Here is a 51,768-nt window from a genome sequence, read left to right on the forward strand (position 1 = left end):
CCTCCTTGCCTCTCTATATCGTACTAATGCATTAAGGCTCAGATCAAATTGCACTTCTTTAAAGAAGCCTTCCTTGGCCACTCCAACCTTCATTGATCTCCCCCTTCACTGGAGCTTCTTGAGCAAGTATTGATTGTACCATAATTGCGATATTTTATCATGTCTTGTCTTGTATTCCTTAAGTTTTTTTTCCTTTAATACCAGTGCATTTTCCAACAAGACTTTGAAGATCTCACTGCCAAAGAAAGGGTTTCTCCAATAAGGGGTCAGGTTCCAGGTTTTTTAATGATCTGGTTATGAAATGTTCTTCCTCAAGGGCCGTATTGTTTCCTGATTTCACCGGGGCCGTGGCCACTAAATACTGTAAATCCCTGACAGCCCATCAGCTTCCTGAGGGTCCCACCATCTCCCTGTGACACAGCTGCCCAACGCTTACCCTGCTTCTGACTCACCCAACTTGCTTTTCTGACTTCAGCTTCTCTCTTTCATCCACTAGCCTGGGCACTGCCTTTCTTCATGAGAGGTAACTGCCTCTGTTTTGGACCCAGCTCTCCTCGTTTAGGGCTAGATGTCTCCTGAGCAGACACTCAGGGTAACCAGCTTTCGGCTGCTATTCTAACAATCCTCCCAATCCAGCAGTTCTCAACCTGTGGGTCGCGACCCCTTTGGGAATAGAATAAATAGAAATAGAAGATGGCTAGTACATTCGTGTTTCTCATGTACCATCTGCAGTAGAATTGCTAAGGGGGTCGCCTAAGACCATCGGAAAACACATATATAATTACATATTGTTTTTATGATTAATCACTATGCTTTAATTATGTTCAATTTGTAACAATGAAAATACATCCTGCATGTCAGATATTTACATTACAATTCATAACAGTAGCAAAATTACAGTTGTGAAGTAGCAACAAAAATAATTTTATGGTTGGGGGTCACCACAACATGAGGAACTGTATTAAAGGGTCTCGGCATTAGGAAGGTTGAGAACCACTGTCCTAATGGATAACCTTGGATCCCCTGTTCTCTGTGGGCTGTTAGGCAGCTCTCTGCTGTCGCCTCCTGGCAATTCGTGGCATTATGTCAGATCTTTCAAGGAACATGGCCAGTTGCCTTAACCCTTTAAATTCTAGTAGAATCCTGTGGGTTTGGCATGCCTGGGGACAAATGGTCATTTCATGTCTATCACATGAGACATTTGTTTAAAGTTTAACTACTGTTTCTTTAGCACTTAATTACCTTACTCTCACATTCAGCCACTCAGCATCAGTTTGCCCTGCCTTTATTAGATACTAATAGGTCTAAAAGGCTCTCCTAAAAAGACAACCATCTACACCACACCTTATAGGAAAACGGGACATGTGACTATGCATGGGGCACTGAAATTTTAAGAAAGTCATTATACTGCTGTCTTTCTCCGATTCTTCGCCATACAATAAGAGATAGTATACAATGGTGAGTCTCAAAAATTAGTTTATGTAAGGATTGCCTGGTAAGCTTGTTAAAAATTAAAATTTATGAATATTGCCCTTAGAGACTCTAATTTTCCAGGTGGAGCCTAAAGATCTATATTTTTAACCAGCACCAAGCAATTCTATTGCAGATGGTACAAGAGAAACACGAATGTACTAGCCATCTTCTATTTCTATTTATTCTATTCCTTGCTTCAGCCAAAACCACACACTCTAAGGTTTAGAGAGTACCAGCCTAACAAGGACCTGGGAGAGAAACAGGCTTCAGTGAGTAAGCATCTTGCAGAAGCACCATCATCATGTTTCTCTCCTTGCTGTGAAGATTGCAAAATGTGCCGAACACCAGCACCTGATGTCAGAGGGAGTGTTGTCATCTAATAGCTCTCTTCCATAATTTATCACCCTGGACCCTGCAGCACACACGGATGATAAATAACCGAGTCAGCAAGGATTTTAGCACCCAGGGGACAACGGTTCCTTAGATGCCCTTCCTTAGGCCTGAAGACAAATACTTGGAGAGTATTTTTTTTAACTTGTTATTTGTTTACTCAAATGAAGACTTATCAGACTGACTGTGCTCCCTGGTATCGTTAGCGCAGACACCGGAGAGAAAGATATTTCTGCCTCCACAGCTGCTGAAAGGTGGGTTCCCTGCATTGCCAGTGGGCTGCGTAGTGGTGGTGATTCTCTGACTTCCATGTGCACTTGAGTCACTGGGGCGCTGGAGCCTAAGATTCTGCATTGTTAATGAGTTGCTAGGTGATTCCAATGCTGCTAAGCGGAAGACTGTGTAGCAAGGCTTTCTTCAGGGTTCTGCTCAGGAGGGAGGCTGCCTGCCTTGTGTTAAAGACAAAACCATAGGCCCAAATGGTGTCACTTGTGATAAAAACCCATGATACCAAACCTAACCCGACCAGTGTGGCTCAGTAGTTGAGGATAGACCTATGAACACAGAGGTCACGGTTTGATTCCTGGTCAGGGTACAAGCCTGGGTTATGGGCTCGATCCTCAGTAGTGTGTGTGCTGGAGGCAGCCAATCAATGATTCTCTCTCATCACTGATGTTTCTCTCTCTCTCCCTCACCTTTCCTCTCTGAAATCAATAAAAATATATTTTAAGAACTACCTAGATTTAATACCTGATCTAATTACAGTTTCAACCTCTCCCAGAAACATAATCTTAATCAACCAGTGTGGAATTTTCTGGTCAACAACAGTTACGCGGGCCTTCTCAACCCTCCACCAAAGAAAAGATAATCTACAAGGAAGAAAAAATAAAACTAAAAAAACCCTGCCATTCCATTTCCTTCCACCAAAACGTGTGATGCTGCCCGGTTTATGCATTGCTTAATGAAGCCAGTGATCTTCAAACTTAGTTGAATTTTGTTCTTTAACACTTGTAATCCTGCTATTCCCACTTACTCACCATGTGACTCTCGGTAAATTGAGCTTTGAGCCTTCGTTTTTCCCATGAGTAAAGCAGTACCTCCCTCAAAGGGTTATTGTGAGAATTAAAGGAGGAATGCCCGTAACACACCTGGCATGCGGGAGCCTTCCGGCAAATGTTTATTACTGCTGCGTGACCACATGACTTCATGCGACACCTGCAGCAGGTTGTAATCACGGTGTGCAGACTTTGGTCCCACCCTTCCCAGATCTTCTATATTCGTCACTGCTCCAAACTACCTTCAGTTCTGATTCAATAGGAGGAGAAGGTGAGGTGATGGACGAAAGATTTAAAGACACTGAACTGGTGGCTTTGAAGATGGAGGAAGGGACCATGAGCCGAGGAATGCAGCTCTAGGAGCTGGAAAAGACAGGGAGACAGAGTCTCCCCTAGAGACTCCAAGGAGGCTGTGGTCCTGCCGACACCCTGCCTTTAGCCCAGTGACACCGACTTGGAACTTCTGGCCTCCAGGACTGGGAGAGGCTGATACGAATTATTATTTAACTGGCCCATCACAGTATTTTTCCTGTTTCATGAGGGCTCCACCAAGATCGTTTCCTTTTTATTCACCCCACTAGAATGCAAATTCCCTAAGGACAATGATGCAGTCTGACTGTATCTCTAGCAGCGGGAACTGTGCCTGACACATAGTAGGTGCTCAATGGATAATTGCTGAATGAAGGAACTAAAGCTGTCTCCTCCTCATTTCCTCTCTTCAGGAGCTGGAGTACCATCTTCTGAGTTCAGCATTTATTCTTGTTTACCCAGAGCCCTGCTCTAGAGATGAGGACACCAAATCTGAGAGGTTAAGTGACCTGCCCAAGGTCACAGGTTTCTATAACCAAACAGTTTTTACTATACCAGTGGTTCTCATGTTCTCTCTGGATAATCAGCTACTCATCCTCTGGGAACTTGTAAAAATGCAAATTCTCACCTGACACCCCAGACCAACTGAATCAGAAACTCTGGGGGTGGGGCTCCGGATCTGTGTTCTAGCAAGCCCTCCAGGGGATTCTGTGCACGCTCAAGTTTGAGAACCATTGTCCTCTACTATGCAGTTCTCAGCATCTTCAAACCTAATCCTAGGAATATTTAAATGTTAATTCAGAGGATCCAATAGCTACTCTGAAGAGCACAGACTTGCATAATACATAAAATTAGGAGTAAGAGAGACAAGATTGGTATTTCTTATAGGAAGGAAGTTTCAGAGAAAGCCAAAATATAATAACCCTCACCCCCACCTTAACCTCCACCACCTCACTCTCTGCCACCCTCCACCCTTCCTTCTACCAAGGACCCCTCAACACAATGCACAACCGATTCCTTGAGGCCTGAACAGGCTACCAGATTTAAAAGAAATCATGAACTATAGGGATGCTCTGAGGAAGACAAAAAGGAATATTATCATGTGAAGGGAGAAGCCATTATTTTATATTTACTATTTTATATAAAGAGAGATGGGTAAAAAGTGGGATCTTGGCAACATTAAACAGATTAGATATGCTTAAAGATAGGAATGAAAATATAAAATTTAAAAACCACACATAGTATCTAAGGATGACATGAAGTTTGAGATTTTCTTTAAAATACTCCTGCAAAATAGAGAGGGTGGAGGAGAGAGGAAACAACATCGGCAAAACGTTGACAGCTCTTCAAACAGAGTAATGGAAGTTCATTAGAATTCCACTTTTTTGTGTGAATTTGAAAATTTTTCATCAGAAAAAGAGATATAGTCATACTACTCAGATGGAAAGAATATGTAAGCATTTCAATCCGCTAAAGGCATCTGTTGAAACAAGGAAGAGTCCAGAAGTTTCAGGAACTTAGAGTAAAACTTCTGTATGGTTTTGATCTCAGGAGATAAGGTGGAGTCAGTTTCACCTGTAGGTTCCAGAATGCTAGCAAAGTAACCCATTGACCCTAGAAAAGGAAAATACCCACATTCTTACATGGAAGGATTGTCATGCAACACTTACAATAAAAAAAGTATTCATTATTTATCTAAAATTCAAGTTCATCTGGGTGTCCTGTGTTTTCATTTGCTAAATCTGACAACCCTACCAATATTCTATTATCTAACCAAAGCTCGACATCATCATCAAAGGCTGACCCAAGTAGGGTTTCTCTCTCAGTTCATATCACCTTCTTCTCCCTTCTGCCCTTCTTCTCTGTCTAACTCCTCTTCCTTCCCAATACATTTCTATCCCCCCTTTTTTTCCTCAGTGTTGGTATCATATGATTAATTTCCCCTATAGTAAATCAATAGAATTTTTTCTCAAAATAATACCAGTTGGTGATAAACTTAGATTTAAAACAAAATCAAGTTAATATCATCCAGCCAGTGTTGCTCAGTGGTTGAGTATCGACCCAGGCACCAAGAGGTCACTAGTTCGATTCCCAGTCAGGGCACATGCCTGAGTTTTGGGCTTGTTCCCTGGTGGAGATAGCCGATCGATATTTCATTCTCATCAATGTTTCTATTTCTCTCTCTCTTCCTCTTTCTCTAAAAAGCAATAAAAACAGATTTTTAAAAAATTAAAATAAAAAAGTAAACATCTCTCTGGTGTTGGAGTGTTCTGAATAAACGCATTTCTTTACAGGACCAGAAACCCTAAAGTCGGGAATTTAGGAAAATAGGGGAAGAAAAGAGAGGGAACAAGAATGAGAGGGCCAGTTTGGCCCTGAATCCTCCCACCACCCACCACAAAGAGGGATAGTTTTAGTCTATCCGTTTATACCTTAAAAAGTGAATCTAGATAATTGGTCCGTTTTCTTATAAAGAAAAGACAAATCTTATTTTGCTGAGAAGTGTGTGTTTTTTAAGGCAGAAAAATCAAGAGGAAGCGATATTAATGTGCAATGCTCTTTCGCTAACATTTTGTAAAAACAAAGAATTTCACAAGTTCTCTAATTAGTCCACAACCCCTGTGGGTGGTGCGTGGCATGTCTTCTTATCACAGATTTAAAGAGAGAGAAACCAGCACAGCAGGGTGGAGGGACCAACTGGAATTCTGACGTTAGGGTTTCGTGTGTAAGAAAGCTGGGCTTTGGGCCTGAAGAGCAGCACCCAGGCCTTCCTGGGCCTCTGGGGCCACCTGGATGCAGCCACCAGGAATCACTTGTTTGCAGGTGACAGAAAACATGGTGAACAGGGAGTTTTCTGGGTCTCATGACTGCAAAGGTCCAGAGTTGTCTGGCTTCTGGTGTGACTTGCTCCAGGGGCTGACACCATGTCCACCAGGTCTTTATCTCTCCATTCTCAGACTAACTTCCTCTGTGCAAGCAGCTCCATTCTCAGAGCAGACTACTCCATGTATACTTTCAGGTTCAAGACCTCAGGAAGTCAACAAACAAAAAAGGAGCCCTTTCCCAAAAGAACCAGAAAAAGCCCCTTTGAGAAGCATTGGCTGTGCTGGGGTTGTGAGATTCCATTCCTTAATCAATTACTGTAGAGAGAAGAATGCAATTGACTGGCTTAGGGCTCTGAACCAAGAATGGGCCACCCCAGAGCATATGGTCTGAAATAGGGTAGACTCAAGTGACCGTTCCATGCCTTGCCATCAAACCTCTGGACTCGAGGCAGCACAATCAGCTGACATTTCTTAGAACACCTAGTTCTGAGCTCTCTCTGGCCCTTTCCCAGGTGGGTCACCTAGCCCCTGTGCATGAGAAGATGCTCTTTGGGTAGATGCTCTTCTCAGAAGAGTCTGGCCCGAGTGGATATACACTCCTGCTCCCCAGAAACAAACTCTGAGTGAGGCAGCATGAGAACAAGAAAGGAAAAGGCCAGTGACATCAAGGAGTGACACATCCAAAGTGTCCTGGGATTATTCCTCAACCCAGGCTACAGTGTACAGCAAGGAGTCCTGCCGAAGGCCTGGGTGGGAAACAACATGAATGAGGGAAAATCCAGAGGCCTGGGAAGAGATCCCCATTATACTGCTGATACTGAGAGGCTGAGCTGGGCTGTGTGATCACTTCAATTCATGGAGAAGGGAACCTGTAACTGACCTGAGCGCAACCTGTGAACACCACAGGATTATGGGTAGCCCACATGTTTTCTTTATTATCTTCTCAGTTCCCTTTCTGCCATCTGACTCTGCGATGACTAGTCATACTGAAGCATAATAATCCCTCCTTTGAAATTGCTGTTTGAAATTCCCTGTTATTTTTAGATAGTCCCTTGTTCTATAGGTCAACGCTGTTATTTTTAGACGGTCTCTTATTCTGTAAAATAACTTTGTTTTTTAGCTTAAATAATAGAAAAGATAAACCTAACTGTCTGACCTTGCAAGCTAGCCATCTAATGTAAGAGGCTGATACTGATAATACTCCCATGCCAGATGTTTGTTAGATATGATATGTACTCAAGGTTACAAGCTGTCTGTAAAAATAACTTACACAAAGACCTAGAAGGATATAAAAAGGAAATACTCCTTCCTTTGTTTGCTCAGAATTTGATAAAGATATTCTGCTCTGAGCCCACGTGTAATAAAGACTTCTAACTAACTGGCTCATTAAGGCGTCCTATGTTCCGCTCGCTGATTTACAATACAACAATATCAAAGTGTGAATCCAGTGAGTGGATGTAGTGGCTTAGCTAGATCAGTGGTTTTCAAACTTTAATGTGCATCAGTAGCTTTTTAAAACACAGAATACTGCCTCCCCTCGACCCCTGCCACTGCCACTGAGATTCTGATTCCAAGATCAAATAAGGAACCTGGTAAAATGCATTTCTCACCAGTTCCCAGGTGTTGCTGATGCACCTAGTGCACTTTGAGAAGCACTAAGCTAGGTAGAAGGGCTGAGGTGATGCAGGACTTGGGGACCAAGTCCATCACAGCAGGAAGATTGTGTAGAGGAAATATCTTTGAGCAGAGAACCATTCATGTTCCATGAATCTCATTAGGTAACTGCACATTCCACCCCCTACCTCCTTCATATTTTTAAGTTCCACCCTCTGCTCTACGCTACTTCTTTCACCATTGAAAATAAAGTCACTGTGAAATAATTGCTATCATTTATCTATCATTTATTGAGCAGCTACTATGTACTCACTGGCATTATATTACATAACCGTGGCATCACACTTAGTAAGGGGTTTACTATTAGTCCCAATGAACAAATGAAAAGAACCCAGAGATTATAGAGGTTATTTAACTGGCCCCAAATCATTCACAGAGCTAAAATAAAACTTTAGAAGTTCTCCTGCTGAGAGAGAGAGAGAGAGAGAGAGAGAGAGAGAGAGAGTGAGATCCCAATTCACCCCACAGTAAAACAAAATCCACCAGGTAGCAAAGTATCACATAATGAGCTTTAGCCATCTTTTTCTTTTTCTTTTTCTTTTTCTTTTTAAAGATGGTAGAGATGGTGCCTTGTTTAATGAAATCTTGGATGCCATTTATTTCCTTTTAAAGTAGACTATCATTAAGGTTCCTTTTATTTTTTTCTAAAGAACCCCTGCTATATGGAAACCTTCAAAACACATCAAAAAGAAGTCAGGGGAATTCCCTATGTTGATTATTTCTTTCCTAGTATATGAAAAATGACCTGTCTGTGGTTTATTTATTTACAACTCTGACCCCAGAGACAACAACGCCTGTCTAGGTCTGTTTAGTACCGAGTTAATTAAAGTTGGATAGGAATACTGCAAACAACCGAAATGTCCAGCATATTATTTATACAAGCCATGTGGCAAATGTCACGCAGCACTTAAAACTCATATATTTTAAAAAGTTTTCGGCTGTTTAATATTATGTACAGGATATATTATTAAATGGGGGAAAAAAAGGTTTACAATAATTTTAAAAATGACGTCGTAGGCTGTCTTGGTCAAGTTCAAGTAGCTTATTTGGACTGAAGGAGACGAAGGACATACAGGACACACTGAAAGAGAGGAGAGGAACTGAGATGAAAGGAAAAGAAGCCAATAACGGTTGCATTGTCATGAAAGTTACCACTGAGGGCAACCCAACTTCATTGTACTGGGGAGTCTGGAGCCAGATAAAACGCATCCTGGCCCAGTTATCCCGGGGAAGAGAGGTAAGGGATCCCGGGTATTTAACAGCAACTTTGTCAGTCACTGTTTGAGAGGTGCTCCTGCACTTCCGGCTTGCCGTGAACCATTATAGCATCAGCTCTGGCTGATTCTTCTCCAATCCCTCCAGAAAAGAAAAAAAAATCAGGGAAAGAAATGCAGCTGCTGGCAGTTGGAATCTGGCCAGGCTGAACTATTCTGGTAAAGGCCGAAGAGAAAATTGCAGAGCATCCAGACTGCCTGCTATACTATCTAGATACCCAGAACCTAGAGCTTGAGGCAAAAGCTTACGTGCTGTTCATTCTTCAGGAAGTTTGATCCCCGGGAGCAGGAGTGAGGGGAAGGGAGTGAGCCAGAGACAGGACGCATAGTCAGTGCAGAGGTGCATCTCCAAGCTGGCCATCATCTGGTTGAAACTGATTACTTGGTCTCATAATGCTGTCTCTTGAGAGGATGTGGGAACTGTTGCATCCTGGGACACTCTGTCCTAAGGACGGGAGGAGGGGACGTTAGCCCTCGGCTGTGTCTCACGATGAAGTTTTTCCCCCCAGGTGCATGAACTCCTCAACATTTCCAGATTCTGCCTGTGGGCGCACCGACTGGGTCTCATGGCCTCTCACACCTCAAAAGCAAGACCGAAGCCAAGGGTAGGACACAAGTGGCAGCCAGTAGGACACGCAGGCAGGAGGGAAGGGACTGCAGGTGGAGCCTGGGTGAAGTTGATAGAATCCATACATCCTTGCTTACCCCAGGGGCCGCCAGGGTAGAAGAGTTGGCCAAGGACCTCAGAAACAGTCAAGGCCAAGAGCATCTGAGATGCTGCCTAAGATATGCCTGATACTTTTTTCCCCCATTTTTTAAAATATAGTTTTATTGATTTCAGAGAAGAAGGGAAAGGGAGAGAGAGAGAGAGAGAAACATCAACAATGAGAGAGAATCATTGATCGGCTACCTCCTGCACACCCCCCACTGGGGATCAAGTCCACATCCCGGGCATGTGCCTTGACCAGAATCAAACCGTGACCTCTGAGTTCATAGGTCAACACTCAACCACTGAGCCATGCCAGCTGGGCTAAAATACAAATCTTGATTGTGGTAAGCTCCTGATATTTCAGGGTTGTTGTCACCATATAGCTAAGATTAACCTAACAGACATATAAGTGATTGCAATACACCATATCCTATATAATAAAAGGCTAATATGCAAATTGACCAAACAGTGGAATGACCAGTTGCTATGATGCGCACTGACCACCAGGGGACAGACGCTCAACGCAGGAGCTGCCCCCGGTGGTCAGTGTACTCCCACAGGGGGGGCGCCACTCAGCCAGAAGCCAGGCTCATGGTTGGCAAGTGAGCCTCTTCAACCTCTGCGGCAGCGCTAAGGATATCTGCCTGCAATCGGACATCCCCTGAGGGCTCCTGGACTGCTAGAGGCCACAGGCTAGGCTGAGGGAGCCCCCCCCCCTCCAGTGCACGAATCTCGTGCACCAGGCCTCTAGTAATAACATAAAAGAGAAGTAAATTTAATGTGCTATGGAAATGAAGAAAAGGGGAATCAACAAAGCTGGAGTTGCCACTTATACTTCTGATACTAAGTCACAATTCCCATGAGGAGGAACAGCTTTCCCCAAGGCCTGCACTGAGTACAGACCCTTTTCTTGCTCTGGGACCCACAAAAACTGGAAATCTTACAGGTTACTGTAATCTAGTAAACAAATCAGACGAGCACATCCAAATACACTGCCACCGAAACCCACAGATGCCTACCAAGTGATGTGTTTTGTTCTGTGTGGCGTCCCCCACTTGAGAAGGCATATCCTGATGAGTCTCAGACACCAGACCCTTAAATTTTTTACAATGTAGCAGACTCTTGGTTTGCTGCAGTATTTTTCTTCCACCCCTAATAAAGATGCAAAGATGAGGGCACAGTACCTTTGTGATATTTTCCCCCAAAATCCATAACCTCAGTCCATAATCATGAGAAAACACCAGATAAACCCAAAGGACATTCTACAAAGTATCTGACAAGGACTTTTAAAAAGTGTTCAAAGAACTTATGTGCATATATGTATAACCCATGGACACAGACAATAGAGTGGGGAAGGCCTGAAAGTGGGGCGGGGGGGGTGGGGGTGGGTAGAAGGGATCAATAGGGGAGAAAGGGGGACATCTGTAATACTTTCAACAATAAAGATAAATTTTTAAAAATATAAATAAATAAATAATAAAATGAAAAGTGTTCAGATTATTAAAACACACACACACAAAACAAGACTGAGAAGCTCTCAGACACTGAAGGAGACGAAGGACATATTATGACTCAATGCAACACAGAACCCTGGACTGAATCCTTGAACAGAAAAGAGACATGAGTAGAAACACTGGTGAACTCTGAGTGAAGTCTATGAGTTGGTTAACAGTGTGGCACCGATGTTTATGTCATAGTTTTGATAAAAATGCCATGATTATGCCAGATGTTCACATTAGGGGAAGCTGAGTGAAGCGTGTACGGGACCTCTCTGCACTATCCTTACAACGCTTCTGAAATTTAAAACATTTGAAGAAAGGAAAATAGGAAAGGTCTGGTTAATAAGATTGAATATACAGGAAAGGAGAGTAAGAGTACACGTGAGAAAGCACAGGTGTGTGTGGGTGGGAACTTTTGTCTGTTGGTGTGTCTGGGTGATGGTGTGTGGGTCTGTGTGTGTATGTGGCTGAGGGACATCTGGTGTGTGGAGGGGTGTGTAAATGCCTCTGCGTGTGTGGCTGTGTTGTGTGTGTATATGTTGAAGGAAAGGTGAGTTTATGTGAACATGAGCTCTACTGTGAGGGGATTAACGAGCCACAGTGCTTGCATGAACCTGACAATGAGCAGATTTTAAATTCTGAGACCAAGGCACCTGACTGGCCTCACCCTAAATCAGTGGTTCTCAACCTTCCTAATGCTGAGACCCTTTAATACAGTTCTTCATGTGTGGTGACTCCCAATTTCATTGTTACAAATTGAACATAATTAAAGCATAGTGATTAATCACAACAACAACATGTAATTATATATGTGTTTTCCGATCGTCTTAATCAACCCCTGTGAAAGGGTCATTTGACCCCCAAAGGGGTCGCAACCCACAGGTTGAGAACCACTGCCCTAGATCCAGTCTTTTAATGAAGCTGCCCAGAGGAACAAAAATAAACAGCTAGGGGGCACCTGGATTTGAACCAGGGACCTCTTGATCTGCAGTCAAATGCTCTACCACTGAGCTATACCCCCTGACATGACAGGTAGCCTATAAACACTTAATTCTACTTTTATGAGTTGCATCATACTTCCTAAGTACCTCCTTTATGGTTGAGAGTCCTCCTGGACTTAAATTCATTTCAATTCCCACTGGTTTTCCCAGAGCCTGTGTGCTCACTCTCATCCCAGCACATAAAGCACAGTGCTGTATTCTCAGCCTAATTCTCCAGCTTTTAAAATACACCACCTACCGCCCATACATCTCTGAGTACATGGATGCGTGTTTTAAATATTGTGGGCTACCACCAAATATTGGACATGGAGGCAATCTTACCTGGGTATCCACAAATGGACTTCAGAGGTTCATGCACAGCTCTGAAATGATAGGCAAATATTGTATATGTGCACGTATTGTATAATGTGTGTGTTTTCATCAGATTTTCAAAAGACCTCATCCAGGATAAACTGTCTCATTTTACAGTTAACAAAACAACAACAAACCAACAAAACTGGATGTTCTAACGTTCAAAATTCACCTTTGAACTCCTCTAAGCCCATTCCCTTGAGTTCCAATGTGAGGATTTTTAATCTTGTGTATACCCACGATTGAGAAGAAAGAAATCAAGGAAATCTTTCTCATTGCAACAAATTCTCTGATGAAGCTTGTCAGCTGCTAGGGGGCTGAGGAGCAAACAGCACCCAGGGCTCCACCCCACACGCTCTCTGAAGCCCCGAGACGCCCATTCCCAGCCTCTCCACTCTGGGGCCTTACAGGAACCTCAGATATCAAACCCAGTATGCCCCCCCAAAACCTGCCATCTTCCTGCCCTAACCTGTGTCTCCTCCCACTTTGCTTTGTTGTGATAATAACAGCTTCCATTTACTGGACACTTGCTGTGTGCCAGGCATGGTACTAACAGGTCTGCCCACAACTTCCCAGGAATCATCTCCAAGACCTCATACGAAAGGTACTGTTGTTAGCATACTGATTTTGCAGGCAAGGAAACTGAGGCACAGGGTGGTCACGCAGCTAGGAGGTGGTGGGGCCGGGATTCCAGTGCACACTCAGGGTGAATGCGGGCCCTGAGTAACCATCACATCAGCCTCCTTCCTATCGTGGTTGGTGACATCACTGTGTACTCACTCAATCATTTAGCCGAAACCCTCAACACAATTCTGGGCTCCTCCCACCCTGCCTTCCCCAGTTACAGTTCCTCCCTGAGTCCTGTTGGTTTTACCTTTGATGTCATCCCATCCCTGTAGTCCCAGGACCACCACCTCCTAAAAGGGGTCCAGGTCTCCACCCCTCACATCCATTCAGGAACAGCCTGTTGTAAAACCAAGTCTATCCAGGTCACTCCCCTTTACATGCCTTCAGGAAACACTCCAAGTCCCTTAGCACAACATGCCAAGTTCTTCACATCTGAATCCCTATCTGCCTCTTCAGCTCCAGCTCAGCTTCGTCTTCTGACACGCCCCACATCACATTTTGTGCTCCAGCTGCTTCCAACTGCCTCTGCCTGTCTCCAGTCTCTGGCCATGTTTCTTCTGCCTGGAACTGAACCACCACTCTCTCTCCTCACCCCCGTCTCCACTTCACCTCCCCTCCACTGAGATATTATTCATCTCTGAAATCCTGAGTCATCGGCTCCTCTCAGAAGCCTCCCATAACCTCGAGTAATTCCTCCTCCTTTGCCTTCCTGAAGCTGGCACAGCCCGGTACAGCTCATATCACTCTGATTTTTTACTTTGCAGGCCTATTTACTGGTTGAGAGCACATGGAGTCCAGGAGCTGTGTCTTATCACCTCTGGGCTCACACTTTGCACAGTTCTGGCACACAGTAGGTGCTCAATATATGTTGCCCAAGCTGATCAAAAGACACAGCAAGGCATCTGTTGTGGGCAAGAGTTAGACTATAGACGAAGGTCTGATCTCTGGTCCTGAATAAAGACAACCAAAGTATTAGGGTCCTGGGCTGCAGGAAATGAATGGGGATGGTAGGGTGGTAACAGAACTTCAAGGTTAAGTACCGGAAAAGAATGCAGTTCCCTAACCTTCAAGCCAGTTCATGTTTATCCCTAACCGTGTTCTGTGAATAGGCTCTATTCCATGACTCCCTCCAAGGCACTGCAAATTGAGGGAGCTGCCAAAAAGTTCACAACTCAGTGGGCAGTCTTAGCACCTTGGGAGCATTGCTAAGTGGAATTTGGTCACAAAGCTTTCATCACTAGCCAAAAACAGCATGAGTAGGTTCATGAAGTCAGTGAGAGTATGTGTGCTCTGGGTTCAAACCCTGGACCTGCTGTTTGTAGCTTTTTGACCTTGAGCCATTCCTGAGCATCTCCAAGCCTTAGGCTCCTCATGCAAAATGGAGATACTGATAGTAGGTATCTTGTAAAATTTTGGCAAGAAGTAGAGGAGAGCCCTGGCTGGTTTGGCTCAGTGGATAGAGCGTTGGCCTGCGGACCAAGGGGTCCCAGGTTTGGTTCCCATCATGGATGCACGCCTGGGTTTGGACTCAATCTCCAGTGGGGGGTGTGCAGGAGGCAGCCAATCTGTGGTTCTCTCTCATCATTGATGTTTCTGTATTTCTCCCTCTTCCTTCCTCTCTGAAATCAATAAAAATATATATTTTTTAAAAAAGTAGAGGAGATCATTAATATAAAGAACCTAGACTGATGCCTAGCATAAACACAGGGGACATCATTATTCAGCTGGTCATGAGCTACAGAAAATAAAATCAAATTCAATCCATAGCCTTTGGATGCAAAAACAGGACTGTATCAGGGGCACCTGGGTTTGAACCAGAGACCTCTTGATTGACAGTCAAATGCTCTACCCCTGAGCTATAACCCCCAGTGAAATTAGCTTGATTTTAATAGTCTATCCCTCTCTCAACATCCTGGTTCTAAAAACCTGCAGTGTTTTAGGGGAGCTAATAATTAGAGAGAACGCTGCCTGCGAGGAGTCTGGGCATTACAAATCTTAGAAGAGGTTTACTATGGAAACATGCAGTTCTCCTGAGAACGAAGTTCTCTGAGCCAAGAAACCCTGCTCAGATTTTCCAATACCCAAAGCCTCTCCTGTCCATCATGTCTTGCATCAAGCAGTTTCAAGTAAAAATCATCAGGTTTTCCACAAAAGGTGGCATCAATATCATGTGGGTGACTGGATTCCTGTCGTGCTTCCCTTAGCCAAGGCTTCCAGTAACTGAGCTCATCACTGGCTCTCAGTGGATATCTGTTGCCTTAAATTCATTCTGGAAAAAATAAGTGTAGGACTCCCCCCTTATCCAGGGGAGATAAGTTCCCAGACCCCCAGTGGATGTCTCAAACCAGGATAGTACCAACTCCTACATATACTATGCTTTTTCCTATACATACCTACCTATCATAAAGCTTAACTTCTGAACTAGGGACAGTAAGAGATTAACAACAATCATTAATAGTAAAAAAGAACAATTATAACAATCTATTATAATAAAAGTTATAAGACTATGGCTTCTCGATCTTAAAATACCTTATTGTGTCTTACTCACCCTTCTTCCTGTGGTGATAAGAAGACGATATGAGTAGACGAAGTGAGGTGAATGACGGTGACATAGCAGCATGACGCTACTACAGGGGTTACCCAAACACAGGCACTGGGATTTGGTCTGATAATCAAGGTAGTTTCTACGTGATAGTGGGCAGGGGGCAGGCAGGGAGCTGTGGACAAAGGGATGATTCACATCCCAGGGTCCCTGGCTGGACAAGGCAAGACAGCTCGAGATTTCATTATCCTACTTGGAAGAGCATACAATTTAACATTCATGAGTTGTTTATTTCTGGAATTTTCCATTTAATATTTTCAGACCACAGTTGACTTCAAGTAACTGAAATCACGGAAAGCGATATCATGGATAAGGAAACTGTGTAAATTACAATCTGTGTGAGACAGCTCTTCCAAGCCCTAACTGTAAGATTATTTCAGTCTCACAAACATAGATGGTCAGGGAGTTATACTCTTCTATAACCGCAGCTTGCCTGAAACTTGGAATAGTGTCACCTCCAAAGGACCATTTGATACAAAGAAACAAAGGCCCAACCAGAGCTTCTTACTCAATTAAGTACGTTTTTTATCCTGGTCCTACCACCAGAGATTCCTTTGCAATTTCCAAAAAAAAACAACCATAATTGGAGCCAACCATATTTCTTGGCTTCATAATCACCTCTCACCCTAATAAATTGTTCAGGTGCTTCTTATGGAAACCTTGCATGTTTAAACCTGTTGGGAAGTCTCTCTTTTGCCAACTTCCCAGGTCACATACACTTCTCCATTTTTTTTTCAAAGCATCCTACATTTGGGATGGTCCTTCTGTGCAGGGTTGTGGTTGTGTGGTAGCCCAGGAGAGGGGAGACTCCGTTCCATTCCCTTTCAGCCCTGTGACTTTACACAAGGCTCTCCAGCTTCCCTCCACCAGTGTTTATTAGTCTGCAAAGAAGGGGTTGGAGCTGAGAGCTAAGAAAAGAGTCACAGTGTGCTCCTCGTATTGTTCTTTTCTCACCCTGGACTCCAGCGGGAGTTGCGATGTTAGCAGTAACAGCTGTGCCATGTGCTTCGGAAAGAACCCCAGCGTCGGAAGGGACCTGGAGATCATTTACTCCAACCACTTCTTTTGCAGACTCAGGAACACAGGTGGAGGGAACCTGGAGAGCCTTGCGTAAGGTCACAGACATCTCAGGGGCAGAAGCAGAACCGACCCCCAACCAGCTCCTTAGAGGCAGGGGCTCTTTGGAAGCCCCTGCCTCTAAGAACAATGTAGGTGCTCCATCAACATTTGTGGGGATAAATGTAAAACTGTAGTTCCCTACAGGGAGGCCAAACATCCAGATTTACTGGGGATTCTCCTGGTTTTTGCACTGAGTGTCCTGCATTCCAAAGCCTATCCCTCAGAGATTCACATGGGAGCTACAGAAGAGGCGGGGATTACAGCACCAGCCATCTTGCAGAGACCTGGGGAAAATGGTGGCTATTCAACACATGCTCAACCACGGGGCTTGGAAACCAAGTCTTCCTCATTTTTACAGATACCATAGGACCATATCATAATGGGAATAAATTGGAATTTAAGTTTCAGAAATCAGAAGAATTTCCCCCTTTATACTAAGACTAGAGGCCCAGTGCATGAAATTCGTGCACTGGGGGAGGAGTGTCCCTCAGCCCAGCCTGCACCCTCTCCAATCTGGGACCCCTCAAGGGATGTCCACTGCCCTCTGGGATCGGACCTAAATGGGCAGTCGGACATCCCTCTCACAATTCAGGATTGCTGACTACCAACCGCTCGCCTGATTGCCCCTAACTGCTTCTGCCAGCCAGCCTGATCACCCCCTAACCACTCCCCTGCCAGCCTGATTGACGCCTAACTGCTCCCCTGCCAGCCCAATCACCCCCAACTGCCCTCCCCTGCTGTCCTGGTCGCCCCCAACTGCCCTCCCCTGCCAGCGCAGTCACCCCCAACTGCCCTACCCTGTTGGCCTGGTCCCCCACAATTGCCCTCCCCTGCCAGCCATCTTGTGGCTGTGGGTGCCGCCATCTTTGAGGGTGGGGCAGTCAATTAGCATATTCCCTCTTTATTAGATGGGATGATATTCTTTCTCAATTTTTTTTTTTGCTTTTTAATTCCAGTTTCCTCAACTGTAAAATGGGGATATTGTCATTAGAAGATCTCCTCAATCCTTTCCAATCCCCAAAATCTATGACTCACAAATTTGAAATTTGGCTCCTTAGTGGAACTAGGTCAGAAAGTACAGTATGGCCAAGAAATGATGGTGGGGGGTGGCGGGTGGGGGGTTGGGAAGAGTGATTACATTGAGTGGGAGAGTTCAAATATACTGCAACCGAGAAAAGAAAGGCAATATGTTACCATGGCCGCAAGATTTAACAGCAACCTTGCTACCCTAGTTTTTCCTCATTTTATTGCACTGAGGATTTTTAAAATATACATCTATGCTCTATGAAGAGATGCTCAACATCACAACCATGAGCGACATGCACCCCAAACAAGCACAATGAAATACGGTATCACCTCACACTCATTAGACTGGCCACTATCCAAAGAACATAAAATAGTGGTTTTTTTTTTAAAAATTTCTCTTTAAGCTTTACTTTGCAGTAACTGAAAACTTCAAATCTAAGAATTTCTCCTTTAAGGTAGGGGCAGAAGAAGACTTTGGGCACCATTAACTTCGGGATGGTTTATTATGCAGCGATATATACCTGGAACTACCTGGTTGACTGTTTTAAAACAGTCAACCCCAGCTCTGCTCAGTCAGTCTGACCTTTGGGCACAACCCTGAATCCCTTTGGACGCTCCCACCCTCATCTGCAGAGAGAAGAAAACTGGAATTAATGATCTCTCGAGACCCTTATAACTTCAAAGGATCCAAAAGTAAATATTTCCAGAAGCCTCTATTTAGACTTGTACATTTTCAAAGATATGTCAAACCGTAGACACGGCTACAGAAAAGCTTATTCCAGAAAAAAACAAAAAACTCAAAGCAAATTTAATATTTGATTACTGTTACTAAATTAACTCTAATTTTCAGCATACTTATTTTCATAGTTTTTGATCCTTTATTTTGATAATCTTGGTTTTTAATGTATACTGCCTCAATCCTATTTGGAAGTACATGAAATATAAAATATAAAGAAATAATTAAAATATTCCAGTAGCTCTAAAGGAAAACTGCTTCAGGTTAAAACTCCTTTATTATGTCTCCTGGGAGAAGCATTATATAAAGCGAATGCATTATATTAAAGTTTCTGGGAAGAATACAGCTCCTGGAGGGCCCTAATTGACTTGTAGGAAGTGAACTCAGCTTGGAGAAAAACGAAGCATAAAGTTTTTGCTGACCTGACCAAGTTCACACAAAGTTAAACAGCTTCCGTCTTTGCCTTACAGGAAAACTCTGTCATCTATCTGGGTTCTACACTCTAGCTGACTTAATGAATATCTAGGCACCCCCGCCCCGCCCTCCCGCCTCCCACACACACACACAGATCCTAACTTCTGTCTAGTCCCCACAAAAAGGACCAAGGCTGTGTGTCTCACTTTATCACCAGTCTCTATGCCCAAAATCCAACTCGTGGACCAGAGCTCTGCTCCCTACAGACAGGTGGCCCAGGGACTGGCTGCCTCCCTTCCCAAATCTCTTGGCATTACCTGTGAGTCCATGTCTTATGTATAATTAAAGGTAACTCAGAGGGAAAAACTGACCCCAGAGGGCAGAGTCAAGAAGCATGGAGAATCGTCCAGCCAGTGTTAACTCATGCATTAAGAGATCCCTAGTTTGATTCCTGCTGAGGGCACATGCCCCAGCTGCAGGCTCCATCCCAAGCAGGGGGTGTGTATGAGGTAGCCAATCAATGTTGATGCATTGCTCTTTCTCTCTCTCTCTCTCTCTCTCTCTCTCTCTCTCTCTCTCTCTCTTCTCTCCCCCCCCTCCTTTCCTCTTTCTAAAATCAATAAAAACTAATTTTTTTAAAAAGAACCAATGAGAATCAAGATAGTAGCACTGAGTCCTCATAGGGAATTAGGCTCACGTGCCCTGCTGGGTTTCTAAATTGCTCTGGACCAGTGGCTGCTATGGGCCTCCTGTTTTTCATCTTTTTGAGTAAAAGTGTCTATGATAGCCATTCTATGCCTGCCCCACCACAGTGGGACAATCAGTCTCATCAGTCCACATGAGAAGGCTAATCCCTATTTTGCAAAACTACTGTTTGAAATTCTCTGCTGTTTAGATAGTCCCTTATTCTGTAAAGTCAACTCTGCTACTTTTTAAAAACAGCCCCTTATTCTGAAAAAATAGCTCTGCTTTCTATCCTGCTTGAATAATAAGGAAGATAAACTTAGCTGTCTGACCTTGTAGGCCGGAGACTAGATACGCCCATACTCTCATGCCATGCCAGGTGTATATTTTAATTGGATAAAATATATTGGATAGAACTGTGTTGATTTCAAGGCCACCAGCAAGATAACCACTAAGCACACATAGAGCTGGCTCCTTAATAAAAAGGAAAGTTCTGCTTGTAGCTCTGCTTAGAATTTGAATTCATTTTTCTCTTAGCCCACCGGTGAATATTTAAAAAAGTGTAATTCCAAACTCTCTAAACGTTGTTTGATTTTTTCCGGTTTTCTGCAACACAGACCCTCAGGTGGAGAAGTATGGCACTCCAGGAGATGGATTTGAGAAACCACACCAAGGAGCCTCATTTGCACCTGGACCTCAAGATTGAGACTGACTCCATAATGAGGTGAAACTTTTATAGGAACTTGGAAGGCATATAGTTTGCATTTGAATGAGCCATTATAGTCAGAGGACAGATTGCTTTAAAACATAAACCCAAATTTCTTTATCCTTTATCCACATGATTCTGACCAGGGTCTTGGGACTCGAACAACTGTTAGAGTACGGCCGAGTAACGCTGTGCGACAGACATCTGAGGCTAGCTCAGAAAGACACCTGCAGCTTCCACCTGCTTCTCTTGGGATTCTCTTCTTCAAGTCCAGCCACCATGCTGTGAGGAAGCCCAAGCTGCCACATGAAAAGGTAATGTGCAGGCATTCAGGCCAACAACCCCAGCTAAGCTCCACCAACGAGACATGTGAGTGAACAAGACTTTAGATCATTCCAGCCTCAGCTGTGAAGCCATCCCCAGCCTTCAGGTCTTCCCAGCTGAGGCCCCAGACAATGCAAACCAGACACAAACCACCCCCCAATGTCTGACATGCAGAATTCATGAGTATAATAAATAGCTGTTGTTTTACATCATTAACTTCGGGGTGGTTTATTATGCAGCGATATATAACTGGAACTACCTGCCTGTATTCCCTGTCACTGTTATAGCTCTTAGGCCATTCTGCTGCTTCATGCCTCAACCAGGACTTGGGACTTCAATGTCCTTGGGTCCTGCTGCTTTTCTGTCTTGCTGACCATATCTCACCACCATCACAATGCATGCATCTGTCCATGAGATCCGGACCCTGTCCCTCCCCTCACCTGCTCTGCTTTGCCATGGTAAACTGCACTGCCTTATGGATGAAACCCAAGATGATGCAAACATTATGGTGAGTAACATGATTATGACTAGGCAGTAAATAAGGAAAAGGAAAACATAGTCTAATAGTTGATACTTGGCAATGTGGTCTGGTAAGATGAGCCCGAGACTTCTGATTTTTTTGTTGTTGTTTTTATTTGTCCTGGCATCTCTATCTAGAAAGTTGCATTACATTTCCAGTTTTCTGTTGGTCTAGGACAGTGATGGCAAACCTTTTGAGCTCGGCATGTCAGCATTCTGAAAAACCCTAACTTAACTCTGGTGCCGTGTCACATATAGAAATTTTTTGATATTTGCAACCATTGTAAAACAATGATTTATATCTTTGATATTTATTTTATATATTTAAATGCCATTTAACAAAGAAAAATCAACCAAAAAAATGAGTTCGCATGTCACCTGACACGTGTGTCATAGGTTCGCCATCACTGGTCTAGGACAAGGACCAATGACCAGTGACTGATGCGCTTCTGGCAAATCTCCCACTTCACTTGGCAGAACTCTGAGCCAGATACCATTGCCTCCGACCCCTTCTAGGATTCCCTACGAGGGAGAGGATGCATCTAGCAGCAATACCTTCTCACATTCAAATGTTCTGGTCATCACCTACCACTCCTCCTACACATTCAGTCTCAGTGTCCATTGGGTCTGACAACTCAAGGCTTCAAGCAAGAGGGATGTTCTCCTTCTGCCAAAATGGTATCTGGCACACAGCTCATTTCTCTGCCTCTGTTCCCTGCCTCATTCTGCCAGCCAATGCCATTAACACTCCTCCCACCGCAAAGCCATTTACAACACATATACCAAAATCACTCTCAAAATAATGATGGTAATGCCCGCAAGAAGACCTGGGGTGGGAGGCTGGAGGATTAGATGAAATAACCACTAGACTCACTAGGTTGCCAGCTGATAAGGGATGTGGCAGCACCTCCTTTCCACTGGCGTGAGATCTTGGATGTCCTATCCTAGAATCAGATGACAGGCATCTGTGGAGGGCAATGGGGCAACTCAGGCAGTGGGTGGTGAGGCCAGGAAGGAAAAACGGGAATGGACAGATGGTGGCTCCTGCAGCAGAGAAATGACTCTTCTCTCTTTGACATGGTTGGCATACAACTTTTAGCTGAAACTTGGTAAAGATGCGGTTATTTTACCACAGGCCAAGCCCTTGGCCTCCACAAAGTGTTGAATTTTTGTTTGTTTTGCTTTCATTAATGTTTGTTTCCCAGAAACTTCAGAAGAAGGTTAGATGGTGGGGGCTGGGAGGGAGTGGCCGATCCAGGAGCATTTAAATTCTACATCTAAACATTGAGATCCTAAAATATTTTCAGCTATAAAAAGGTGTCCCATTTTCAGTATCCCGTTATGTAAATAGTTTTCCGCAGTCAGGAGATTTGCAGAGGTTTAATTTAGCTGACAAAATTTTCAGTTGCCTCTTCCAGATTTCATAGTGCTACCTTCCATGGTTTTCAGTCTCTAAAATTATAAATTATTGTGGACATCTGCTTCTAGCAAATATAGTCAGAGCTGTCCTGCTGCCATCACCACTTTGCAATCACAAAACTAAAGGAAGGAAAAAAAGAATGAAAAAGAACAACTTGAACAGCTTCCAGGAGACAGGGCCTTTCCCTACGATCACTCCCCACCACCACCTCCTCCCACAGCCCCAGCCTGCCTCCCCCACCAGGTCTCAATCTGGTGTTGTAACTCAACCTCAACCGCCAAGTATACATAAGAGGAAACATCAGCCCTAATTCTATTTGTTCTTTAATCATTCAAAAGTCACCATGTTTTGTCAGAATAGAAAATGAAAACTCTGTGAACACACACTGCATTTAAGGACTCTGTACACCTCAACCATTTCAGCCACAACATGCTTAGAACGAGGAGACTCTAGCTTGTCTTGGCTGGCTGGCACCTGGCTCCAGACCTGACGGCCATTAGGTCTCCCTGACTTGGCTTCATCTATAGGCCAGCACTGTCTGCTAGAAATGTAATAAGGACCACAAATGTGAGCTACATATGTAATTTTTTAGTAGCTACATTTAAAAAGTAAAAAAAAAAAAAAAAAAAAAAAAGCCCTCTTTTTTCAGTGAGACTCTCAGCACTTACAAAAGACTCTGAGCACTTACAAAAGTCATTTCATTTTCTAACCCCGCCTGAGCTAATGCCTTTATCTCCAACAGCCATTCACTGCCTTCCCAGCAGGCTTCTGGGAGGCCAGCCTGTTCTCCATTCCTCTTCAGGAATTTCGTCCCCTGGAACTCTCTCTCTTTTTTATATATATTTTTTTATTGATTTCAGAGAGGAAGGGAAAAGGAAAGAGAGATAGAAACATCAATGATGAGAGAGAATCATTGATCGGCTGCCTCGTGCACGCCCCCTAGTGGGGATTGAGTCCACAACCCAGACATGTGTCCTTGACCAGAATGGAACTGAGACCCATCAGTCCCCAGGCCAACGCTCTATCCACTGAGCCAAACTGGCTAGAGCTAGAAATCTCGTTAAGACTTCCTGTCTACCCAGGTCCCCCTTGCCCAGGCTATCCCAAGAAGTAACAAACACTACCCATGTAAGGACTTAATAACTAAATTAAATGGAGTTATAAGGGATGTTCAAGATCAAACATAAAGAAGCCACCGAGGTTCAAAACACCTCACCATATTCTCATCCCTGTTCTTTTCCAAGAAGCCCAGATACCCTCTCTTTCTCTTTTATCCCCAAGGATACAGACCATTAAATCACTCGTGTTCTTCTCTTGTCCAGAGGAGCCACCTTTCCATGAAGATGCCTTGATGCAAAGCCCTTCTTTTCAGCCAGAAAGAAGTTTAGGGCAGATCAATAACAGTGAACTAGTAGAACACTGAGTCAGCTCCTCTTCTCAAGTGGGAAACACGCCTCTGGCGAACTTGAAAAGTCTTTGAGAAGATGGAGAGGCAGGCTACAGACCACAACAAAGACCTTGATTTCCATTCAGTCTCTGCTTAGCATTTTGCCCAGAGCTGTGTTTCTCAAGTGTTTGGGATCCCAGGGCAAGGGCAAAGTCTCTACAGAAACTACCTCACCTCTTCCTACTTAGCACTTTTAGAAACTGGACATTTGGCATTGCTTTCAACCAGACACCAATAAGGTGAGAAGGCTTTTTTTAAAAGTACATACCAAATTGAATTATTATTAATACAGTCCTTGAATGAAAACACAGGCACTGTCACAATACTAAATATACTATAGAGCTGTGTAAAATAGCCAGCTTAATAGCCATCAGGTATTAAGCACCTCAAAACAAACAAACAAACAACAACAAAACACTCATAACCTGGAGGGAGGGATGGTGAAGTCAGTTGCATCCTACATTGTAAATTAAGATCTTCTGCAAATAAAAACAGATCTTTGGATTTTAAATTAGATATAAAGTGGTTTCTCCACATAAGCAATTCTTATGCAATTAGAAGTTAATGCTGCCTGATCAGATGATTAGACTTGCTAAACAAAACTATCTAGACAGATCAGAGCTCTGAACGAGGCCATTCTAGACTCCTGGGCGGAGGTGCCAGCTGCTCCATGGATATGTTCCAGCCTTGGGCGGACTAGTTAATTTCTCTGAAATGTCGCTTTCTTATTGAAAATGCTGGTATTACTACCTACCCAGATTTGTTCTGAAGATTAAGAGAGTGTATGTAAAAGTAAACATATAAGGCATTATTATACTAAATTTTTATATTTCTTCATTCGTTCTAGTGGGATTTGGGAAGGAAAGACAGGTAACCAGGCACGCTGAGTCAGCCATCTTGAACAGAAAGTTTTATTTTTAATATTATTATTAGCAGGTAAGAAAACATTTCCTGTACCAAGAAGACAGCAAATGAGATGGGAGCTACCCATTTGGGGCTCCCCTAAGATGTACATTACTCCTTGGAAGTCAGAGACTTCTGACACACCTGCTGATTCACTGCTGCTGGCATGGCTCAAAGTGAGCCTTCAAACTTTAGCAAGGGACTGACTCCAGACATCTTCCTGGAGAAATAGATCAAAGGAAGATGGAGTGATGGGGAGAGCAAATGGAGGGAGAGGGAGATTATTGATAGCTTATCTTTTTTTAAACATATTTTTATTGATTTCAGAGCGAGGAAGGGAGAGGGAGGGAGAGAAACATCAACGATGAGAGAGAATCCATTGATTGGCTGCCTCCTGCACGTCCCCTACTGGGGATCGAACCCACAACCTGGGCATGTGCCCTGACCAGGAATTGAACCGGGAACCTCTTGGGTCGATGCTCAACCACAGAGCAACACTGGCCAGGCTGAACAGCTTAGCTTAAGGATAAAAGTAGAAAACAAGAAGGATCCGAGCTCCTGAAGAGCCAGCTAAAAAAGTTAATCCAGACAAGAGATGAGGAAAACCTGGACGAGAATTTACTATTCCGTTGATTTTACTTTTTGCGTTAGCCCATGTCTATTTCCCTGGGGAAATGAGCTATTACAAACCTTCAGTTATTGCTGAAATAAATACAACTGAATTTAAAAATTGAAGGCGAGGCTATAAAAAGAATCTTCTAAAATAAAACTACAACAGACGTCTTTGTTCTCCACAACAACAAAGAGCAGTGAGCTCCTCCAGGAGAGATAGAAGACAAGAAAAGTGTCTGTTAGCATGAAAAAAGGCAGAAGCAGGAAACCAGCATACAGTGTGGGAGAGAGAAGAGTGTGCAAATAATCTCGGTTCAAATCCAAACTATCTCACTTCTGAGTTATGCAATCTTGGGCAGGATACAGAAATTCTTCAAGTCTCCTCTTCATCACTGACAAAATAACAACAACAACAAATAATAATAATAACAACATTGTTATGGGCTGAACTGTGTCCCCGCCCCCAAAAATGTATATATTGAGGGCTTAACCCCCAGTTCCTCAAAATATGACTGAATTTGGAGATAGGGTCTTTAAAGAGATAATTCAGGTTAAATGAGGTCATTGGGCCCTAATCCAATAGGACTAGTGTCTTTCTAAGAGAAGGAAGAGACATGGAAATGTTTATGCACAGAAAAAGGCTGTGTGAGGACACAGCAAGAAGGCAGCCATCTGCAACCCAAGGAGTGAGGCCTCAGAAAAAAACCAATCCTGCCGACACCCTAGACAGCTAAATGGTTGTCTTCCCACTGGTTAGTCTTTTGAAGTAACTGAGCAGCCAAGTGTTTCAATTCTTAGTCATTCAGCCCAGTGCTTTTTATAAAGCCTTTCAGAACAGTTCCCATGGATGACCCATAGATGGCACTCACTGGCCACAATGGAATAGAGTTTCTTAAAAACTATTTACTGGAAATTTTCAAACACCTACGTAGATATTATAATGAGCCCCCAGTACCAATCACCCAATGTCAACAATTAGCAACAAGGGCAATCTTGTTTACCTATCTATTCACTTACCACACCCACTGGATTATTTAGAATGATATCTCAGATACCATTTCATCTATAAATATTTTTGTATGTACCAATAAAAGGTAAAGGTAAGATAAGTACCTTGACCAGACTACTTATTTCACTTATTTTTGTCTTTGAAACCTCTAAAGTTAAATTCACAAAGAAATTTTTGTAATGAGTTCATTCCAACTGCTCCATTGAGGCTCTTGGTCCTTTGCTTTCTCTTCCTCTCTACACACTGCCCTTCCCTCCTTTGCTTCTCTGATCTCTGCATTTGCACCCACTCTCTGGCCTCACCCATGGCCAATTAAAAACCGATTTTGCCTAGGCAATTTAGGGTTTCGTCAGAGTTTTACTACATCAAGTCTATTCATTATTCACCAGGAGAAGCATTAAGAAGCAGGTGGGGGTGGGGCTGGGGGTAGAAGGAAAGGACATCTGTAATAGTGTCAAAAATCTTTTAAAAAGCAGGTCAATGGAAAAATTGTATTTCAAACTGAAACTGGATTTTGTTTATGGGAAGTCTTCAGAACCAATGTCACCCCAATAAATTCAATTATAAATAAATTAAAAAATATACTAATTTTTCATCCTAAGGACTTTACTATGTACTCTCTGTTATGCCCAGATTTCAAGATTCCCAAGAAGCCACCAGGGAGCCATCCAATCCGATGCAAAAGCAAAGAGTCTTTTATTTTAAGCCCGGGCTTAGCTCCTCTACCTTCCTTACTGACGCAGCAGCAGGTGGCAAAGAGAGGGCAGTCTGTTCGAATCAGGGGTTTCATAGAGGGTTGGAGTAGGGGCGGGAGAGGGGGCTGTGCCCCCCGCCGATTGGCCAGGTGCAAGCTGGTGACCCATTACACAGGCACTTCCCTTGATTTCCATTGGTTAGTCCAGAGAAATGGTGGGTGTGGCTAGCAGAGGCTCCTTCCGAGGGGGAAGGAGCCTTCGCTGAGCACATGGTTCCATACAAAATGGAGGTCCCTTAATGGATGGGAAGCCAGCCACTCGGCTCCCATGCAAGGCCTGCCGCCGTGGGCGTCACCCGGGAGGCGGGCCGCCCACCACCCCACCTGGCCCTTGGGTCGCCCGCTGCTCGGCCCGAAAGTGACTCGGAGGCCGAGGAGGGCGGCCCGGGTCCTTCTGGGCGTCCGCGGGCCTGCGCCTATCTGGTCAGGCGCTGCCTCGGCCATGGCTGCCCGCCATCCTCCCTGTCGGATGCCTGCGGGGCCACGTGCCCCGCCGGCCCTTTCACTCTCCATAATTACTTGGGTTTTGACTCAATTTCAGGCTCACCACAGCCCTGACCACACCTTCAGGCTAGAGAGGAAGCAGAGGCGGGAAACAGCAGATTTCCAAGAGCAGCACGGCAGTGGGAAGAAACTAGACTTGGGGACTATATGCATCTGAGCCTTAATCCCATCACTTATCACTATGGCACCTTGAGCAAGTCACTCAAGCTCTCCGTGCCTCAGTTTCCTCTTTGGCAAAAGGGGAGTAATTGCACCTACTCAAGCTAACAGCAATAGCAGAGATAAAAGGAGGTGAATATGAATATGCATTTGTATTTACAGTATACATGTGAGGTCAGGCAGCATGGCACAGTGGTTCAGAGCAAATGCACAGGTGTCTGACAGATCTGGGTGTGAGTTCTAGCTGTGTGACCCTGGGCAAGTGGCTTTACCTTTCTGATCCTTAGTTTCAACATCTATGAAATAAAGATAAATTACAGAACCAATTTTGCAAGAATGAAATAGCATGGATGGACCTAGAGGGTATTATGCTAAGTCAAATAAGTTAGACAGAGAAAGACAAATATCATATGATTTCACTTATATGTGGAATATAAACAGCAAAATAAAAGAACAAACAAAATAGAAACAGACTCAGATACAGAGAACAGACTGATGGTTGCCAAAGGGGAGTAGGGGTTGGAGATGACGAGATCAAGAAGTGTAAATTGGCAGTTACACAATAGTCACAGGGATGTAAAGTACAGCATAGGGAATATCTACACTAATAAGAGAAAGGTGCAAATTGACCATACATTTGCGATGCCCACCAGCCAATCAGGGGTGAGTATGCAAATTAGTCCAACAAAGCTGGTGGGTTAATTTGCATACACAGGCCCTGAGAGGCCAGGGGCTAGGTGGGACGCTTGTGTCATCGCCATTGCAATGACTCAGGCATTCCACACAGCCCCAGCTGCTCTGGGCCTCTGGGCAGCGTGGGAAGGCGGAAAGGCAACTGCGGGCCAGAGAGAAGGTGGAAAGGCGGCTCCAGCTGGAACAAAGGCGGTGCCAGCAACCAGGGGAAGGGAAGGCCCATTCTTGCACAAATCTTCGTCTATCAGGCCTCTAGTAGTCAATAATATTGTAATAACTGTACAGTGCCAGATGGGCACTTGCAATATTGAGGAGATCACTTTGTAAGGTATATGGTTATCTAACCACTAAGCTGTACACCTGAAATGAATACAAAATAATGTAAACTGTAATTGAAAAAGTAAAATTTTAAAAAACAATGCATGTCAAGTATTTAGAGTGCTTAAACACATCATAAGCAATTATTCTCTGGCAGGTGTTACTATTTTTTAATTATAAGTTTTTATGGATTTTTAGAGAGAGAGGAAAAGAGATGGAGAGATAGAAACATTGATGAGAGGGAAACATCATCGATTGGCTACCTCCTGCATATCCCTAACTAGGGATCAAGCCTGAAACCTGGGCATGTGCCCTGACCAGGAATCTAACCTGTGACCTCTTGGCTCATAGGTCGATGCTCAACCACTGAATCACTCCAGCTGGGTAGCCTATAACTATGTATTATGGATCTTCATTTCTAAGCTGAAGGATGATAGATGACAAAGGGACACTAGAGAACATTTCCTAAGAGGATCAATGAGAGCTGTTCACTCAAGTTCACATCTGTTTCCTGAATCAAATGCCCCCTCGAGCAGCGGTTCTCAACCTTTGGGTCACGACCCCTTTGGGGGTCGAACGACCCTTTCACAGGGGTCGCCTAAGACCATCGGAAAACACATATATAATCACTATTGTTTTTGTGATTAACCACTATGCTTTAATTATGTTCAATTTGTAACAATGAAAATACATCCTGCATATCAGATATTTACATTACGATTCATAACAGTAGCAAAATTACAGTTATGAAGTAGCAACGAAAATAATTTTATGGTTGGGGGTCACCACAACATGAGGAGCTGTATTAAAGGGTCACGGCATTAGGGGGGTTGAGAACCACTGCCCTAGAGCTTCCCTAAACCTCAGCTGGCACCTTGGATCCCGGCCTTCCCCAAATCCTTCAGACCAGGCCTTACCTCCTTAGGGGGATGTGCTAGTCAAACCTGTACTTCTGGACCTAAAACAAAGGGAAACTGAGCTCGAGGCTGAAGGTCAGGGAACCCATGTTCTTTCCTCCACCTTCTTGTGATCCCATAGACAACCTCAAGCAGCCCTGTCCAGGTGCTGCTTAAAGAAAATGACAATCGCTGATCTGTCACGGATGGTGACAGTATGATGCCAAAAGGCAGTGATTCACTTGATCCCTAATCACACTCACATAAATGTTGAGCCATCTATCTCCTGGAAGGCTGTCACCTGGCTGGGGCTTTCCCCAGAGCAATCGCCTCTGCACTCTGAGGTGGGAGGGATGGGGGAAGGGCAGATGCTTTAGAATAAGTCTGCTCTCCGTTCTGGAAGAACACCTGTGGGATTTCCTATAAGGAAATGAACAAACACCCTTATGATTTTTATTCTCTCATCTGTCATTTTACAATCAACCTCCTCCTCAGGAGTGATCTTTCATACTGCTGATACTCTTAAAACTGGGATCTTAACAAAGAAGAGCTTGCAACAGATGCATGGCTGCTGCTCAAACCATCGCTGAGGCACTTAGACACCCAGAAAAGATCTCTGTTTGGCTCCTAGAGTTTCTCAGAGCAGTGGGATGATGGAGGGTTTCTTTACAAATTTCCTCTAAGGCTCCTTGTAAACAAACTTACACCAATATTTACAACTGCCTTCTCCTCTTTGTGACAACAGCCAAAACTGTGAACCCCGGCCAAGGCCTTTGCCACTCAAACAAAACCTTAATGTGCCCGGTCTAAGTACCGATGAAATGTACAGAGGAATGGGGTCAGGGTGGTGTTACCCTGTTATAAGGAGAAGCCAGAAAGAAAGTCACTGGGGATACTACCTCTCTCCCACCCACAGAAGCAACCACAGGCCAGCATTTCCCAAACCTAGTTGATAAAATGATACAGGATACTAGTAAATTAGTATGCAAAATTGAGGGGATTCCTGTTTAAAGTCAGTTTAAGCAATATTAAATTTAATAAAATTAACCAGGCCATGTTACTACAGGATTATCAGAGCCTTTCACATGTCACTGTGCCTTGTAACACTCCAAGAGGGTAATGGGTGTCCGAAGCATTTCCCAAGCATGTTCTACTATGACAGCTTTTGTTTATAGATTATGTAAGAAATTGGAAAAAAAAACTTCCCTAGCTTGATATTTCATTTTTTTCCCCCATGTGTTCAAGTGTTACATTATCCCACAAAAGCAAAAATTCAACATCCAAGTATAGGAAAAAGCAAGCCTCTCTAGTTGAAAGTTTATGTTCTGTATCTATCGCTTGCTCAGTGGGCGCCTCCCCTGCTGTTGTTCCTTTAAAATGTATCCCCCAGCCCTGGCCAGTGTGGCTCAGTTGGTTGGGCATTGCCCAGTACACTGAAAGGTTGCCAGTTCAATTCCCAGTCAGGGCACATGCCAATCGAGTGATCAGTGTTCTCCTCTCACATCGATGTTTCTCTCTCCTTCTCCCTTCCTCTCTGTTTCTCAAAATCAATAGAAATATATTATTAAAAAAGAAAAGAAAATGTACCAGCATATACACACACCATCAGGAACTTGACATTCCTCTCAAACTGCAGTGGCCGCTGTAAAGGAGTAGTCTATAAGTATGTCTTATGGGTTGAATTGTGCCCCCCACCCCTCCTCCTGCCCCACAAAGAAATTCATGTGTTGGAATCCTAACCCCCAGTGCCTTAGAATGTGACCTTACTAGGAGACAGGGTTTTTGCATAGGTAATTACATTAAGATGAGGTCATTTGGGTGGGGCCTAATACCATATGACTGGTGTCCTTATGCAAAGAGGAAATCTGCATAGTGAAGACACAAGGAGAAGACAGTCACGCGCAAGCCTAGAGAAGAGGCCTAGAGCTGTTTCTTCCCTCACAGCCCTCAGAAGAAACTGACCCTCCCGACACCTTGATTTTGGACTTCTAGCCTCAGAATTGTGAGACAATACATTTTTGTTATTTAGGCCACCCAGTTTGTGGTATTTTGTTATGGCAGCCCTAACAAATTAATACACCATCTTTGCAATCTAGCTTTCACAGTATTTATTTATTCATCAAATACTTGCTGAGAATGTATTAAGACTGTTCTGGGTGCTAGAGACAAACTGGTAAACAACTACAAACATTTATCCTGCCGCTATAGGTATTACAGTCAATTGAGGGACACAGATGTGAAGTCAAATAATCACTTAAAAATATAAAATCACAAACTATGAAAGTAACTAAAAAGAGACAATGAGTATGCAAAGTCATCCACATAGACAGGAGCCTGTCTACTCTGGGGTGTCAAGAAAGCTTCCTTGAGGAAGTGACAGATGAGCTTCAACTTGAAGGATTATCAGGAATCATAAGGTAAAAGGAGGGTATGAAAACAGTGTTCCCATCAGGGAGAGCAACATGTACAAAATAGATTTTACACAAAAATAAATATAAAATGAAAATAAAGATTCTATCTTTCTAATAAAATCATTTTGAAATGTATTGACAAAATTGACAGAAAGCAAAAGAGAAAAAAATCTACCATTATAATGACACACTTTAATACATTTCTCTCAGTAGTTGATAAATCAAGGAGACAAAAATTAGTACAGAGAAGTTTTGAATAAACAATTAAGACACTTGATCTAATGAGGACTAATAGACATTCGACATATATAGAACACTGCAACCAAACATTTCAAAATATACAATCTTTTCGAGCTCACAGGAAACATTAATACTAGGCCAGAAAGCAAGTCCCAAAACATTTTCAATAAACAGTGTCAGACCAAAGTCTCAATTTAAAAATGTGTCTAAGTTAAAAATCAATACCAAAAAGATAACCACCGAAAACCCTGATGTTTTGGAATAAAAAACAAAACATGCATCTAAGTAATTCATAGGTTAAAGAATAAATATCAACAGAATCTATAAAATATTTAGCAATAAATAATAATAAATATACCTCATCTTATAATTTATGAGATGCAGTTAAATAATACTTAGAGGGAAAAGTATAGCCTTAAATACACAAATTGGCAAGGATGGAAGGGGACTAAGATAAATGAGCTAAATCTCTCTAGATCCATATATGCCCCTTTCTAGATCCATTGGTGGCCCTTTTATTCCTATTCTGTGTCCCAAAAAGCTTACTTGTAAAGACTCCATCATTCCAGCTACCTTTCAGCTGGCTTCCAGTTGAGTTTACCCATTGGATGAATTTACACAATTAGTGATTCCAGCAGACATCAGAGGGTAAGAAGAGAAATCAGGTGATTTATTCTGTTCCCTCCTTACGCCATGGTTGTGGCAAAGGCTACATTGCTCTGCCTAAGTTCATAGCTCTCCTTGGCAGCCCCTTTCCCAAGGCTACAGGTCTCACCAGGGGGTCTGAAAGCATTGTACCTTCCCTTTCAACTTCAATCTGAGGAGTAATAATGGCTTCCTACTGCTGTGAATCCTGGGTACTTCACCTCTTGTTGGTTTCCTTAACCCTGCCACATCTATGTAAATACTCTCTTCATTGAACTAATCCTTTCTGTGAGTTGCCATCTATTTCCTGCCTGGACCCTGGCTAATAGAGCATCCAACTTAAGAAGTTAAAAAAAAAGTAACAGAATAAGCCCAAAGAAAATAGATGGAAGAAAAATAAAGATCAGTAGAAATTAATATAATATAAAATAAACATAGAGACAAAAGTTGATAAACCATTAGCATGATTGAGCAGGGGGGAAAAGCACTCCAGAATAATATTAAGAAGAGAAAGATATAGTTAAATATCATGTGGAGATTTAAAATATACCAAGAGGATATTGTGAACAATTTTATGCTAATAAATTTGAAAACAGGTGAAATGGAAAAATTTCTAGAAAAAAATATAATGCAATTCCTATTAAAACCTCAAAATACATATCCCTATAAATGATATATTTACATCGAACCATCTCACACTGAAATCCAGGAGCCAATTATTAAGTATTAAGGAATTTTGTGAGGTGATTGCTAACTGCTGTTAGCTTGATATCAAGTATAGTGGGAGAATTTACACTACAGAAACCAGTGACTACTACAACCATTACAACTATTATAGAATTTAAGTCACCAGTAAAAAATCTCTTCCCCTTCAAGATCTATCAAATATTCAAGATCAACAAACAGATAATTCCAGTCTTGTACAAATTCTTCCAGGGAAGACTAAGTAACATTTTTAATGAGTTTCACATGACCTTGATATCCAAACTGATAAAACTGATGAATAAGAAAAATCTCAGGACAATCTCAATCATTACCATAGAAGCAAAAATGGCAAACAAACTACTAGCAAAATAAATCCAGTGATGTATAAATCAGAGAGAGATAACATAAACAAAATGGTTTCTTCCCAGAAATGCAAGGATGGTTTAACATTAGAAAATCCTTTCATGTAATACCCCACCTTAATAAACTTATTGAGAAAAGTTTGTCATTGTCTCAAAAGATAAAAAAAAAAAAAGAACCTTTGAGGAACATCAATAATGTTCATAACTTTAAGAAGAAAAACTCCTAACATCAAGAATAGAAGGCAATGTCTTTAACTTAATAAAGAATAGCCCCCTTCCCCTGCAGAAATAAGAGCAAACGTGGTCACACATTGAAATCCTCTTATAACATCAGGGACAACTCCATGGCATCAGTCACTTTCACTACTTCTATGCAACATTGTACTGGGGGTTCCAGCTAGCACTTTAAGGCTTGGGAAAGAAATAACATGGATGAAATAACAAAGCTTGTTGCAATATAAATACAGTGTGGGAGAAGGGAGCTGGCGCCACTCTCCAGGAGGAATTTTAAAGCAACAGCTATATCACAACAAACCTTGAAGGCAGGAAGAGAAGAGTTAAGGGGAAGACCTAAGAAGCTAGAAAAACAATTTCCTTCCTTGCTCTTCAGTAATAATTTGACCACCAGGTAAGACCATCATTACCTGGCAATTATTAGTGAGTCCCTAGGATCTCTCCATCCTCCCAGTGACCACAGACCCTGAAGACAATGAGCAGTGAATTCCCATTTCATCAGCCCACTCCGGCCTCCAGTAGCCAGCATGAGCCCAGGGTGAAGCAATCACTTCTTCTCTCCCAGGACACTGAATCCCTATTCACTGCTCATCCCCTATGGCTGGTGGCTCCAGATTCCAGTATCTTCTAGTGAAATTTTAAAAAACAAGCAACCAAACAAATAAAAATACTTCACCTGGGGCATGTTTTAAATTCTCGTTGCCCAGGCCACACCCTGTACCTGTTAAATCAGAGTCTTGGGTATGGCACCAGACACCAGTCTTTAAAAATAACAATAAAACAGACTGTTCCAGTATACAAGCCAGTTGGAGCCTTTCTTCTCAAAGTGTGCCTGTGGACCGGCGACATTGGCATCACTAGGAAGCACGTTGGAGCTGCAGAAGCTTGGACCCCACTCAGGCCTACTGAATCAGAATTTGCGTTTCAACGAGATTTGTATGCCCATTCAAGTCTGAAAAGATTAACCTTAGAGAAATGGACCCTGGTAGAAATCCATGTGGAGGCACCAAGGAACAGATTCTCCTGGGAAGCCAAGTTGAGCTGGGTGCCCCTCGCCAGCGCTGATATTAACAGAAAGCCTCCCTGTTGCCATCCATCTTTCCCACGGCTGCCAAAGCGATCTTTCCTAAACTCTAATCTTGTAATGAGATTGAGATACAAAGTCAAGGCCAAACCCCTGATCATGAGGTCCACTCACCACCCCTCTCTCCAGCCCCAACATTCTGTCCCCTTCCTGTCTGCCCAAACGCCTACACACCTCCTCCCTGCCTTCACACACCCTGGATACTCATGCCTCTGCTAATTCTGCTCCTCCTGCCTCAAATTCTCCTCACTCTCGGTTAACACTGGTGAGGCTTTTAACCTCACCCTCTTCTCTGCCTAAAGAACTCCTTTCCCTACTTCAAGCTCAGCTTAAATGTCTCTTCTCCAAAATCAGGCATTTTCTCCTCCAGTTTCCCACAATTCTCCTACATCGGTTTGAATATAACCATGTTTATGGAGTGGGAATTACTTGTTCACATGTTTGTCTTGCTCACAGTTATGTGCTCTGAAGGGCAGGGACCATGGCCTCTCACATCCACTCTGTAGCTAAAGGAATCATGAATTTTGAAAGGACCATTGGCTAGGGGTCTAATTGGGTCTCTATCCCTCCCCACAGTTCCATCACCCACTCATGGGGTTTCCCCTTTAAGACTCCCAATTAAGTAACTGTACGCAGCAAACAGTTACTAAATGCTGCCTTGGGAATACAAAGATGAGGACCTATACACGCCTTTTCAGAAATTTATCTCTGCGACACTTGATGAGTCTACCCTCCATTCCCACCCAGCAAATGCTTTAAAACTCATAACCCAGTGGGAAGGTAGGGTGATGGCACTCTACATTTCCAGCAAAGGGATCAAGGGTAAAGAACTAGATTAAAACATTTATAAACTGGGTGATATTCTGAATATGGTTGATTCTCATTATCCACAGCAGTTACGTTGCATACATTTATCACAAACACTAAATTAGTGGGTACTAACTCATTGCTTCTAGGGAAAACACAAGGTTAGATCCTGTGAGTCACTGATCACGTCTTCATCACCTGATCAGTACAGAACCTTGCTTTATGTGTGTTTCTGTTTAAAGACACCACATTTAATATGTATTGTTGATTACACTGAACCTATAGCCAATAGCACTGTAACTCATGCCTGAATGGTGCCTAACACATGCATTTTCTCTTTAAGGCCCATCACAGTGTTGTTCTGCACTTAGGAACACTAGACAGCACTTCAGCACTGCTCTTCTGGGCCATTTTAAAAGTGGAGTCACCAACAAAGTGCAAAAATCATGGTGCTAAGCAAACTATGAAAGGGGACAGCATGAGAGCTGACGCAAGAAGGCAAGGCATCGCTTTGTTCAGAGGGAATGTGCATGTCGGGCAAAGTCAAATTTTTCACCATTCTGCACATGTCCTCAGGTGGCTGCAAGAGCACCATGAGTATGGACTTGGGGTTACAAATGAATTTCAGCAAGGAGGCAGAATCTGCCAATAGTGAGGATTGACTGTATCTAACAAGTAGTATGACAGGAGCACCAATAAATCAGAAGAGATGCAAACCACATTATTTAAGGCTCTGGGGGCTCCAGATGTACCAGGAAAGAATACTTTGGTTGTTGAGTGCTGGGTCCATGGGAGCCCGAGGGAGAGCCTGAAGGAAGAGCTGGGCAGCCAGGGTGGCATGGGGACAACAGGCACTTACCAACCCATTCTGGAAGAACTGCAGTATCTTATTAATTCAATTGGCTCTACTGGCCCTTGCTAATGTCAAAACAGTTCCTGGCTGAGAAATCCCAAATTTTCCCATTATTTTCTAAGTCTGTTCGATCTTTTTATGTTGGAAATTTTATTAGATTTACTTCAGACCAAAAAAAAAATTTTTTTAATTGTATCTTAAGAAAGGGAAAATCTGACAATTTTAATAGCAACCTGTTGGCTATTGGCAAACATTACATTTCAAGTGGCACCACCCTCAGTCTTTGTGGATTGGAGCTGAGCCTGCTCCGCAAGAAATTTTGGTGCTGTCCAAGTTTGCAAAATGCTAGTTCATAATAGTATCACACGAGTGCATAGAGAAGGGGAATTCATCAGGAGGCTTTAGTGATATGATGACTGGGATAGAAGGAGTCATAGACTGGGCCTGGCTCAATGCTCTTTTTATATTATTGGGGGGGCGGGGAGACATCAATGTGAGAAAGAAACACTGGTTGGTTGCCCCCTGTATGCACCCTCAACCTGGGCATGTGCTCTGACTAGGAATTGAACCAGCAACCTTTCAGTGCATGGGATGACAATGAACCAACTAAACCACACCAGCCAGGGCCTGGCTCAGTGCTCTCTAAGGTACCATCTGTCTTGAGCAGTGCTTCACAAATGTAAGGTGCATACCTGGGAATCCTCTTAAAGCCCACACACTGATTCAGTAGGTCTGAAATGGGGTCCAACACTCTTACATTCCTCACAAGCTCCCAGAGGATGCTGATGGACCACACTGTGACTATTGAGGTCTAGATTGGAGCAGTGGTTATCAGCCACACCTGAGCATGCATCAGAATCACAGAGTCTGTGGCCCTAGCTGGTTTGGCTCAGTGGATAGAGCATCGGCCCATGGGCTAAATGGTCCTGGGTTCGATTCTGGTCAAGGGCACATACCTCGGTTGCAGGAGTTGCAGGCTTGATCCCGTGCAGGAGGCAACCAATCAATGTGTCTGTCTCACATCGATGTTGCTCTCTCTCTTTCTGTCTTTTCCACTCTCTCTCTAAGAAAAATAAAAATAAAATTATTTTAAGAATCACAGAATCTGTTAGAGCACCAATTGCTACCCTCCTCACCCCCAGAGTTTCAGAGTCAGTAGCCCTAGGTTAGGGTCTACAAATTTGCCTCTTTCACAAATTTCCAAGTGACAATAATGCTGCTAGTCTGACAGTCACACTTTACAGCCTAAGTGCCCATCAGTAGATGAGTGGATAAAAAAAGCTATAATACATTTATGCAATGGAATACTATGAAGCTGTAAAAAGAAGGAAGAAGAAACTATTGCCCTTTGAGACAACATGGAAGGACCTAGAGATTATTATGCTAAGCAAAATAAGCCAGAGAAAGACAAGTATCACATAATCTCACTTATATGTGGAATCTAATGAACAAAATAAACTGACAAACAAAATAGATCCAGAGACATGGAAGCATGCAACAGACTGACAAATCTAAGGGGAAGTTGGGGGAGTGGGAAAAGATTAACCAAAGAACTTATATGCATACTAGTAACCCAGTGCATGGATTCGTACACATTGCAAGGAAATTAATTAGAAGGTGGCCGGTGGGGTGAGACTGGGCGAGATGGGCCAGACACACTCTGGAGCCAACCTCCCTTGGTCCCTCCCTGGTGTCTGGGGAGTGAGCAAGGGTCCCTCTGGCAGGTGGGTTCCCTCGGCCTGGCCTGCAGGGATAAGGCCGAAACCGGCTCTCCAACATCCCCCTCCCCCACAGGGGTCCCAGAGTGCGAGAGGGCACTCTGCAAAGTTATTGTCGTACAGGGTGTGGAATGCAAACACAAGTGTACAGTAAACCAGATTCGGGCCAACAGTGCCCCAGCAACAACATAACCCACTGCCGAAGGTGGAATCCCGAGGCCCCACAAGGAATCAGGCTCCCTCCTCCCTGGTTTTGGGGTGCGTCACCCAAGAACTGCCACTGCCAAATCATTGCAGCTCAGCAGTTCCTGCGTTAAGCATCTGCCCCCTGGTGGCCAGTGTGCATCATAGCAACCGGTTGGACAGTAGGAGGGACACTTAGCATATTAGCCTTTTATATATATAGATATGCATAACCCATGGACACAGACAATAGTGTGGTGAAGGCCTGGGGAGGAGGTGGGAGCGGGGAAGAGGGAGTCAATGTGGGGTTAAAAGGGGATATGTATTCATTCAACAATAAAGATAAATGTTTTTAAAAAGCAGTTTGCCTGACCAGTATGACTCACTGGTTGAGTGTCAGTCTATGCATTAGGACGTCACCAGTTCAATTCCTGGTTAGGGCACATGCCCAGGTTTTGGACTCAATGCCCCTCCCCAGGAGGAAGCAGGCAGGAAGCAGCCAATCGATGTTGATGTTTCTCTCTGCTTCTCTCTCACTGATGTTTCTATCTTTTTCTCCCTCTCCCTTCCTGTCTCTCTAAAAATCAATAAAAAAAAAAAAAACAGCTAATTAATAAATATATTATATTTTACCTGGGGGGGAAAGACAGACTAGTCTAGACTAAGCAAGTCAGACTCTTAGAAACTTGTTTCCTGCAACTTATTTATAGATATAGTGCTAGCTTTTCATCATGTTGGCAAAGAACTTAAGATTCTCATAAAAGATATTACTCCAGTGTTGAAGTTCTCAAGATCAGGGGCCATATCTTATATTAATTTGATATAATATGAATATAATAAGGGCAAAGTAAGATTAATTTGGATTTATGGGAATTGAATAATGAATTTTATTATCTGATGGAACCTTTTACCCTTTCAAGTGCTTTCTGTCTCAAATGGCACAAAACCAATTACCAGCTGCCAACTTTTACTCTCAATTTATTTTTTATAATTTTCAAATTATGATTTTTACAAATTCCTTTTATCTTTCCCTTTTTGCAAATGAAAAGCCCAAAAAAGAGAGCAACTGGGGTGTAGGAGGATGTGGCTCCTTCACTTCCCTATGCCTAAAACAGGGTCTGTCAAAATGTAAGTACTCAATAAATATTTGAGGAAGAGGAGGGAAGGAAGGAAGGAAGGGAACGTATCCTGAGTTCAATGTGCAGTTTGCTATTGGCTTGTCTTCAAAATGACTAAACTAAATACACTTTTGAAGGTAGAATGTTAAGTTTACTTATAGTTGGGTCTTCATTCCAGATGAAGTCCTTCTGGCAATAAAAATTATTTCTTGATAATAATTATTATAATACATTTTTAAAAGCCAGTGTGTTACTTAGCTTGTACAAAGCAGTTGGCAACTAGGTCACTGGGGAGGGTATAACTATGGTCTATTCATCAAGTGAGGAAAGCACTGTCTGTCCTCTAACCAAGTTGATTGATCAGCCAATTGCTGTGTCTTGTAAAATGATGGAGGCTACCAACCAGATACAGTCATGGTCTGGGTACTCAGCTAAGCAATTAAGGCCATTCATTTATTCACAGCAGGTCAACTGTACCTTCACTGAGATATTCCAAGAAGTGGTGAGGCCTGGCTGCTTCCCCGGGTGATGAGACCTGTCTTTGCAAACTTTTGCCAGGGGCTTACTAGGTGCTGGCAATTTGTGAGACTCAAGCGATGGGGGAGATTAAAGGAGAGTGAGGTGTAGTCTATACCTAAAGTAGTCCCCAATTCATTTGGAGAGAAGAGAAGGTGAACAAGTGACTTTATGTTATAATAGATGTGTGCAGATGGCCATGAAACAGAGAAAGTAGTGATAATCTAACTTGGGGAAGTCATGAAAGAGTGACATTTACATTGGCTCTTAAAGGATATGTAGAAATGAAGAGCAAAAGGCAGCACAGTACATTCTAGAGAGAGAACAGCATGTGCAGAGGTATTGTGAATTGCACCATAAAACACAAACAAACATTGTTAGAGCAATGGGGGTGGGGAGAGTGTTGACCTGGTGGTGTTTAAGCTTTGAGCACATGTCACCTGGGTCCACCCAGGCCAAATAGCTATTTAGAACAATACCTGTAGGCATTGTTTAATTCAGTGCTTAATGACAGCAGCGATTAGTTAAGAATGACTGAACTCAAACTATGGAATGGGAACCATGTATAGATACTACACAGCTCCAGGAGCATGAACAACAAGTCAACTGACAAAGGCCTGGTAATCATTTCAAATTTCTCATTATAAAGAAAATAGTTAAAGTCCTTAGTCACCGGGACTCCGTTCCTTTAGAATTTTTTTCTTCCATTGGTCAAGATCTGTTGATCCACTTTTCTGAGTCCCATGCTCTTTCCATCCCAATACAATCGGCACTGTTTTCTTGGATCAAAACCTGTACTTTCAGCGGCTGCCTCTGCATATACTCAAGACAGTATTTTTGCCATGAAGAATTCTTCAGCTCACTATGTGAATTACCGGCCCACAAATGGCTTCTGTCTTTGGTGACAGGGTCCTGCAGCTTTTTCACCTTCTATCTCTTAGCTGAACATTTTATATCCAGAAGAGCTAACTGTGTGTTCTTAGGAATGAACAACCTCTGGTGGTGGCAAGAGGAGAGAAGCATGGTTTACCCTGTCTCTTTTGGTGGGAAGAGTAGCTTCCTGAATGGATTTGAGTTGAAAATGGTTTCCCCAGTGTGGTAGAGTTTCCCAATGAATTTGTGGTTTCACTTATTGAACCATATTTATGGAGCATCTACTATGTGCCAGGCACTATCCCAGGTAATAGGGTGCAGTGGTAAGCCAAAACAGACAAAAATCTTCATCAATCTGTGTTCCATCATGCCCTGGTATAATTCTGCAGGAGTGTAAGCTCCAACCTTTAAATCATTCCACCACGATTACCATGTAGTCTATACAGAGACAATGGAGACATATAAGAGTAGAATGCTTTCAAAAAGCTGTGGAGAGTATTGCCCTAACTGGTTTGGCTCAGTGGATAGAGTGTCAGCCTGCGGACTGAAGGGTCCCAGGTTCGATTCTGGTCAAGGGCATGTACCTTGGTTGTGGGCACATTCCCAGTAGGAGGTGTGCAGGAGGCAGCTGATCGATGTTTCTAACTCTCTATCCCTCTCCCTTCCTCTCTGTAAAAAATCAATAAAATATATATTTTTTAAAAACCTGTGGAAAATCATGTCTGTCATTTACGTACTCTCCACACCTAACACGAGTGCATGTATTTATTCATTATTTTATTCAATAAACATTTACTGAGCATCTACTATTTACCAATGACTTGTATTCGAGAACAATTCTCCTCAAACTTTAAAAGATATATGAATCACTTGGAGATCTTGTTATAATGCAGCTTCTGATTTCATAGGCGGGGTGTGGGGACTTGGGTTCTACATTTCTAACAGGTTCCCTTGTGACCAATGCTGCTGGTCCATGGACCATACATTAGCACCATCACTTACACTCTGGTGGAAGACAGAGATAAAGCGACAATTAGAGAATAGTGAATTAATATATAGAAAACAGCAGGAGAACAGAAGGGGGCCCCAAGTAAGAAATGACAATGAGGAGAATGTGATGAGATTGGTCTTTTAAAAATATAACTCCGAGTGCAGTATGAAGGGGAGCTGGGAGGAAGTGGGGAGAGACTGAAGACACAAACTAATAATGACAACTCTAAGGCTACTGTTTACTGAGTACTTACATCAGGGTGAGCACTGTGCAGAGTGCCTTATGGGTTTATCTCATTGAATCTGAGCAATAGCCCTGAAATAGGTACTTGTGGTCGGCAGAAAAATGTCCCCCAAAGATGTGCATGTCCTGATCCATAGAACCTGTGACTATGGCAAAGGGGGATTAAGGTTGCAGATGAAATTAAGGCTGCTGATCACCTTTCAGAAAGGGAGAATAGCCTGGGTTACCCAGTTGGGCCTAATGTAATCACAAGGGTCCTTGAAGCAGAAGAAGGAAACGAAAGAAAAGTCAGTGATGCCAGGTGAGATGACTCAACCAGCCATTGCTGCTTTCAAGATGGAAGGGGGCCAGGAACTAAGGAATGCAGGCAGACTGTTGAGCTGAACTATGGTAGTTCCTCCTGAGGAATAATATTCTCAATAGGATTATTGTGCTCCTCGTTCAAGAGTAGGAAATGCAGAGCGGGATGGGGAGATGGAAAAACAGCATGTGAGAGAGCTTGTCAAACAGGGTCAGTCTCTACCTTTCAAAAGAGGACTTAATCTCTTGTCTGAGAATTATTACTGAATTGGCACTTTTCTTCAGTGTTTTGAACTTCCTTCAAAATCAACTTATAAAACAACTGTTTATCAAACATTCTTAATTTCTTCTTCAAGCCACATTACAATATGAAGATTTGAGGACCCTCCTTTTTTTTTTTTTTTTTGAGAGACATTATTTAAAAGTCAGAAGAGAACATCCTATTGGCTAATATGACTAAAACTCCCTGCCTGAGGGAGGCATTGTTCTGTGAGTGAACACTCATAGCCTTTGGAATTGCAGTGACCTTGGTTTCAAATGCTGGTCCTGCTGTGTGATCTTAGACAAATTATTTAACCTCTCTGAGCCTTCTTTCCTCACTCATAAAATGCAGATTTAAATCCTACCTCTTGGGATTATTGTGAGGAATAAATGAGATATATATATATATATATATATATATATATATATATATATATATAGTGCCTAGAATATGAAAGGCATTTAATCAACATTTTCTTTAACTTTTATTTATTTATTTTAATATATTTTATTGATTTTTTACAGAGAGGAAGGGAGAGGGATAGATAGTTAGAAACATCGATGGGAGAGAAACATCGATCAGCTGCCTCCTGCACATCTCCCACTGGGGATGTGCCCGCAACCCAGGTACATGCCCTTGACCGGAATCGAACCTGGGACCTTTCAGTCCGCAGGCCGACGCTCTATCCACTGAGCCAAACCGGTTTCGGCTTCCTTTAACTTTTAAAATCAGAAAAACCTATGGTAAAAAGGAAAGGAAAAAAATTCTACCTGTAATATATCATTACCTATAATGGGAAGTCACCTTTACATAGTACATTTTTTAAAATATATTTTTATTGATTTCAGAGAGGAAGGGAGAGAGAGATAGAAACATCAATGATGAGAGAGAATCATTGATCAACTGCCTCATGGACACCCCCTACAGGGGATCTAGCCTGCAACCCAGCCATGGGCCCTTGACTGGAATAGAACCTGGGACCTTTCAATCCAAAGGCCGATGCTCTATCCACCGAGCCAAACCAGCCAGGGCTTACATAATACGTTTTTATCGCCTGTAAGATGTGGCTCAGTCTTGGCGACTACTTTCCAAGTATAATGGAGATCTTTGTCATCCACCACATAGCTCGGCTAATTTATTATGCAGGTTCTCATTCTGGGCTCCCAAGCTCTGCAGGGCCTGCTAGAGTGAGTGACAGCTATACTCAAACCAGGAGAGCTGAGATCAAATCTCCACTGTCCTTAGGGTCACTCAACCCAATCAGTTCCTCAACAAGCATAACCCGGGTAAAACAACCCACCATGGGGTACAGTCTTAAACCACAGTTGTAGTCAAAGCAATCAAGCTCAGCAGAAAACATAAAATGGAACAATCAAATGTTTTCCTACCTTCTCTAGTTCTTCTCCCTCTAGCCCCCTACACACAAGCTACACTCTTCTCTCAGAAAGACACGCCTTTCACTACCTTACTTTATTCAGGTCTCTCTGTTCAAGTTTCACCTACTCAAAGAGACCTCCCAGCCCTGGCTTGTTTTCCTCAGTAGATAGAGTGTTGGCCTGTGGATTGAAGGGTCCCAGGTTCAATTCCGGTCAAGGGCACATGACCAGGTTTTGGGCTCGATCCTCAGTAGGGGGTCATGCAGGACATAGCCAATCAATGATTCTGATGTTTCTATCTATATCTCCCTCTCCCTTCCTCTCTGAAATCAATAAAAATATATTTTTTAAAAATCAAACAAAAAATACAAAACAAAACAAAGAGACCTCCCTGTTATCTTCATCTAATAACATCTGTTTCTTCCTCTTTGCCTTGCTTAACTTTTTCATAGAACTTATTGCTATCAGAAGTTCTATCATAGGTTTATGTGTTTGGGGTATTGTCTGCTTCTATTATTCTTATGTAAGCTCTAGGAAGACAGAGGCTTTGTTTTGTTATGTTGTTATAAATATCACTCACTATTGTATCCCTGGCACTTAAAACTTGTCTGGGCACATGGCAGATGCTGAATGAATATTTCAAACGTCAAAAAATCAGTTGTCTAAGACAATACATGTTATGTACAGGGTGAGTACAGGAAACACAGAGTTTATTCTTGTATTATTTTCCATACGAACAACTGTGAACATACTTTTGCTCCACCCTATATTTTATTTTTTTTAATCAGGCCCCCCCAAATTTTATGAGTTAATCACTATTATCATCCCCATTTTACAGGTGAGAAAACTAAGGTTTACAAGCTCAAGGAGCTGGCCCAGAGACACACAGGTTGCGTGAAGTGAGATCAGGTGTCAAACCTCCACCTGTGCCCTTGTTTCCTAAAGCACATCCTGCTCTGGAGAGCTGGAAAGTGGGCAGGTGATTAGAATAATGAGCTTTTAACGTCGATTCCAAGTCTGCAGTAATGGGAAAACACTCAGAAGACTTATACTATGCTAAGTCAAAAAAGTAAAGCATTTTAAGTAATAAGAATTGCCAGCCCTCACTTTGGCCTCACTAGGAAGTATAACTCAAGTAGAGGGCTACAGAGCAAACATGAACTAAAAGGGGCCGTATGCTTTTACCTCGGCCACTGGAGCCAACGTAGATTGACTTTACACAGGCCCATTTGGGAACTCAAGAAACTTCCTCTGCTCCAAACCAGCTGTTCTGTTTATGCCCAAAAGGTACACCCATAGATTTATCCCTCAGGAACATGAATCTATATTGAGAACAGAGGGAGTGGAGAGCAAACAAGTTGATATAAATTTAAGAAGCCCGTGGCTGGGACCATACAGAGGCAGGTGGTCATGTGAGGCAGGAACTCCAAGATATGGGTAGGTTTGCTTAGAAGCGACCCAGGTTTTCAGAGAATAAGGGAAGATCACACACACACACACACACACAGCCAATCCCTCTCTTTTCTGAGCACATCATGCCCACCCCATGTTAGGTGATTAGTTTATCCAATTTCACTTGCCTCACTCTGAAATACTTTCCAAAAGTAAATATCTCTGTGTCACCAACACCACCAACCACCATGCCCAGTAAAGTTCAAATTCCAATAAATAGTTCTTAAATAAATTCATGATAAAAAACGAAATTATGTGTTACTAATTTAAATACCAAGATAATAGTTTTTTTAAATTGTCATTATTTTAAACTCGTGGCTCACGCATACCTTTTAGCAGAGATATGGCAGAATGCTTAAAAGGACCGGTTTTATATTCAGGAAATCCTGGGTTTAACTCTGGCTCCTAATATTCTGTGTCCAGAGAACGTCCGTTAAACCTCCAAACTCTTCTCTTTTTCGTCTGCTCATTGTACGCAGATAACAGCTACCTCCCTGCGGGGAGAGGTCATCCAGAGGGCGTGACCTCTAGTTGACCTGAGAGCTCCATCCAGACCATTGGAGACTCCTCACCCCCTCACTCCTTGGAATATACATTCTGCCTACCAGTCCCACGATGGGAGCTATTGTCAAGGACGCAGCCTTGAGAGAGCAACGTGAGATTGAGACCATCTGGACCAGGGGTCCTCAAACTATGGCCTGCGGGCCACATGCAAATACAAATATTGTAGTTGTTCCCGTTTTGTTTTTTTACTTCAAAATAAGATATGTGCAGTGTGCATAGGAATTTGTTCATAGTTTTTTTTTTTTAAACTATAGTCCGGCCCTCCAACGGTCTGAGGGACAGTGAACTGGCCCCCTGTTTAAAAAGTTTGAGGACCCCTGAATTCTGGGCGGTATATGTGACTAAACCCCTTTCAGGCCTCTCTATCAACTTCTAAGACTCTGGTGCAAGGAATGGAGACCTACTGGTCTTGCAGTGGCCTGAGCAAGCTCACAGGGAAGCTCCCCTGCTGGTTACCCCTGCCGCCTACCAATCTGAAGGGGTCATCAGCCTCTTTCTTGATTTCTCCCTGCCCTTCGTGGGGCAGTTTCAGATTTCACCGGGGAAATTCCCCAGCTTGCAAACACCATCGTTTTCAGGGTTGTTGTGAGAATGGTGTAAAGCTCTTGTCACAGGGTCTGACAACAGGAAGTTTTCAGAAAATGCTACCTATTACCCTTATGTTCCTGAGCTTAAGGGGTTCATCACTTGGGATGTTCTGTTCAAGAACAAGGTGTGCTGGTTGTTAGGTAGTTCTGTTTAGAAGGGAGACAGGGGATTCACAGCCAAAGCTCTGTCTCTCTGGAGGGAGGCTTAGCCATTGCTCATCATCCACTATTTGGTTAATTACATGTTGATTCCTTCTTTACAGCTGTTAAACTTACCTGGTTGAGTTCCCATCAAGCGTATTCAGGAACAGCTGCACCTGCAAAATACTGTGCTACATTTTAGCATTTAGCAAGAATAGCATTTAAAAGAAAAAAAAGATGGCATTTAATAGGGGCCATCAGGAACTTGAGACTCGTGTCCTACCTAACATTTAGAATGTGTTTTTACTTAATTGTCTGAGGATAGCCTCAGACAATTAGTCTTGTTGGAGCTCTGGTAAATAATTGGCTCACCAACATCTGAGCTTAAAAGGGTTGAAAGAAAAAAAATATAATAACTATGTAAGAATTGAATACTTTACCATGTCAAAAATATCATCAACAAAATGTAAACAAATAACAAACTAGGAAAAATATTTGCAATACATAAAATAAAAAGTTAATATTTAAAGAGATCAAACAATCAATATGAAAAATACTTAAACCCTATTAAAAAAAGGTAAATAGTATTAACAAACAATTAATCAAAGGAGAAATTGAAATGGCTGCGAAACCAGAAATTTAAAATAAAGCTTTTATACTTGCCAATAATTGAAGGAATACCTAATAAAACAATAGAATACTAATTTTTGGTATATCAAATTAGAGAGAGAGAAAGAGAGAGGGAAGAAGGGAAGGGAAGGGAAGGGAAGGGAAGGGAAGGGAAGGGAAGGGAAGGGAAGGGAAGGGAGAAATACTAAGATGTGGAAATTATATGCTTTCAACTGGGATTTTAAACATGGTCAGTGGTGATAAAAATTGAAAAAAGTTTTTTAAAAACAATTTGGCAATATTATGAAGAGCATTTAAACAATTCACTCTTGATTCAGTAGTTGCTGTTCTAAAATCTTTCCTAAGAAAATAATCCAAAATTATATAAGATTTATAACATTATTCATTTCAGTGTAATTCAAAATAGGAAAAAGCAAAAAATATATACCTGTTAAATACTACTAGGTGGCATCCCTTGGCCTGGCCTGTGGGGATCAGGCCAAAACCAGCTCTCTGACATCCCCCAGGGGTTCCGGATTGTGACAGGGCGCAGGCCAGGTCAAGGGACCGCACTGGTGCAGATCAGGGCCAGGAAGGGACCGCAGGAGGGCTCCAGGGCGTGTCCGACCCATCTTGCCCAGTCCCCATCGGCCAGACCCCAGCAGCAAGCTAACCTACTGGTTGAAGCATCTGCCCCCTGGTGGTCAGTGTGTGTCATAGTGGCTGGTCGAACAGTCAACCAATCAGTTGGACACTTAGCATATTAGGCTTTTATTATATAGGATAAGAAAAGCAGTTGTTAACATAATTTTTAAAATATAGGGTGTCCCAAAAAAATGTATACACATACAATTTTTGATAGCTCAAGTGATGTTGCTTTTCAAATTAAACCCATTGGAATGAATAATTATTCAAAGTGTGTATACATTTTGGGGGGGGGGGGCACCCAGTATATATAATATCTTAAGCAAATATCCAGAAAAAGAAAGTAGAAATACAAAAAAATTGTATGACTTTTGGAATTTGGGACATTTTCATAGAACTTTGTGCTTCTAATCATGAACAAATGAATGTGCATGTATATATTTCATTGATCCTAAGATATCCATTTCTACATTTTGAAATTTGGATCCACCTAAAATCAATGAGGACTTAAGTGAAATACTATTCATTTATGACATTGCTATCATATTATTTTCTTTATAGTTTATTGTTTTTATAAATCCATAATGAGTGGATTTTACTGTTCTAATTATATTTATTTTATTTTTTTATTAAAAATTTTTAATGTTGACGTTATTGCAGGTGTCCCCCCACCTCCCCTCCCTTGGCCTTCACCAAACTATTGTCTGTGTCCATGGGGCATGCATATATATTTTTTATTTTATTTATTTTTTATTTTTAGCTAATCCCTTCGCTTTCTTTATTCAGTCACTCCCACTCTACCCTCCAAATCAGGATCTCTGGGACCAGTGTCCAGGATTCAGATTTTGTTGTTGTTGCTTAACCAGCATCGCAGGTGATTCTTTCAGAACAACCCTAAGCCCTACTTACCTTTCTTACAGAAAACCGGAGGACAACCAAGCAACGCTTAGAGAGTTGGAGTTACACTTATTATTATTATTATTATTATTACGTGCGGGCCCAGAGGAAAATGTCTCTCAAATTCTGGGCGAAGTCACACAGGAAGCTTCCCGTATTTATACCATTTTACCCTCTTTGTCTCCCAAATATGGGGTTTTCCGGTCCCCTTTGCAAGTTCTTAAAGAACCCCGATGGGGCTTTGAGACCTCGACCAAAGGCTTGGCCTGGTGCCAGCACTGATAACTTCGTCTGGGAAGGTTTAATTGCTTCTTTGAAATGGGAATAGTCTTATTTTCCTTATTATTTAAGTCAGCAAGCATTTACAGAAGCCAGAACTAGCAGGGTTAAAATTTCAAACAGCAGTTTTTATATAAGATGGATGCTTCACCTTCTGTTCCCTCGCTCCCCTGTTGTCCAAGTTATAAGTTGTATGTTTGGTTGGTTGGTTAGTTTTATGGGGAATACATTCTCTACATTCTACATTTGTCTTCATGCTAAGAACGGACCTAGAGACATCTGGAATTCTAACAATGTAACCATTGAAGCCATGGATCAAGTTGTAGAAGGTAGTTCATCTGGCTGTTTTTTATAGGATGTGGGTTGTTTTGATGATGGACTGTCTCAAAATGAGAGGAAGTTCAGAATATACATTGTATTGTGAAAAAAAAAGCTCAGTCATATAATCATTGGGGAGACTATGCCACATCAATAAGAGAGAGGAACATTGACTTGTTGCCTCCTGTATGTGCCCAACTGGGGATTGAACCCACAACCTAGGCATGTGCCCTGACTGGGAATTGAAACTGTGACCTTTGGGTGCATGGGACAATGCTCCAACCAACTGAGCCACATGGGCTAGGGCAAGTATGCCACTTTGATAGAGAAAAAATATCTACATGAAAATGGTCACTATATGAAAATAATGGTACAGTTCACAATGAAGATCCAGTTATCATTCATTTTTATAAGGCAAATATTATAGCATATAAATACATAAGGCAACTTAAAAATGCGATGAGAAGTGGGCAGAAATAGAATTACAGTAGGAAACATTAGCTTGTCTTTCAAAATTAATAAAAAACAAAGTGCCCTATCACCAAAAAATTCTGAAACCCTCTCTCAATTTGGTCAAGAAAAAAATTCAAATAAATAGTAACTAACTTACAAAATAATAATATAATCACAATGCATAAGAAACTGAGTAATCTCTAAAGCCATGATGAAAACTCATAACTTTAAGCTTTTTTATTATTGACCAAGAAAGAAAGCAAAAGTGAACCAAATGACACAACATGAAAAAAAAAAAAAGAATAAAGCAGAAAGCTATGAATTAGGAGGTGGGGGAGAAGAAACAGAGACAAAGCTATAAATACACCTGAGATTTGAACCTTGAACCAACAACAAATAAATGGTTCACTGGCTCATATAATTTTTAAACAAACTTACATGTGAGAAAAAACTACACTTACACATAAATATAAAGGGAACTTAAAATATTCTAAGAAAGCTGGATGAAATGGATTATTTTAATATAAAATTCCAAACTCATATAAAATATAAATTAAGTATTAATATAAATGACAAAAACAGTAAAAGAAATGGAGTAAAAACAAGGAGACTAAAAACCACAGAGAAAATTGTCAAACAGCTCCCCTTTGAGAACTACACAATGCTGACAATTTCACAGGGATAGCAATCAACTTCTGTCAAACTTACAAGGAACAAGGTTTCACATGTTATTAAAATAGTTCCTGGCCTAACCGGTTTGGCTCAGTGGATAGAGCATCAGCCTGCGGACTCAAGGGTCCTGGGTTCGATTCTGGTCAAGGGCATGTACCTTGGTTGCGGGCACATCCCCAATGGGGAGTGTGCAGGAGG

General features: G+C 42.5%; 2 non-coding genes across 2 annotated transcripts; both read right to left on the reverse strand.

Moving 5' to 3' along the window:
- Positions 1 to 12,157: 12,157 nt before the first annotated feature.
- On the reverse strand, positions 12,158 to 12,229 carry TRNAC-GCA (transfer RNA cysteine (anticodon GCA)). The gene has a single exon. It is a non-coding gene; the product is annotated as a tRNA-Cys (tRNA).
- A 2,752-nt stretch (positions 12,230 to 14,981) lies between these two features.
- Positions 14,982 to 15,054, reverse strand: TRNAD-GUC (transfer RNA aspartic acid (anticodon GUC)). The gene has a single exon. It is a non-coding gene; the product is annotated as a tRNA-Asp (tRNA).
- Between the last annotated feature and the right edge of the window lie 36,714 nt (positions 15,055 to 51,768).

Source organism: Myotis yumanensis, unplaced genomic scaffold (assembly GCF_028538775.1).
Source record: "Myotis yumanensis isolate MYYU_CA2020_CCGP unplaced genomic scaffold, mMyoYum1.0.hap1 SCAF_14, whole genome shotgun sequence".
NCBI lineage: Eukaryota > Metazoa > Chordata > Mammalia > Chiroptera > Vespertilionidae > Myotis > Myotis yumanensis.